Below are 72,089 nucleotides of genomic sequence, written 5' to 3' on the forward strand. Positions count from 1 at the left end.
CAAAATACAAAAGTTACTTTATTTTATTTTTTTTGATACAAGGTCTTGCACTGTCACCCATGCTGGAGTGCAGTGGTGCAATCATGGCTCACTGCAGCCTTAACTTCCTGGGCTCAAATGATTCTCCCATCTCAACCTCTGGAGGAGCTGGCAATAGCCCACACAGGATACACCTGTGTGTATCACCATACCCAGCTAAATTTTGTATTTCTTGTTGAGATGGGGTTTCACCATGTTGCTCAGGCTGGTCTTGAACTCCTGGGCTCAAGTGATCTGCCTGCCTTGGCCTCCCAAAGTGTTGAGATTACAGGCATGAGCTACCATGCTCAGCCCCAAAGTTATCTTCTAAAGGGTACCAGAGAGTTCCCTAAGCAAGGAGTATGAGGGGAGTTGAGATTCCATACAGAAGAGAATTGCAGTCAGCAGTTTTTCCCTGGAGGCACCTGCCCATTTTGAGTGTGGGATAGAGGCTGTGCATCTAAGATTTATCTGGGTAGAGAGTCAATGCAGGGGATAGAGAAACCGTGAAGGCTCCCAAAGGGTTTATGGAGGTGGGGTGATAAAACTGGATAGTTGATTGACCTCTAACCTCTGCTCAATTCTGAAGCTACACAAAGTGGGAGAATAAATAGCTAAGTCACAGACCTCTGAGAAGCAGAGTCGAATTTTCTTAATCTTGTAGTATGGAGAAGACAAAGATTAGAGTTCAGAATCTGTCAGGGATAAAGACCTCAATAAACACCCCAAGGCCTTATTTGAAAAACCTGGTGGGCTATTGCCTAGGAATTGGGGTGGACAAGAGACTGAGGCATCACTACCAAACCATCACTATCATCATGCCTGATGAGACTAAGGTGATTAGCTCTCTAACCCCACCTGCTGAGCAGGAGAAAATGTTATTTCTCTTTGGAAAACGGTAGAATTATTTGTAATCTCTGTAGATTTTTTACACCCAATGTCTACAATTCCATATTCTCAGATAATCACTGATCATCTTCATCTGATTACATCTTTACAACAAGCCCACAGAAAGGATTCTTTCCCCATTTACCAAGGCTCAGAGAGATTGGGCTGCTGCCTCAAGGTCACAAAGTCAACAAATGGTAGGGCTGGGATTTGAACCTGCATTCTCTCTGATTTCAAAACCCAAGTTCTACATTACTGCCCTGCTGGAAAATCTCTTCGCTACTTTAATAAGGTAACAAATGGGGATTTTGTGTATTGATATATTGGAATTTTAAAAAAAGACTTAGAGAAATATGACCCTCAATTAACAATTTGAAGCTGTTAACTTGATGAATGATGTATAATGATAGAACATGAATTGTACAGCACCTGTTAATAATTTCCTGAATAATTGGACAGCTCATTTATTATCTGAGTCCTTTCAGCACCCTTTGGGTATTCCAAAGGCACACTGCTTTTGGGACCAGCCATGTTCAGCTGAACAGAATCCTAAATCACCTAACATGGCTTCGGAGTAGGATGATTGTGTTTCACTTTAAAATGACTAGAAATTTTGTACCTTAAGCTAAATGAATATACTAAATTTTAGTCCATATTGTCTAGTTCTAATGAAACAGTCACTCCTTCCACCAATCTAAGGGCATTAATTGGTCTAAGTCCTGGGGTTAGTCAGTGTTATTAGTTTATTAGTTTCCTGTTGCTGCTGTAACTAATCACCACAAACTTAGTTGCTTAAAGTAATACAAAAATTTATTATCTTACAGCTCTGAAACCAACATGGGTTGAAACCAAATTGTTGACAAGACTGGGCTCTCTCGGGAGCTCTAGGGGAAAACATATTTATTTGCCTTTCTCAGTTCCTAGAGCTACATTCTTCAGTTCATGCCCCTTTCTCCATTTTCAGTTAGCAGTGGAGCACCTTCAAGTCTCTCTTTGCTTCCAATATTCTGTAGCCTTCAGTCACCCTAATCTCCAGCCTCCCCATTATAAGGACCCCTGTGATTGTGTCAGGCCCACCCAGAAAACCCAGAATAACTTTCCTATCTGAAAGTCCTTAACTTAATTACATCTGCATTGTCTATTTTGCCAGAAAAAGTAACGTTCATAGGTTCCGGGGTTAGGACATAGACATCTTAGTGTGGGAGAAGAAGAGATTATTTACATACCAAGTCAGACAACATTTTTCTATTTTATGTTTTAAGATAGTGGAAAAGAGGTTTTAGGTCATGTCTTTGTTTTGTGTTGTTGTAACAAACAACCATAAACTGGATAATTTATAAAGGACAGAAGTTTACTTTCTAACAGTCCAAAATCTGGGAAATCTAAGATCAAGTTACCAGCATCTGGTGAGGGCCTTCTTGCTGCCTCATCCCATAGTGGAAGTGGAAGAGCAACAGTGAATGACAGAGAGCAAGATGGGAGCTGGACTTGACCTGAAAAGAACCCAGTCCTACAATAATGAATTGATTCCCACAATGACAGCGTTAATCCATTCATGAGAGCAGTGTCCTTATGACCCAAACAGCTCCCAATTAGGCCCCACTTCCCACTTCCTAGGCTCAAGTGATCCTCCAACCACAGCCTCCTGAATAGCTGGAACTACAGGTATGTGCTACCACATCCACCATGCCCAGCTAATTTTAATTTTTTTGGTAGAGATGAGGGTCTTACTATGTTGCCCAGGCTAGTCTTGAACTCCTAGGATCTAGTGATCCTCCTGCCTTGGCCTTCCAAAGTTCTGGGATTACAGGCATGAGCCACTGCACCTGGCTTCATTTCCATCACATGAAGTTTGGGAGACACATTCAAACCACATCAGGGTGTATGATCAATATTGAACTATTGGTAAGCATTTTAGGAGTGGTTTATTTTTCAACTAAGCTAATTGTAAATAGTCATTATTATAGAATAAGTACTTTTTTTTGGAAAAACTAACCATAAACTAAAGCAACACGGATGAATTAGAAACCACTTCTTGAAATACACATGGTAATTGCTCTTCAAAGATACAGTGCTCTTCACCTCATTGGTGAAGTAAATAGGAATCTTGCCTCAAATAGTAAAGAATAATAAAAATAAAAATAAAAACACTTAATGTTAGCCACTTGTGATTCAGAGGGTTTTTACAGTGTTAAAAGCTTTTCATAAAACCAGGAAGTTGCAATAATATTTAAATCAATGTCACTCAGATGTCTTTGCAAGGCAAACAAAGCTCTATCAATTGAACAACCAAACCACTGTCCAAATTAATCAGTAGGAACTTGATAAATTCCACTGATGTAGAAAATTAGCACTTTGCATGTTTCCCAGATTTTGATTTCATTTGGGCGTCTGGTCATGAATTATAACCACTCTTCTTGGACTCGAGCTATTTCACTTGAAATCCATTATTTCTAGCAGAATTAAGAGTCTTGTTAAGGAAATGCCAGCTATTTCCATTTTGAGCCTCTGCACTGCAGTTCTATTATTAACATGGAGTTCATCTTAAAAAGAGGGAAGAATTAGATTTGTGTCTTTGGGGCATTGCGGGAGGGGGCAGGTGGTGGTGATTGGAGCTTCAGTGAAACAAACAAGCTCACAAGGTGGCTTCCAATTGACACAGCTGTCATGTAAATATCTGTCCCTGCTGTATAGCTAAGGGATCCTGGGCTTAAAGACCTTATAGCCATATGTAAACAATGCAGTGCTGATGACAGGTCTATAGCACTGGAGAAAACATGTGCAGCTGTTTCATCCTCCTTCCTATGGAGAGATACAAATGCTCAGGAGGCAGATCACAGATGCTTAAAACTCAGTTTTAGAAGCTTACAGGGCTAGTCCTGCTTTTGTGATGCACTTCACATCACTGCCTTCCGGGTCATGCCGTAATAGCCCATGGTGTGAATGCTTCTGTGCGGGCTCCCTACTGGGTCTCTCACTACCTCTCTCTTCTGTTCCTCCAGCTTCAGCCCAATTGTTTCCCCTGAGTGGCAGTTAGGCAAAGCGTCTCTTTCACCACTGGATGCAGAGGGAACCCCTGACCTATGCCTCTGCATGTTGCATTGATCAGAGGGTTCCCCAGATCAAAGAATCGAAGATGCTACTGCTCAGACAGGTCATTTACTCTGTTCTCTGCTTACTGCTCTCTTCTCTTCACAGCATTTTTTCCAGTATTTAGCCCTGGCTTATTACAAAATAATCAAACAGGAAACAAAGTATTGTTTCAGCCAAGGTTCACTCAGTAAAAGCGAAAGCACAGTTGATGTGACATATAAAAGTATTATGCACATGTCAATTTGAAGGCAATAAATTTTTGCTTCCTCTTTCAGTTCTTCAAATTAGAACTGAGGTGACTATGTACAATTTTTCAGGTAAGTAAACTTGTGTTGAGCTTTGGAGACTTACCTGGATTCTTTGGGTTAGCATAGTATTTCATGACCTGAATTATTCAGAGCCCCAAATTATTTCAGTATATTTTTCTGGTCACATTATGTGTTTAACAGACACAAGTCCAATAGCAAGGCTGATTTTTAAACAGGCATTTTCTTTCTTTTTTTCTTATTTGAGCCACTTCCTTAAGCAGCAGTTAGATGTTTGAGCTCTACTAGCAGACTAAGTCAATTTAAATCCAGACATAGCCACTTATTACATCTGAGATTTTGGGCAAGTTATTGAAACTATCCAAGCTTAAAATTCCTTATTGTAAAATGGGGATAATAACAGTACTTATCTCTTAGGGTTGTTTTGAGGATTAACTGGATAATCCATACCAAGTCTTTAGTTTAATTTCATGCACATAAAACCACCCACTAAATATGAGCCATGATTATGATTCTCATATTTGGAAGAATACCAGCATAAGTTAGAAACGCTTAGCTAAAGAAAAAAAAACACTTAATAGTAATCCATACATAAATGCCTTCTCCAACTTCCAAACCTGTAACCTCCAAAGATTTACACCTAGCTGTAGTCTCCCCTGAAAACTACCACCTTTTGTGCATCCAAGTACAGTATATTATCCAGGAAACCCCCCTTCCCCTTCCATAAATCTAGAATTCTTACCCTATTTTTTTTTAATTCAAAAAATGCTGGGGCAGAGATCCAAATAAATGCAACTCAGAACTCATACAGTTCTACTTTTATGAGAATGGGTAGAAAGCTCTAACTGGTGTACTTAACATATTGGGTTTTTTAAAAATATTGAGTCGAGATGCTCAGTTATAGACTGAGCTGAAAAGGCTTTTGTAGATGAGAACAGGAATTTAAACACTCTGAGAATGTTGTCTTAAGAGAAAAAGTTCAGCCGAACTAAATGTGAAGGAGTTTAATTGAGCAATGAACAATTCGCGAATCGCGAAGCCCCCAGAATCACAGCAGATTCAGACAGACTCCAGCACAGCCACGTGGTGAAAGATTTATAGACAAAAAAAGGGAAGTGACCTACAGAAATCAGAAGTGAAGTACAGCTCAGCATTTGCCTTAGTTGAACACAGTTTGAACACTCGACAGTGTATGAATGGTTGAAGTCTGGCTGCTGGGATTGGCCAAGACTCAGCCACTGTTACAGGTGCACACTCCCAAGATAGGTTCTCAATTTTGTCTACCTATTATATTAACTTAGGTTGCAGTTCCTCCACAGACTCAAATATAGAAGTATGGAGTCCTTCTCAGGCCATATGTAGTTCGATTTAACAGCTGTCTCTTTGGAAAAGTTTGTTCTGAGTTCCAACAATTGACATACAAGTTGACCTGGGAACACAACCCCTCCATGAATTGATCAATTACTGAAACTCCACAAAATAAGATGAATCCGTTTACATTTTAAAACAAATAGAGGAAGGTAATGGGGATGCATCTTTTTCCTGTATCTTTTTTTTTTTAAGCAGACTTTATTTTCTTAGAGCAGTTTTAACTTCACAGCTAAATTGAGCAGAAAGTACAGTGTTCCCATACACTGGCTGTCCCTACACTTGCACAGCCTCCTCTGTAATCAACATCTGACACTAGAGTGATGTATTAGTTACAATCAATGAATCTGTATTGATGCATCATTATTACTCAAAAGTCCATAGTTTATAGCAGGGTTTACTATTGGTGTGGTATATTCTATGGATTCTTAAAGGAAAATTCTATGGATAAATAGAAGTGGTACATTGTTATAAGTTTTGACAAATGTGTGACATGATCACCATTATAGTATCATACAGGATAACCTCATTGCCTTAAAAATCCTCTATACTCCATGTATTTACCCTCCTTTCCTCCTAATACCTGGCAATCACTGATTTTTTTTACTGTCTCCATAGCTTTGCATTTCCTAGAATGTCATGTAGTTGGAATAATACTGCATGTAGCCTCTTTAGATTGGCGTCTTTCACCAATCTGAATGCTTCTAAAGTTCCTCCATGTCTTTTCATGACTTGATAGCTAATTTCTTCTGAGTGTTGAATAATATTCCATCGTTAAATTGGATTATCAGTTTATCTCTCCATTCACCTAATGAAGGACATCAGGGTTGCTTTCAGTTTATAAAAATTAAACTGAAATTTACAGAAATTTATATTTAAAGAAATTTAGAGTTTATGGAAATTAAAGCTACTGTAAACATCCATGTATTGGTTTTTGTGTGGGCATAAGTTTACAGTTTATTTGGATAAATACCAAGGAGCAGAATTGCTAAATTGCATGGTAAGAAAGTGCCAAACTGTTTTCCAAACTGGCTGTGCCATGTTGCATTCCAATCAGCAATGAATGGGAGTTCCTGTTGCTCCACATCCTTGTCAGCATTTGCTGTTGTCAGTGTTTTGTATTTTGGCCATTCTAATAGGTGAGTAGTGGTATGTCATTGTTGTTTTAATATGCAATTTTCTAATGACATGTGATGTTGAGTACTTTTTCATATGTATACTTCTCTTCTGTATCTTTTTTATGAGGTGTCTGTTCAGGCCTTTTGCCCATTTTCAACTGAGTGGTTCATTTTCTTATTGTTGAATTTTAAGATTCTTTTGTCTATTTTGGATAATAGTCCTTTGTTAGTTGTGACTTTTGCAAATGCTTTCTTCTTGTCTGTGGCTTGTCTTCTAATTCTTTTAATAGCACATTTTGCAGAGCAGAAGTTTTCAGTTTTAATGAAGTTCAGCTTACCAATTATTTCTTTCATGGATCATGCCTCTGGCATTATGTATAAAAAGTCATTACCAAGTCAAAGGTCATTTAAATGTTCTCCTATGTTATCTTTTTGTAGTTTTGTAGTTTTTGCATTTTACATTTACATCTATGATTAATTTCAAAATATTTTTTGTGGAGCATGTAAAGTCTGTGCCTAGATTCCTTTTTAAAATTTTTTTTGCATGTAGATGTCATCTTTCTCCAGCACTATTTGTTGAAAGACTATCTTTTCTCCATTGTATTGCCTTTGTTTCCTTGTCAAAGATCAATTGACATTTGTGTGAGCTTATTTCTTGTCTCTAACTGGTCTCTATATTATGTTCCATTAAACTATTTGTCTTTTTAAATTTTTATTATTTAGAGACAGAGTATCACTCTGTTATCCAGCTTTGAGTGCAGTGATGAGATTGCATGACCATAGCTCATTGCAGCCTCAAACTACTGGGCTCTTCTCCTACCTCAGCCTCCTGAGTTGCTGGGCCTATAGTTGCAAGCCACCATACATGGCTAATTTTTAATTTTTGTGTAGAGACACAGTCTCACTATGTTGTCCAGGCTGGCCTCAAAGTCCTGGCCTCAAACAATCCTCCTGCCTCTGCCTCCCAAAATGTTGTGATTATAGGCATGAACCACTGCACCAGGCTATTATTTTTTCTTTTTGCAATAGCATACTGTCTTGATTACTGTAACTTTATACTAAGTCTTGAAGTCAAGTAGTCCCAATTTTGTTCTCCTTCAATATTGTTTTGGCTATTCTGGGTCTTTTGCTTCTTCATATAAAATTTATAATTAGTTTTTTGATAACCACAAAATAACTTGCTGAGATTTTGATTGGGATTATGTTAAATCTATAGACCAAGTTGGGAAAAATCATATTGTGTCTTTCTAGTAATAAACATGGAATATCCCTCCACTTAGTTCTTTAATTTCTTTCATCAGAGTTTTGTCATTTTCTTCATATAGCTCTTGAACATATTTTGTTAGATTTATACTTAAGTGTTTCATGGTATTGGTTGTTAATGTAGATGATATATTTTAATTTGAAATTCCACTTGTTCCTTGCTCATATATAGGAAAGTGATTGATGTTTGTATATTTACCTGTATTCTACAACCTTGCTACAATTCCTTAACAGTTTCAAGAAGTCTTTATGTTGTTCCAAGACATTTTTTTGTTGTTGAATCTGTGGGAGTTTCTTTCTTTCTTTTTTGTTTTTTGACTCCTGATTTTATTATTCAGTTTCTTTTTTTCATTTAAAGTAGTCTTCCATGGTTGGAAAGGCTCACCTCCCAAGACCAGAGTCAGCTGGAGCTGGTTGTTGCTGGAAGGGGGTAGGATGGGGAACTGGGATGGGGGCAAGGAGACCCCTGCTCTGCTGGTGGTCCCAGGCGTAGAAGAAGAACTGCACTTCACAGAGCCTGGGATACAGTGGGAAGGGGATGAGGCAGGAGTAGCAATCTGGGGAGAAGGCCCCACCCCAGTCCCCAGCTTCCTTTTCTTCTAATGTTTCCCCACTGGTGGTGTTCTCTGAGAGGCCTTCTTTTTTTTTCTTTTTCTGGGTTTTTCAACTTGAAGAACTCTGTAGGAGGGTCTTTAGCTCTGGATCCTGGACCTCTATCTCAGACTTGTAGAGGTCAGGCTCAAAGGGACCACTGGTTATCAGCATGGAGCCATTGGGCATGAGCAGAACTGTAAATTTAAACTGGTCAACAGATTCACCCTTTTTTTCATACAGAACATTAAATAGTTGCAGCAGTCCATGTTTGGTGCACTCCACCACACCCATCCAAGCCTACTTCTCATCTTCAAATGCTCTTAAACAACAAAGCATTAAAACACCTTTCCACCTCGCTGAAGAAGGCACCTGAAGTTTGCATTTGTAGTCCATATTATTTAGAGGGGTCTCCTTTGTAAATAGTAGTTCTGCATCCTTGGCCTTGCCCTCTCCTATGCTGATGAAAACATCAAATTCAGCTTTTTCATGGTCCTTCTTCTGCTGGTCCGCGGGGTTCTGGGTAACAGTTTTCTCACCATCAATGACATGTTGCTTCAATTGGTGTGACGGCATATCTTCTACTGGCATGCAGTTAAATGAATGAGCAACTTTGTTCCAGGCTTCTGTCACTTGTGTGTTATGGTTTCCAGGTTTGACCAGGCATAGGGCAGCTTCAACACAAAGGTGAGCTGCCTTAATAACATCTGCTTTCTGCCTTGTTATTTGGATCCCCTGAGCTACATCCACCACAAAAGTATGAGCTACATTAGCGACGAAGCCATCCACATGGACACCAAGGTCAATTTTTACCAGGTTACCTTCCTTGAGAATACAGTCTTTGTCACTCTTCAAAGGAGAGATGTGACACACACAGTTATTTACCGAAATGCTGGTGGGAAAAGCAATACTTTTCTTCATTTCCTTTTCTTTCTTGAAGATTTTCCCTGTTTCTGCCATAATCATGGCATCACCTTCCTCACACAGCCTCAGTACTCACACACCTGAGCTGGATGCTTCCACCAAGGACCAAAGTACCCAGTTGGCGATGTCACCCACCCATCTGATACTTGGTCATGACCAGGTCCTCAGCGATAGTTTGCTCTTGCTGCTCATCCCTGCCCAACATCTTCCTACCACCAGCACTGCAGCCTCATTTTCCCTGAGCCACCTCCTCTGTCTCCCATCCCAGCTGCAGGCTGTGGTCAGAGCACACCTTGGATCCTCAAGAAGGGGGCAAGTGAAAGCGCAAGTAAGCAAGAGAGCAGGCAGGCAGGCGAGAGCGAGATTTTGGGGATTCCTATATATGGGTTTACATTTTAATGTCAATGTTTATTTTTTAGAGTCTGTTAGGAAATTTTTGTATTTGTTAAACCTAGTGTTCTCCCTATTATGTATAATGTATAATTGAATAAGCATTAGTAACTTGATAAATTTTTTTGTTGTTTTCAGGTACTTAGGGTTAAGGAGAAAGCAACAATTTGTTGAAAATATATCTTTAACACCTTTCTAATGATTGCTAGTACCCATTCTTAAAAACATGAAAGCCATTATTGACCACTGATCAGGAAACTGCATCTAAGTATGACTTAACAGTATTATTTGGTTTTCATTGTATTTATTTTTACGTATTTACCAAACATTCATGGCAAACGGTATTAATTTCTTACTTACGGTACTGATCTAAATTTTATATTTTACATAATTGTGTTGCAGGACTTTTCCTTACTTCAGCTAAAGACGGGGTTCTTGTCTGGCCCACGACCATGAAAATTTAGGTTCACAGATGGTTTAAAGGGTGAGTAAAGCAGGGTTTTATTGGGTGAAAAAGGGAAAAAAAAAACAAGGGAGAAACCCTCCGCTACAGCACTTCCTGCCAGAGGGTTGGAATCCTAGGTTCCGCACAGGAAGAGGAGGGGCCAAGCTTCACCCCACTGCAAAGGGCATGAACTTCCCAAGGCTCCGCCTCAGTGGGGAGGCTGGTTGGAGTTTCTCCAGGGACCACCTCCCACCTGGCTGTCTCAATTGTTTTTAGGTACAAATAGCAAGTTGATGCAAAGAAAAATATATAAAGTAAATCATGGAGATTATATGTGATTTGTCAAAGGTCATGAAGGATACCATCGCTGAAACTAAACTTTGGAATAAATTAGTCTTATCAAATTACAAAGGTAAGATAATTTTTTCTTTTTTTTTTGAGACAAGAGTCTCGCTCTGTCGCCCAAGCTGGAGTGCAGTGGCGCTATCTTGGCTCACTGCAAGCTCTGCCTCCTGGGTTCACGCCATTCTCCTGCCTCAGCCTCCCGAGTAGCTGGGACTACAGGCGCCCACCACCACGCCCGGCTAATTTTTTGTATTTTTTTTTTTTTAGTGGAGACAGGGTTTTACTCTGTTGGCCAAGATGGTCTCGATCTCCTGACCTCGTTATCCGCCCTCCTCAGCCTCCCAAAGTGCTGGGATTACAGGCATGAGCCACCACGCCCGGCCTGGTAAGATAATTTTTAAAGGTGCTTAACAGTTTAATCATGATCTAGGCCAAATTTTTTAAGTGGAAATTGCTGGTCAGTAAGCTCTAATCACTTTAAGACTGAGGACTATATTATAATTGCATGTGCAAACTTGTGGCTAGCATAATGCCAGAATTCAGTAACTATTTGTGGAATAAATGAGCAGATGAACAGATTCTGCATTCCCATCTTCTTTCTGGCATCAGGTCTCAATTTCAAAAATTTCTTCTTTGCCTACTAAGTACCCGGATACTTGACTCTACCCCTTGGCTGTCACAATGCCTCTAAAAATCTCATCTGTACTCTGTAGTTCAAAATTGTGTTTCCTCCTCTCATGGCCAAAGCTTCCTATTGTTTTGAGATTGATATTAAAATTATGAGATTGTAAAGTCATTCACACTAAGCTGCAGAACTGACATGTCTAATTGCCACAAAAATGGATGTCATTTTAATTGATGCCTTTCTGAATCCAAAGTAATGCCTAATTGACAAAATGCATTAATAACACTCATCTTAAGACTAGGGACTTTCTAGATGTAACATTTATATACTGCACAAAAAAGCGGAACCCTATCATCCACTCATTCACTGGTTTTTCAAGTTCTTGTTAGTGTAAAAGAATTAGGAGAATTGCTAGCAGTCCTTGTAACACTGGCTGGCTAGGTTTTAGTAATAAAAGCACCTAAGGAGCCTTCTTAAACTGCAAATTCCTAGGCCTTATCTTCCGGATATTTGCTTTTAGTTTTTCAAGTGAAGATATCACGACCCAGTAAGTTTCAATGACCTACCCAAGGTCACACAGACAACTTGCTGTCAGCTGGAACTAACTTTCCTAGCTCTCACTATAGGGTTCTTTCTATTATAGAGACTATGATGATTGAAAACAGCTCTAAAACTTTTGTTAAATCCCTGAATTCTTAGTTTTTAAGAAAAGGAGACATGTTACTAACAAGAGATATTTTTGAAAAGGGCTTGACATTTTATGTTTATGTGTTTTGCTGGCATGGTTGATAGGAAAGCATCTTACCCAGCACACACTTAGGTTTGTATAGTTGGTTATCCATGGAATATGTTTCATAGGCGTGAATACTTATGTGTCTTACTTATCATTTTTACATAGCATCTACCTGTCCGTAATGGATTCTAACAATTGTTTGAATAATTAAATTAATACAAATAATAATAACTAATATTTACTGAGCTTTGATTACATGCTGGTACTATTCTAAACCCATATACATGTTTTATGTGATTAAAAACCTCAGAGGTGGCCAGGCGCGGTGGCTCATGCCTGTAATCCCAGCACTTTGGGAGGCCGAGGTGGGCTGATCACGAGGTCAGAAGCTCAAGACCAGCCTGACCAATATGGTGAAACCCTGTCTCTACTAAAAATACAAAAATTAGCCGGGCGTGGTGGCACTCGCCTGTAGTCCCAGCTACTCAGGAGGCTAAGGCAGGAGAATCACTTGAACCTGGGAGGCGGAGGTTGCAGTAAGCCAAGATCACGCCACTGCACTCCACCTGGGTGACAGAGTGAAACTCTATCTCAAAATAAATAAATAAAAAATAAAACATAAAAAATAAAAACCTCAAGAGGTAGTGAATGTTATTATAAATGAATTAGTGACTAAAGAATAAATGAAAGAATGATAAAGAGATAAATATAAGCAATTCGGCCACTATTTTGGATTTAATAACTATGGTTTACTGGAAACATCAAACATTTTAAATGCACAAGAGAATTTTTGTGAAATACATTGCTAGCAAGAGCATTCACAAATATATATTTGTTCAATTGTGATGAAAATACAAACCAATACAGCAGCTAAGAAAATGAAATGTAGTCCACAAAATAACTAAAGTTGTTCAGAAAAGAAGACCTAATTAATAACTCAGGTTATGTGATTATGAACTTTCAAAGGCATCTGGATTTGACAATTTTGTGTGTCTCTAAGAGAACTAATGAAATTTAAAAATCATATCTTTCATCTCAAAAAGCAGTATTTGCTTCAGCAGAATAAATTCATTAATAATGTCAAAATCAATTCGTACTATTAGATATATCCTCCATCAAGAGCTGGAGTTTTCAAATATTTCTAATTATAATGTGGTTCTAGTGAACACATTATAAGCAACGTGCCTACCTGAAGGGAAATTCTCAAGACATATTAAACTTCATAGTGTATGCAGTTCTTACAGTTTCACATTTGATAGACTCATAGCCTCACATTTCTTGTAAAAAGAGTGGTTATTTACTGTTTTAGCTTGTGAGTTTAATTTGAAGGTTTTTATATCCTTGTTGATACTGGTAATTTTCAGTATGTGCTAGAAATAATGACTATGTTTATGACACACGGAATATTTTTATTCTGTGCTCTCTGTCTAATGGGGTCACAAAGTATTTAAACACAAGAAATTTGTAGTCACTCTGCCATCTACGAGTGAAACAGAATGCACAGAATTTTAGTGTGAGATCCTAATAAGTAAGAATTTCTTGTTCCTAATGCCAGATACAGGTAGTGAAGATAATTTGATGGAATAAATTGAGTCCTCCTTAATAGTAAGACTTCTCCTGGAACAAGGTTTAACGTATTATGGATATATAAAATCAAGAAGGAAATGTTTCAAATTGCTAATCTATTATGCATGCATTATCTTGTATTCTATAACTCAATGGCAGCAGACCAGAGCCCTGCCAACCTCTGCAGAATGCGGTCATACTGCTCCCCCATGGAATGAAGTATAGAACAAATCTACCAATCCTGGTATGTCTGTGCTAATGAGATCTACTTGGTGAAATGCTTGTTCATTAAAAACCTAAGAACAGAAATAATGGGATACATGGGAACTGAAGTTCCAAAATGTCTCAACACTAATAAATAATAGTCAAATCATATTTAGTAAGTAGCCACATGTATTCAGATCATTTAGCCATCATGTAGCCAGGGGTCCTGCAGTAAATAAATTCTGTCCACCTCACTTCTAGGACATAAAATCTGGGCAATGCCTTAATTAGATAGTGATTGGGGAACAGGAGGTGACAGTAACGGATTCACAGCAAAGGCAAGCATTTTGCTATATTTCCAATACAGTTGCTCTACACAAATTAATGCCAAACTCAAATCAGATAAATATTCATTTTATTTATTTCTTTTTTTTTTTTTTTTTACTTATGCAAACATTATTTTCAAGGAGCAAGGAGGTTTTTATCAAGACCACACAGAAATCACCAAAAAGAAAAAATCACTTATTTTTCCAGGGAAATTTTAAAGCCCCCAGCCCCATTCTATAAATGTATTGCATTAGTAATGACACCTTACTAGACTCCTCAGGGGAATAATAGATTATGCCAAAAAATAAAATGGTGTTTATTTTATCATTCAGTAACTACCCGGAAAAAGGAAAGAGTAAAAAGGAGGGAAGCAAAAAATAAGTTTATTGACTGTCTTGTAGGCATCAGATATTTTCACGTTTAATATTTTATCAACTAGTTATGCCAGGTATTATGATGATGATCACCACCACTTAAAATAAAAGGTGAAAAGAGGGTCAAAGAAGATAACGAATTTGCTTATAGTCATGGGCAATAGTTCATTTATTTAAATAAATATTTAATGAGTAGTTACTATGTACCAGCCGTTATTCTTAGTGTTAAACACACAACAGTGATTCACAAAGTTCTGTCTATGTTAAAATAAAAATCTAATAAAAGTAAAGATAAGTACAGATTGTAGTAAATGCAGTGTAACAAGTAAAGATGGTGTTGTTCATAACAGAGGGTGGGGAGTGGAGAAGTCTCTTAAGTTGGGTGGGCAGGCTAGGATGTTTTGAGGAGGAACTATTTGAGCAAAGATAAGGTTGTGTAGGAATAAATCATTTGAAAAGCTCTGGTAGTAGTGTTCCAAGATGAACAAAAACGCAAAGTCTGAGAGACAGGAGGTTCTTTGGTGTGTATGAGGAACAGAAAGGCTGATCTTATAGGAGTCAGTAAGTTCAGGGGACATTAGTTAAGGTAAGTTTGAATAAACAAGCTGTGTCCAGCTTTTGTGGGACCTTGTAGAAATACTAATAATTAGGTAGTTGGATTTTATTTTAAATGTATCATGAAGCCACTAATTTTTTTTGTTAGTTTATTTTTAGGTTAAAAATATTGCTTATGTTGAGTTTGGAAGGCAGAATGCAGAGTTTCTGTTTTGAGGAATGGCTGACAATGTGTTGTAGAATAACCCCCCTGCTGAGCACACAAGAAAAGAAGGACAACTAGCTATTCTTCCTGATCCTCTCCCTCTTCACTGAACTTAAAATAAAAGTTGGAAATTAAAAAATAATAATAAAATCATAAGAAAAAAGGATGGACAAGATATAAAAATCATCTGCTTGAATACATAACAGAGCTAGCAAAGCATGAGAAATTACAGGTCTTAAACCCTTTGGAGGAAGAAACCCCAGGTAAATAAGCCAGACATCTGGGGATAGCTTTTCTGCAAGAAGCATCTGCTAAACCAGAAGAAGCTTTTGGGAGAGTGAGACGTTGAGTAGACGTTTTAAAGTCTTCTGAGCTGAGAGAAGAAAGATTGCTCTTCAATGTCTGCCAAAGATGAGGAACTCTAAGAAAATGTACAACTTTAGACGGAGATTCTGATAGACTCAATATCTTATTTGTAAGTGTGAACCAGAAAGAAATCAGCTGTGAAACCTACTAAAGCCCAGCTTCAAAAAGTCTCAGTCCCTAAAATTTGATCAAAATGATCTGTGACTGCTAGTGCCTCAGACTGTCTACCAAAAGCAAAGGCAAACCTTCTCTAGATTAACATGACATTAACCTAGGCTTCAATTTTTTTGTAACAACTTTACATATACAGTCCCATACCAGAAAAAAAGGAGACAAGACAATGCGGTAAAAATATGAGAAATAATAGATAGTGGAAGATAATAGAATTAAAAATACAGAGGATCCAAAATACGGAGTTATCAAACACATACTTTATTATTTATTTATTTATTTATTTTTTGAGACAGAGCCTTGCTCTGACACCCAGGCTGAGTGCGGTGGCGTGATCTCGGCTCACTGTGACCTCTGCCTCCTGGGTTCAAGCAATTCTCCTCCCTCAGCCTCCCAAAGTTGGGATTACAGGCATCCGCCACCATGCCCGGCTAAGTTCCATATTTCTAGTAGAGACGGGGTTTCACCACGTTGGCCAGGCTGGTCTCGAACTCCTGACCTAAGATGATCCACCTGCCTTGGCCTCCCAAAGTGCTAGCATTACAGGCTTGAGCCACTGCGTCCAGCCAAACACATACTTTAAAAGACACAGACTATTTGAGAACTTGGCAAAGAACTGAAAATCATAAAGAAACTAATGAAAATTCTAGAACTAAAAGGTACAATAACTTAGCTCTCAATAGGTTAAGGAGATGGCAGGCTTAACAACAGTTTACACACAGATAAACAGAATAAGTAAAGAGAAAGTTGGTTAAAATATCTAGAATGGGGGAGAAACAAAAGAATGGAAAATATACAAAACAAAGTAAGGAGTATAGGGGGTATATTAATAGGGTATAAAATATAAGAATTTGAATTCCAGAAGAAAAAGTAATAGAGGAGACATAAGGAATATGTGAACAAATAATTTTCTAAAACTGATGACATCAAGTTAAAGATTCACAAAACCCTGTAAACTCCAAGCAGCATCAAAACAAAGAAAATCACACTTATGAGAACACTCAAAAACATAAACACAAAACAAAATTACCTGAAGGAAACTAGAGAGAATGACAAATGATCTTCAAAGTTGTAAGATTAGATTATATTTATTCTCAGTCTTTCTCCCTGTGGGATGCCTTCAAGCTAGCTGTGTCCTTTCACAGGGAAAGCTGTGTTCTTCTCAAGGTAGCTATCTGGACAGAACTCAATCCTCTAAGGTTCCTGTGACCACTTCCTTTCTAGGGTAGTAACAACTCTGCAGTTACCAGCCCTGGTGGTACTGCAACTATATCCCTCATGGTGTCCTTACACCCTAGCAATATATTTTCATTTTATTAAACTCTCTCAATTTATTCTAATTTGAGCATATTATGAGGGACATTCTCCTTCCTTCCACAGCTTTTAGTTCTTTGTATCTTTTACAAATATTGCTGTTGCTTTTACATTTAAAAATATGGCTACTAAATCATGTAATTTTTTTGAATTGTAAACTCATGGAGATAAATCATAAATGAGAAAGGCAGAAAATAATAATGAAATTTGGATGTTCATCGTTAAGGCCAAATGTCGCATTAACTTGCAAGAAAAAAGTAAAATTAGACTGACAGCTGGTATCCCAAAAAAAAAAATGTGAAATCCAGAAGACAATGAAGATACTGTCAAAATGTTGAAAACAATAATGCTAACAATGCTTTGCTATCTAGTTTTAAAATATCCTACAAAAAACAATGAAATAAAAACATTTAAGACAAAGAAAAAACAGAATATTTGTCATCAGAAGACTTGCACTAAAGTAAATATAAAAGAGTGTTTAGAGAAATAAACTGATACTTGATAGAAGCTGGGAGAAAAACGGTATGTCTAAGTGAATATTGGCAGTATTAAAATATAATAACAATGACACTGTGTTTCAATATACAGTGAGAGATCCATTTCCAGAATAGTGGCATGAGAAACTCCATAGACTTGCTTTCCAGGGAAACAACCGTAATTCGTGAAAATTATATTTTAAAAGCTCCATTCATAAAAGCCTCTGAAATTTATTCCAAAAACATACAGCAATTTTCTACTAAATCTTGGTAAGAACAGTAGGAGTCTACGGCTCTTGAGCCACAGCCTACACCTCTCTCTATCCTCTGACATCTCAGTGTGACAGAACGTCCACTCTGGATGGATGTGACCAAGAAAACAGAGTTCCCATGTCCCTCAGTCCCAAGCTATGGTATCTTTTGGGCAGAGGCAGTCTGCAAGCATTTCTCATCTGCCTTAGTTCTATGTTGCAGATTTGCTTTCTCTATCCAGTTCCAACTCATAGAGTGGTGGCTCTACCCCAAGAACCTCACTCAGGCCAAGAATGTTGTGACCCCAGTTACCCTGTCCTCATCCATGCTTCCTCCCCACCTTGCTCATAGGTCAGAGGTCCACATCTGGAGAGTTAAGATAAGACACCAGAGGCTACCTCCCCCACAAAGTCTCCTGATTATAAAGCAGAAGTGTCACTGCAAGAGAAGTGGGCCATTGCCCCTGCCTCCAGCTCCAGAGCAGGACTCAGACATTTTACCCAGGTGAAGCAACAGCATAAGAACAGAGAGCTCCTAAGCCCTCACCAAAGTAATGGTCTTTTTTAAAAAATAGAATGTCAAGATAGTCAAAACAGAGGGAGCTCTTAATTACAATAGAATTTGGGTGATAAGCCACTAAACCTCAATAAATGTAAAATGACTGAAATCAAACAAAGATTGCCCTCAGTGGAATAAAATTATAAATGAATAACAGAAATTTTGGAAATTCAAATATATGAAGAAATTAAACAGTGCACTTCTAAATAACCAGTAAGTGAAAGAAGAAATGAAAAGGAAAGTAGAAAATACTTGAGAAGTGAAAACGGAGACACACTGTACCAATAATTATGGGGTGCAGCTAAAGTAATGCTTAGAGGAAAATGTGTCTGTGAATGTCAATATTCAAGAAGAAACATGTTACATCAATAATCTGGTTTTCTACCTTAAAACACTGGAATAAAGGCAAGCAGAAGGAAAGAAATAATAAAGATTAGAGTACAAGTTGATAAAAATATAAAATTGAAAAACAATAGAGAAAAATCAATGAAATTAAAAGTTGATTCTTTGAGAAGTCAACAGAATTGTCACACTATTAGGTGGTTATGAGCAAGAAAAAAAGAAAGAATACTCTAATAAAATCAAAAGTGAAAAATGGGACATTACAACCAAATTAACACAAATAAATAGATTATAAGGAATAAAATTAAAATCTGTATGCCAATGAATTAGATAACTTAGATAAAATAGATTAATTCCTGGGAAGATGCAAGGTACAAAACTGACAATAAAAGAAGCAAAAAATCTGAATGGACCTATAGCAAGTATAGAAATTGAATTAGGAATTTAAAAACTACAAAGACCAGAATGAGATGGTTACACTGGTGAATCTGAATTCTACCAAATTAACAAAACAAAATGAAACTCTTCCAAAAAACTCTTCCAAAAAAATAGAAAAGGAAGAACACTTTAAAACTTATACTGTGAGGCCAGTATTATCCTGATACCAAAACCAGATAACGATATCACAAACAAAAAATAAAACTATAGACCAATATCACATAGATGCAAAATCCTCAACAAATTACTAGCAAACATATAATAACAATAGTCAAAGTGATCTTTGTTTTCTAAGACCAGAAACAAGGTAAGGATATCTCCTCTCAACGCTTCTGTTCTATAGTGCACTACAGGCTCTAGCCAGGGCAACAGTCAAAAAAAGAAACAAAAAGGAACCCAAATTGGAAAGAAAGAAGTAAAACTATATTTACAGATGACATGAACTTGTATATAGAAAATTCCAAGGAATTCACTAAAAAAGCTTATCACTAATAAGTAAGTCCATCAGAGTTGCAGGACACAAGATGATATACAAATATCAAATGAAGTTTTATACATAATCAATGAAAAATCTGAAAATGACATTAAGAACAAAATTCTACTTTTAATGCCATCCCAAAGAATAAAATACCTAGAAATAAAATTATTTAAGGCAATGCAAAAGTTAGACTCTAAAAAAGTACAAAGCATCGCTGAGATAAAGTAGATCTAAATAAATAAAAGATTTCTCTTGTTAATGGATGAGAAGACTTAATATTGTTCTGATATTGTTATAATACTGTTTTAAAATGGCAATACTCTTCAAAGTGATCTGCAGATTCAATGCAATCATTATCAAAATCAGAGCTGGCTTCTTTGCAGAAATTAGCAAGCTAATTCTGAAATTCATATGGAAATTTCAAAGACCGAGAATAGTTAAAACAATCTTGAAAAAAGATGAACAAAGTTGGAGGACTCACACTTCCCATTTACAAAACTTATAGCAAAGTTACAGTAATCAAGACTACATGGTACTAGTATAAGTACAGACATATAGATCATTGACATAGAATCAAGAGTTTAGGAATAATCTCTCACATTTACATTAAATTGATTTTTAACAAGCCTGCCAAAAATTTCAATGGGAAAAGAATGGTCTTTGCAACAAGTGGTGCTGGGACAAGTGATTATGCAGAACAACAACAAAATGAAGTCAAAACCCCTCTTTACATCATGTATAAAAATCAACTCAAAATTGATCATAGACCTAAATGTAACAGCTGAAACTATTAAACTCTTAGAAGGCAATGTAGACATAAATCTTCCTGACCTTTTGCAGAACAAAGCCTTCTTAGCTATAACAGCAAAATCATAAGTGACAAAAGAAAATGTAAGTAAATTGGGTTTAATAAAAATTAAAACCTTCAAAGGATATCATCAAGAATGAAAAAAGAACACCCACAGAATGGTGAAAATATTTGCAAATTATATATCTGAAAATAATCTAGTATCCAAAATATATAAGAATTCTTATAACTCAACAACAAAAAGATAAATAGCCCAACTGAAAAATGGCAAAAGAACCTATATAGATATTTCCCCAATGAATATATATAAATGGCTAAAAAGCACATGAAAAAATATTCAACATAATTAGTCATTGAAGAAATGCAAATCAAAACCACAAAAAAAGATCACTTCATATCCACTAAGGTGGCTAGAATTAAAAAAACAAACAAACAACAACAACAAAAAACAGAATACAGGGGTTGACAAAAACATTCAGAAACTGGAACCCTTGTATATTCCTTGTGGGAATGTAAAACGACTTGACTTCTATGGAAAATAGTTGAGTAGGTCTTAAAGTTAAACATAGAATTACCACATATCCCAGCAATTCCACTCCTAGGCACGTACTCGAGAGAATTACATATATATGTCCACGCAAAAACTTATACACAAATGCTCACTGCAGCATATTCATAATAGCTGAAAGCATGGAAACAAACTGCGGGTCATTCACGACCCATCAATGAATGATCAGATAAACAAAATGTAATAAGTACATACTATGGTATTATTCAGTCAGAAAAAATGAATTAAGTCCTAATGCATGATATAGATTGAAAGAACCTTGAAAACTACGCTAAGTGAAAGAAACCTGTCACAAAAGACCACATATTGTCAACTCCTTTATGAGTAGTATCCAGAATAGGTAAAGCTACATAAGCTCAAAGTAGATTGATGGTTTTCTAGGGAGAAAGGTTTGGGGAAAAATGAGGAGTGACTGATAATGGCTACAGGGTTTCCTTTTTGGAGTGATAAATGTTCTAAAATTGATTACAGTGTTGGTTGCATAACTGTTAATATACTAAAAACTATTGAATTATATACCTTAAATGGGTGATTTTCGTGGTATGTGAATTTTATCTCAGTATAGCTATTATATAAATATATACACATATAAATATAATATATACATATAATACATATATAGAAAGAAGGAAAAAGAGAGGGAGTGAGATAGAATATTAAATTACATTTTAAAATATACTAAATCAGGAAGTATATAAAGTTAGATGAAATGATCAAATGAAGATACAAACACCAATTAAATTATATTTTGATAATTCAAGGATGCATGTTTGAATCTTGAATGTAACCATTGAAAGGAAAATAGTATACAATTTCTAGGATAATGTACAGGGAAAATGAAATAATTAAAATAATCAAGTAACAATAAGACAGAAATCTTTTTAAAAAACATAAGACTGATGGAAAGCAAAGGATAAAGTGCATATATATAAGCAAATAAATCTGCAATTACATTAATGTAAGCGAACTAAATTCTCTAATTATAAGACAGATTATCAGACTGAAAAGTCCCACTACATGATGCTTAAAAATGACAAAACTAAAATATGAAAATACTGGGAGGTGGAAAGTAAAACGATGGAAAAATTACCGTGCAATTATTTGTCACAAGAAATCTGATGTATCTGTATTAATATGGGACAGAGCACAGAACAAAACTACAATACAAAATATCCTTTACAGTGACTAGTTTAATTCATCTATCACATACAGAAATTCTAAATTTGAATTTGTCTAATAATATGACCTCAAAATGTATGAAACAAATATGACAATACTACAAGGAGAAATAGACAAATATTCACTCCTGATAGAGTTTTATATACCACTCTCAGTAAGTGATAAAAAGAAGCAGACAAAAACTAAAATTTCAAAAAAAAATTGAAGCACATAATTAATAATCTTGATTTACCTGACATATGTAGATCACTCAACCAAATACTAGAGCATATATTTTATTCAAGTACTCATGAAACATAAAAATTGAACATCTGCTGAGATATAGTGTCTCAATTTCAAAATATTTAAATCATACATAGTATGTTTCAATCATATTGAAATTTAGCTCGAAATCAATATCAAAAAGGTAAGTTAAAAAACCTATGAGCTTAGAAACCATATTTAGAAATTTCTAAATAACCCATGGAGCAGAGAAGAAATCACAGTAGAAGTTAGAAACTATTTTAATTTAATTATAACTGACATAGACTATAGCAACATTTGTTGGATAAACCTAAAACTTTGCTGAGAGAAAAACATATAGACCTAAATACATAGATTAGACAAAATAAGTAGATAAACAGCTCAGTAGTCAATAGTAAGCATGCATTTCAAGAATTTAGAAGAATAAGTTAATTAAAACCAGAGAAATTAGAAGAAAGAATGTAATAACTTTAAGAATAGAATTAGTGGAAAAAATATGATGGGCTCCACAAAGCCATCAATGGATCCTTTCAAAAATAAAGTTGTTAAACTTATTGTGATGAAATTCTAGAAAATAAAAGAAAGGTCACACACTCACCTCCTGCCCCCTCTCCCCCCCACATACAAACAACATCAGGAAGTTATGAGAGAATTCTAGATATTTTTCAGAAAATAAAAAGATAATATTATGAACAATTTTATATTAATAATTTGAGAATTTAGGTAAAGGGGAAAAATCTTGGGAAAAAAAGGAACATAAGAAGACAGAAAAATATGAGTAATCTTAAGTGTGGTAGACACAGAGATGTGCTGTTCAGATTTTGTTTCAAGGAAGGGCTTGTCTCGTCTGCTGAGTGTGCAATGAATGAGCACCCATCAGCTCTTAGTCACTTCAGATATTGCTTCAGTTGCAGAAAGCCACCTTACAACTCTGGAGAGCCATTTTCAGTGACATATTAAGTAGAGATTTTTTTTTCTCCATTTTATTTCATTAAAAAATATTGAGGCAAAATTCACAAAACAGATTTAGCAAATTTTTTTTTTTTTGAGACATGTTCTTGCTCTGCCACCCAGGCTAGAGTGCAGCGGCATGATTGTAGCTTACTGTAACCTATAACTCCTGGGCTCACATGATCCTCCTGCTTCAGCCTCCTGAGTAGCAAGGTGTACAGGTGCACCAATTTTTTTATAATGTTGATTTTTGTAGAAAAAAAGGTTTTGCTATGTTGCCCAGGCTGGCCTAGAACTCCTGGTCTCAAGCCATCCTCCAACTTTGACCTCCCAAAGTGACAAGGCTCATCCACATTGTAGCATGGATCATTATTTCATTACTTCTGAAGAATATTTCACTGTGTATATACTACAATTTGTTTATCATTTAATCTATTGATAGACATTTGGGCTGTTTTACCTTTTGGCTATTGTAAACAGTGCTGCTACAAACGTGTGTGTATTTAAGCAGGTATTTGTTTAAATGCTTGTTTTGAATTATTGTGTATATGCCTATGGGTGGAATTACTGGGTCATGTGGTATTTCTTTGTTTAACCTTTTTGTGAATTGCCAAACTGTGTTCCACAGAAGCTGGGCCATTTTACATTCCTACCAAAAATATACAATGGTTCCAATCCTGCACATCATTGCCAACACTTATTTTCCAATTTTTTGATTCTAGCCGTTCTAGTGGGCACGAAGTACTATTTCATTGTGGTTTCGATTCACATTTTCCTAATGACTGATGATGCTGAGTATCTTTTCCTGTGCTTCTTGGCTATTTGTATGTCTTTACTGGAGAAATGCCTATTCAAGCCCTTGCCCATTTTTTAAATTGGACTGTTTGTGATTTTTGTTGTTGAGTTGTAAGAGTCCTTTATATCTTCTGGATAGTAGACCCTTATCAGATACATAATTTGCAAATATTTTTCTCCATTTCTATAGCTTAACTTTCCCCTTTCTTTATGATGTCCTTTGAAGAATAAAACTTTTTAATTTTGATGAAGTCCAAATTACCTACTTTTGTTGTTGTATGTGTTTGGGATTTTTGCATAATACCTAAGAATCCATTGCCAAATTCAAGGTCATGAAGATTTATACCTGCCATGAATTAACCAGTCCTTGTTAAGTCCTACTCTTAACAGGAGAGACATGATGATGCTTCAGGTCTCTGGATATTAATATCGGCTGAGACCTTGTGTCCATTAATCTTTGAAATGCTTGGATAATCCCCTTTTCTCAGAGTACAGACACCTGAGAAAGTCAACATAGATCTGAGTATTGGGGTCCCTGAAGATTTTATTTTCAGAAAGTGAAAGAACTGACAAGCATCTAAAACCTGACAATAACAACGTATTCTCGAGGATGTGGGGAAATAGAATTTCATACCTTCTGGCGAGAGTGTAAATTAGTAAAATTACATTGTTCAGCAGTTTGGCAATGTTTAGTAAAACTATATTTCTTTTAAGAACTTTGTGATTCAACCAAGAATTATTTGTATGTATGGGAATGAGATTGGGACACTGTTTATTTTTTCCATATGCGGTTGTGGCAATAGGATATGTTTGAATACCTTACTCTCCCTATTGAATTTTTATCTCCATTTTCAAAATTAATTGTGCATAGCTGGATTTATTTCTGGACTCCCTATTCACTTCCACTGATCTATTAGCCTACATTTACGGCAATACCACACCATAGCATTATAGTACATCTTGAAATCAGGTAATATGAACCCTCCAACTTTGTTCTTATCATACAGGTTGTTTTATTCTTCTTGATCCTTTCATTTTCATGTACATTTTTAAATAAGCTTGTCTTTTTTTTTTAAGAGAGATTGCTGTGACTTTGAATTCTGTGGAATCTACACATCAATTTGAGGAGAGCAGACAGCTTAACAATGTTGTGTCTTCCAAAGAACATAGTATCTATCTTCATTTATTCTGATCCTCTTTAATTGCTTTCAGCAGCATTTGTCATGGGTGAGGGTGAGATGCTATTCTGTGCTATGTAGAATGTTTAGCAGCATATTTGACCACTAGATGCCTGTAGCACCTCCCCACCAAGTTGCCACAATCAAAGTGACTCCAGGCATTACAAAATGTCTTCTGTGGGGCAAAATTACCCTTGATTAAGAACCCCTGAACTACAGAAATAGAGAAAGTGTGGTATTAACAAAACGATAGCCGTATTAATCAGTGGCAATGAAAATTATCAACTCTGGATGCAATAGCAAACAAAACAAGAACAATAACTAAAACAACCTTTTAAAGGCTGTGGAAAGTTTTAAAAAAAAGAAAAAGGTCATAAAGATTTTAGAGAGAATAAACATTTGTTGCAGTGTCATTTCCCTGCTTTTGCTGTTTTTGCTGAAGTGCAGACTGCAGTTGAAGCACGACTCGAGGGAGTTGAAACCCCTGTGCAAAACTCAGCATTTTACTGTCTAGGTTACCAGAGGATGGACTAAGGTCACTCAAGGCCATTGCAAAAGTAAAGGGGAGTCTCAGGAAGGAGAGAAACTGAGGATGGCAACCCCAACTCCTATGGACTGAACTGTGTCTTCCCCAATCCCCAGTTGGTATGTTGAAGCCCTAACCCTCAAAGTTCAATAAATCACACGTGTATGTATGGTTCAAAGCAGTGTTTAGATAAAGGTGGAAAAATCAGAACTGGGATGAAGTTGCCACCCATCAAAGAAAAGCTTTCCGACTTTGAAAAGTTCCTCACTCCTGTGGCCCTGCCCATCCTTCAGCAGGCTTCTGCAATGTAATTGGCAAAGATGGCAGAGAGGTGGAAATTGGCTGTCCCATCACAGCCTTCAGCCCTGCAGAGATGCAGAGCTCCTAAGCCTCCTCAAGGTAGGAAGCTCTCTCTGCTCTCCTGCTCTGCCCTTTGTCTTAGGTGGGCTGTTGCCTTGCACTTAGTGGGCGGTTTCACTTACCTCAGAGGGCTCAGTGCAGTTCCATGAGAAATAGTGGCTCATTGGGTGCTGACAATCTCTGTGGCTGGATCTCTTCAATATTCTCTCTCATGCCAAGCCCATACACTGTTAGTAAAACTTTGTAAATTTGGGATGATTTCTCCTTTTCCTTATTACCATTACCCCCAGGGAATAAAAGCAGCCATGGGATTGTCTTCTTGAAATTATTCATCCCACCATTTAGCTTTCTTATTGTTTAGCTTTCTAATGGGTTAAAAAAAAGTTACAAAAGCTATTCTGCATTGCTCTCAATCTTAGTTTGAGTGTGATCAGTTTAATAATTTTATATTTTCTAAAATAATAATAATTTTAAAGTTTATATTTTTCCTTAAAAAGGAATATTTCATGCTTCTTTCCTCTATAGGTACTAAAATTAAAGAGTATAAACATTTTATCTAGAAAACTTAGATGATTTTCATATGCATTATAAATAATTTTTAAGATAAGCATTTTTTGCAGGAAAGATAAATGAAAACTGAATATACAGAACTACTTTTCTTCAACATGCTTAAATATATTTGGTAGAAATGAACTCATCATATATCATATTTTCGAGACTTTAGTAGTTTTTAATCATTTGAATAGAGAATACATCATTACAAAGCTGCCCAAGGAATTATCATTAAATGAAGATGGTAAGGCAGGAAGGAGGAAAATTATTCTTCCTCATTAAATGGGAAAGAATTTGGTCAGTGTAACTTTCAAGAGGGCATGACCCAGACAAGATTCTAGTACCACAGACTTAGTTTTGCTTGCTTATTTTGAAGATATGTTCAGAAACCGAATGCTGAAATGTAAGGAAACTCCTAAACACATAATCTAGGAAGGTGGTTGCAGTTAATGGTTAGCCTATTACTAGACCAACAAGTACAGGGTCCCAGCCCAGGATTTGACTTTTTAACACAGAGAAGGCAAGTGTGTGCATATATATATATATATGCACACACCCACACACACACGTCTTCATATATAAAATATATGTATTCCATACATATGATCTTGATATATATATTATATATATATGTTTAAGTTCATACCTACTTTTGCTCACCATTGTATATCCAAGGCTTATCACATTGTATGTACAAGGTATAGAATCAGCTTTTCTTTGTAAAGAAATCTTTGTGATATCTTTGAAATCACCCATGAATTGACAATGGCCTGAAGTTCTAATCTATTTCTACAGATCTGAAGAATAAAAACTGAGACAAATAAGAAGTTGAAAATACTTAGAACAATAAAGGGGCCTTAGTTCAGTCTATGTGTGTGTACACATTAAGGCCTATTGAGTTTATGTAATTTGCTCAGAGTAACACAGTAAATAATGGCAGAGCTGAAATGAGAGCCTTCTTAGACACATAATTCTATGTTCTTTATCCCATAACTAGATAAGAACATCAGTTTTTGAGATTAGTCAGATCTGAATTCAAATTCTGCCTTTGCCACTTACTAACTGGATAACTTTTAGCAAGTTACTGGTGATCCTCTAATCTCAGTTTTCTTATTTAGGAATTAGGGATAATAATAGAGTCTACTTCTTTGGATTAGTGTGAGAATTAAATAAGAAAATATTTAAAGATCCCAGTATAGTGCCATCATCTAGCACCTAAAAATCATCATAGTAGTAGTCATTGATGTTACTATTGTTAGGCACTCTCTTCACCCAGACATGAGCAATAAGCTTGCTTCTCTGTATGAAAGATAAAATAAGCTGATTAATTTCCCACAAATCAGTTAATCAGCAATCTCAAAACAAGATTATCACAGTGAAATTTGCTCCCTGTTTAGAGATTAAGGAAAGTCTTTTGATTGTTATCAAAATAATGGTTTCTTTCTTTAAGATATCAGAAGTTCTATTCTCTTCAGTTCTAATTCATGTGGATCATGGTGCAAGATAAACAACATTTACCATGTTCTGGATTAAATAGGACATCAGTTGGATACATAGCCCACACACTTTAAGTGTATTTCTTTATTTTGTGTTAGGGATTCCTGAAGGAAAAAAATCCAGATCTTTGCAGAAGATTTTGAGAATATTTGGATACAAACTCAATGGCTCTTGAATAAAAATGAGAACCAGATTAAATTCATGAAGAGCACTGCTACATAAAATGTATTTTATTTTCTTTTATAGATACTCACATAAGTCATGTATGTTTTTAAAGAACACCTATAGTTACATAATCTCCTATGTGAAATTAGGGGTTAATTTAAAAGAAAGTGAGTTTAAATTTCGAGCTGACAATGTAGGAGGGATTAGGAGAAAAGTGATCATTGGAGCCAAAGGAATGAATGAAATTACCCCAGGAGAGCAAAGAGCCCCGGCTAGATCCTAAGAGAAAGCCTAAATATGGGGACCAACAGAGACACAAAAGCCATATAAGGAGAGCGCACAGGAAGACAAATAGAAGAGAGCTTCATCTTGGGGGCAAGAAAGATTTTCCAGAAGTAGATATCCTTCAATATCAAATACTGCAGTTCTAATGCCTACAGAATTTCATGTACCAGGTGCTTAGCAATAAGAAGGGAAGCTAGTTGACAGATTAGCCTTTTCACTGTATTTTTAGAAGAATATCATTTTTATCTAGATTGCATTGTGTTGAGTATAACTTGAGCCAGGTGGGGAGTGGTAGCAGAAATCATGGTGATAAAGACTAAAAGCCTCCAAGCCATATTTGATGCCAAAGCTATTCAGTGGCAAGCTGGGTTGTATGAAAATAAGGACGGACCACAGTTGATTTTAACAAAATGGCTGTAAGTGACCTTTCCAATGAGAGGTGAGTTTGGGAATTATATATGGTGTTAAAATACAATGTTTTCTAGAAAGTTGTCAGGAAAGAAGAAGATGGAATGGTAGCATGGTGGGGGAAGAAAGAGAAGAAGAGAGAAGAGAGGGTGAGCAAAAATAATATGTGAAGTCAGAGAGGTTTACAAAGGGCAGAAATCCACATTAGCTGCCGTTGATTGTATCATTGAAGTAGGAGGCAAAGTCAGCTAAGCATGCAAGCACCGAACTGCAGTTATGAATTTGCAATGAGTGTAAAATGTTCAGATTATCTGTTGTAAAGAATAAGCTAGGGAGTTAAGCAGGAGTGAATGAGAGGAATGATGAACTCATGGAAGGCCTGGCTGAGGTTGAGTAATAACTACGCATGGCATTGCACCAAATTAAGTGGTATAATTTTAACAAATGACCCAATAAGGTAGACTCTATTTTTATGTGGAGCAATAAGACCTCACAATGGATCATTGAGTTGGAAGTTAATCTTTGAAAGCATATCTGAAGTTCCTTTCATAACGTTAAGTGCTGCCTCCAGACAGCATTTAAACAGGGATCGTTTACAGACCGATGAACAGAATTTTAGCATTCAATCTAAAAGCTATACTTTGTTTTCACAGAAAAAATAATATGGTTTTTTTATTTCAATGAACTTCTAATGTACATAGAGATGTCCACATATAATATATATAAAGATATTATAGTATCTTTATCAATTAACTATTGCTGGATTCATATAAACAAGAATGTGGTTTAACTTCCCTAAACTGGAGAACTGGTAATGATTATTACCAAAATAAGGCCTTAAAAGGGCTAGTCTTTAAGGAATAAGCTTTCAAAATAATTTATTCATTCCAATTTGCATTTTCTTTCTTTTCTTTTCTTTCTTTTCTTTCTTTCCTCTTTTTTTTTTTTTTTTTTCAGGGTCTCTTCCTGTCACCCAGTATGGAGTGCAGTGGCACGATCTCAGGTCATTGCAATCTCTGCCTACCGGGTTCAAGCAATCCTCTCACCTCAGACTCCCAAATAGCTGGGACTACAGGCATGCTCCACCATGCCTAGCTAATTTTTGTATTTTTTGTAGAGACAGGGCTTTGCCATGTTGCCCAGCCTGGTCTCGAACTGCCCAGGCTCAAGCTATCCGCCTGCCTCGGCCTCTCAAAGCACTAGGATTACAAGTGTGAGCCATTGTGCCTGGCTCAATTTGCATTTTCTAATTGCCAGGTCTTATATAAGACCACTCTATGCCAGGTCTTATATAAGGCTCTGAAGATAGCAGGATGAGCGAGTTGGAATTGTTCAATTAGAATTGGAATTATTAGAATTTCAAAGATCTCACAATGTAGATGAGGAGACAAGTTGAAAAGACATAAAATGTGTGGGCACTATGATTAATGTGCCCTAGAAACCATGGAACACAACATGGTTGCATGGATCTAGAGAGACTAGGGAGCACTGGCAGGGAGATGATGGTTTCTAACAAGCATCAGCCCAGGAACAGGCACTGGGCTAAACCAAGAGGAGAACGTGATGAATAAGGCACAGGTGGTCTCAGGCTGTTGAGCAGTACAGACACATAAACACATTTTCAGTACACTCTGTTAGGTCCAATAATGGCAATGGTGCTGGAGGTGTGGGAAGACAACAAAGGCACTTGCAACATGGGGGCCTAAGCAGAAGAGGAAGAGGGTCACCAGCACACAGTAAAGCTTTCTTGCAGAAAGAAAGAGCGAGCTCTAAAATATTTAGGACTGAGCCAGGCATGGAATTGGTGGAAGAGTGGAGGAGAGCCTTTCAGGCAGAACACAGCTTAAAGGAAGAGAAGTGAAAAAGAACATGATATAAATTATTCCATTACAAAGATACATGCACACATATGTTCACTGCAGCACTATTCACAATAGCAAAGACATGGAATCAACCCAAATGCCCACCAACGATAGACAGGATAAAAAAAAATGTGGTACATATACATCATGGAATACTATTCATCCATAAAAAGGAATGAGATCATGTCCTTTTCAGGGACATGGATGAAGTTGGAGGCCATTATCCTCAGCAAACTAACACAGGAATAGAAAACCAAACACTGTGTATTCTCACTTATAAGTGGGAGCTGAACAATGAGAACGTATGGACACATGGGGTGGGGACAACACACACTGGGGCCTGTCGGGGTGAGGAGAGGGGAAGAAGAGCATTAGGAAAAATAGCCAATGCATGCTGGGCTTAGTACATAGATGGGTTGATAGGTGCAGCAAACCACCAAGGCACACGTTTACCTGTGTAACAAACCTGCACATCCTACACATGTACCCCAGAACTAAAAATTAAAATTAAAAAAAAAGAACATGAAGCAACTAAATGTTTCTGGCACATAGATTTTCAAGTAGAGAGGAAAGTTGTGTCAGACAGGGCTTATGTCCACTTCATAGATAAGAAAGGTGAGGCTCACAGAAGTAAGGAAGAGTACACATTGCCACACAGATCAAAGCAACAGGAACAAAATTCCAACCACATCTGTCAGAGTCACAGCCTCCGCTTTTTACATTTTTCAGACATAGTTTTTGCACATACGTATCTATAATGGTTACATTATAACATAGGAAGAATATAGGCTAATTTTGATTTTATCTATTTTTGTTTAGAAGAAAAAAATTCCTCATAATCAAGATAATATAATGAAATAAAAACCAAATGACAAAATACAAGGGAATCACAATAAACAAAATATTTATGTGTGTATGAGAGAAATGATGCAAGTTTTATTAAAATAGCTCAACTTAGTTATCTTTTTGTCCGTTTGTCAAAAATAACTATATCAAAATTACTACTATTAGGTAAGAGATAGTATAGTGATACGGTTTTCTGACAATATCAATTTGAAAAATAAAATAAGCCATTTGAAGTCATTCTGGTTGTCACATCTCTGCTTATATTGAAAACTGCCTCAATTTATGATTTGACTGTTCGATCTCTTTAAAATGTTGAAGCTATGGATTTTTTTTCTGCCCTCTTTTGGCAGGCTCACAAATTCACAATCAACAACTTGCCATCAGCTGGTCTTCATTAGCAACTTTACCATGACCCATCCAATTCTGATGCTTAGAAAGACCAGGGAATGCTTTTTTCCCCCACATTAAAGTAGCTAACAAATTAAGCATGAAGAGAAATTATGGCAATGTGATAAAAATGGGAATTAGATAATTAAAATAAAATCATTTAATAGTGTATAACTTAGGTGAGAGGAGAATGAACTTCTAAAACATAACCCATTAAGCCACAGTAGAAGTGAAGAAAGCAACCAAATTCTGCAAATGCTATATAACCCTGGAACTCTCCTAGTGTGGCCAAGCAACAGACCCCTTGATTAAAAGTGATTTTTATAAACCTCAGGAACTGGACACATAAGCAGAAAAGAAATTATATACTGATCCATCATACTAGATGAAAATATTCATAATCAAAAATGGATGATACAAATACAAGAACATGTGAAGATGACTACTTGGGTATTTTCCATCAAGCAAAAGAAATTGTAAGTTAAGACTCTAGATTGCCTATGAGCAAAAGCATGAAGGTGGGTAGGCTAATTACTGACCAGAGTCTACTTAAAAGGCCTAGTCTTGGTTTCGTGGTTAGCACAGACACTAAAACTCTAGATAATACAGTTTATTTAGTTTCTCGTTTTCCTATTGTTTGTTTTCTATGGAACATTTCAGCTGAATAAAAAGAAAAAGTCAAGAAACCTTAGGCACAAGACATAAGACCCTTAACTCCAGCCTCATAGCATTTAACGCATCAAAAGGCCTATACCCTTATTGTGTGTGGGTTTCGGTGGTCAACATACCACACATTTTTAAGAATGTTTAGGGGATTTCTTTCCAAACCATTTTGCATGGAACAACAAATTTCAGAAAAGATAAAACTTTTCTAATAACACAATTGGAAAGGAAACCAGACTAAATTAATAGATATCACTTTTCTAGAAGGTCTTAAATTAAATTTCATTTCCTGACCCAGAATTATATATGCATACAATTAATGGCTAATGAATGCTGAAAAATAGAGGTCCTTCCACACTGGCCTTAATAAAAGGAAGATGATTATTTATGAACAGTATTTTATATAAAATTTGGTGTGATCAAGATGCTGAAATAGATTTAAAATGTGTGATTAAACCTGCAGATTAAATTTGTGTGCGTTCAATAAGAATGCATGGTGCCACAAGAATAAATGATAGTTCTAACTAAGTTTGAATTCATACACATTCTAAATTTGCGTGGTTGGGAGCCATGCGGCTTTATTATACTGAACATGGGTATTTGTGCCTTCTAATTGCTGCAAGGAAGTATCTAGCTACGACATGAAATTATGTACCCTAAAAATTCTCAAGGGTGGAAGGCAGGGGAAACTTAACAGAATAAGATCTTTAAATGATACCTAAATTCAAAGGTTTGGAAAATAAATTTCTTGAAATGGTGAAAACTAACCGATTTACTCTTTATGTAGTATCCATCCAGTCATATGTAAAAAAAAAAAAAAAAAAAAAAAAGGAATGAGGCTGGGTGTGGTGGCTCATGCCTGTAATACCAGCACTTTGGGAGGCCAAGGTGGGCAGATCACCTGAGGTCAGGAGTTCGAGACCAGCCTGGCCAACATGGTGAAACCCCATCTCTACTAAAAAAAATTTAAAAATTAGCTGGGCATGGTGGCGCATGCCTGTAATTCCAGCTACTCGGGAGGCTGTGGCAGGAGAATTGCTTGAACCCTGAAGGCAGAGGTTGTGGTGAGCCGAGATCACGCCACTGCCCTCCAGCCTGAGAGACCGAGCAAGACTCTGTCTCAAAATAAATAAATAAATAAATACATAAATAAATAAAAATAATTTTAAAAAGGAATGAATGAATCAATGAATAAGTGGAAAACAGAAATGTAATTTAGTATTGGTATATGTTCTACCCCCAAAGACTAACTAAACTATTGGTTACAATAAATGAAATCTAATTAAGAATACATTAAAATATATGGCTTTTGACTCTAGAGATACATCATGTAACAATTACAAAGAGTGAGTCATTACTGCATTCTGTAATCTGGTTGGGTTGGGAGAAGGGAGTCATTAGAATCTCTGTAGGCTTGCATGTCATTTGAAAAAGTCCTTCCTGATGATTCTTAGACACTAGTCACTCTGGATTTACATGCACTACTTTAAATGTAAACGATGATATGCTACAGCATATTGTTTCTTTGATTTCAAAATTAAGGCACATGGCACCTTAATTTAATTCTAAGTATTCCATATAGCTCACTACTCCTATTTGCCTTTCACCACTCTGGAAAACATCCTCAGCCTTTTCCGGTTTAGTACATTGTCCAAAGAGCCCTACTGTGGAATCTCATGTCATTTTACTTTTTTCAGTTGGCCTATTTTTCATACCATTTCTCATTTCCTCCATATTTCTATTATTCCCTATGAAAACATACCTAGTCTTGCCCTTCTCTTTGCTATTCAAGATTTAGCAATCTGAAAAAAGTTAATTACCCCAATTATAGGGTGTCATAGAGTACTAATGACTCAATAAACTCACCTCGCACACCCACTAAATAACTTCTCATGGTGAAATTTGAGTATTCAGCTTCACATAAAAGTCAATGAGCCAAATGCATGCTGTAATAGTTTATGGAACTCACTGGGATAGGGAGCTACTGACCAATGATTTATAGGTTCATGCATGTTCCTGGAGTTCAAAGTAAGAATTATCCTCTAAACTCGTACCACCAACATGGAAGCCACACCAGACACAGGAAGCTACTGAGCACTTGAAATGTGGGTCATCCAAATTGAGATGAGCTGCAAGTATAACCTACACAACAGATATTGAAGGTGTAGTATTTTAAAAAGAGCAAAATATCTAATTAATATATTATATGTTGTTTACATATAAAATAATATTTTAGATACATGATGTTACATAAAATATATATCTATATATATATATATATATATTTTTTTTTTTTTTTTGAGACAGAGTCTTGCACTGTTGCCCAGGCTGGCACGATCTCAGCTCACTGCAACCTCTGCCTCCCAGGTTCAAGCGATTCAGCCTCCCGAGTAGCTGGGATTACAGGCGGCTGCCACCACACCCAGCTAATTTTTTGTATTTTTAGTAGAGACAGTCTTTCACTACGTTGGCCAGGCTGGTCTCGAATGCCTGACCTCACGATCCACCCGCCTCGGCCTCCCAAAGTGCTGGGATTACAGGCATGAGCTCCCGTGCCCAGCCGAAATATATTATTAAAACTAACTTCATTTAGTTTTTTTTTTACTTTTCAAATGTGTCAGCTAGAAAATTTAAAATGGCACATGTGACTCACATTATATTTCCATTGGAGAGCACATTCCTAGACCCTTGCAATTCAGGGCATGTTCCTCTGATGAGCAGCATTGCATCAGTAGGGGTTTTTGAGAAACGCAGAATCTTGGGCCTCACTCAAGAACTACTGAATCAGATAATAAGATGCCCAAGCTATTTGTATTCATATGACAGCTGAAGAAGATCTTTGTTGACTTTAGGAGTGTTTCAATGCAGACACTGCTCTCTTTTCTCTCCATATCTTTGCAATCATCATTCCTTAGCACCTACAATATGCCTTCATTTGAGGGCTTATTCAATATTTAATCTTTATTTCACTAAATAAACAGATATTCCTTTTCTTATTACTGTGACTGCTTTTTCCATATTGAAATGGCAATGGCTGCAAATACTCTCTGTGTGAAAGTTGGTTCCATTAAGAGCTAATTAATTTATATGATTCATACACTAAAAACAACAGGAGACTATGGTCAGGTGAAAGATATGTGGATTTCATGTTATTATATTTCCCTTCTTGAAATAGAAAGGAAAATTTGGGATTAAAATAATTTTAGGAGCAAGTCTAACAGTGCTGTGAGGATCTAATTGTCAGCCAGCTCTCTTTGGGAGCAGAGTATATGAAGGTTATTGTTAAACAGTGCCAGCAGACAGGTTGCTGTTTTTGTCTCCTTTGCAATTTGCAATTTGGGAATGGAGGGAAACTGGGCAATATCCCTTTCTGTTTTTGGTTGTTCTTATTGTTATCAGTAGTTCTCATTTTGGTCCACAACTCTGCCACTACTTACAGAGGAATTTAGATTGAGTTTGTTCTGAAAGCAAAGTATCATACTAATGAATCACTAAAAAGAAAGCTGGTCTAATTATAGCCAAATGGTGCAAAATAACCTTACTTATGATTGCCCCTGATTAGGTGTAGGCTGCTGGGCTCGCTGCAGGGGGCTGTAGATTATCACTGAAATGCAAGGTGCCCACTGACTGCCAAGAGGGGAAGAACTTGCAGCAAAAAAAATATTGCAGCTGTACTCTATTATTTTGTTGTAAAGTCATGTCCCAGTTTCCTATACCCAATAGCTTGAACTTGGCATTGTTTCAATTCCTGCTTATTGGTGAACTGATTTCATGTTCGATAAATAAATATTAATCAACTGATAATTAAGTATTCACCCTTAGGCCACTGTAATATTATAGTTGGTACTACCAACAAAGGACGATTTGTTTTAAATCCAAGCAAAATCCCGTGGAACTCTCATGGCAAAGCCACAGTAGTGTGGGTCTCAGGGATCTGGGGATTTGTTCTGGATCCAAAATGACTCTAGAGAACTAGGCTGTGAGAGATCTTCATTCTGGTGACCTGTGGTTGCTTCCCAGCTACTCCAAGTGGGAATGCTTCTTTCTCTTTCACTCACAGTTGCCTTCCTCTACTGACTTCTAGTTTCTTCCCTCCCTACTCCTTTCACAGTATCCCCCAGTCACAGTCCTGCTTCATGATCTTTCAGAGGCAGACTTCACTGCTTTTTGGTAATTCTTTCTTTGTTTCCTGGCTCAGATTCCTAGAGGAAACCTGATTAGTCAAAGTCATCTTTTCAAGTCAGTCAACCTTGGTAACAAGTCACATCTCAGACCCAGTGACCATGCATTGGGACCATTGGTAGAGATGTTTTTCTAATAAATGGTGGAGTAGGGCTCAAACTCATAACTGACATATCTCATATGCATACTCATTTATTGACAGCATCCTCTGTGTAGGCACTATTCTAGTAAATAAGATAAATATGACTCCTAAACTTTTCAGTAATAATGAGTGGCAGGCAGAGAATTACAGTAGATGGATAGGAAGGAGAGTGACTTGCAGGTTGGCTAGATGGGGTGAGCAGAGTAAGGATTCCCAGAGCAACTGACATTTAAACAGGCACCTGAATGAAAAGAAGGTGCTAATCATAGGAAGATCAAGGTAAGATTATTCCAGGCAGAGAACACAGCTAGTGCACAGGCCCTGAAACAAGAAGGAACCTGACATGTTTAAGAATTTTTTAAAGGTCATAATAGCTGAAGATTGTGATCCAGAAGGAGACTGACATGAAATTAGGTCAGTGAGGTCAGCAGGGACTGGGACCAGATCCTATCAAGGTTTGCAATCCAAAATAAGGTGCTTGGATTTTATTCTAAGTGAAATGGAAGCCACTGGAATGACATTAAATAATCTTACCCCCAAAAAAATTAAAAATTGTGTTTCATAATTTTCATACTTTTTATTTACTTTAATTTGATTTTTACGTATGAAAATGGCCAAGAAAACAGTATGAGAGGGTGCTTAACTTCATTCGTTACTAAGAAGATGCACAATGAGATCCCACTGTATACTTAGCAATTCTATTTCTAGGTGTATATTTATTAAGATTGTGTATATATTTGCACCAAAAGACATATACTATAATGTTCCCAAGCCCCAAACTGGAAGCTTTCCCAATGCCCTTCAACAATTGAAGGGATAAGTACATGGCAGTGTAGCCACATCACACTGCTGTGGAGCAGGGTTGACAAACTATGGCCTCCTGGTCAAATACAGCTCACGGCCTGTTTTATTACTGGCATTTGAGATAAGAATGAATTTTACATTTTTAAAGGGTTTTAAAAACAACAACAAAAATCAACCAACAAACAAGAATAATAACAACTGGGGACTATATGCAGCCTGCAAACTCTAAAATATTTACTGTTTGGATTTTGATAGAAGAAGTTTGCTCTCCCCAAGTACAGCAAAGAGAATGAATAAACAATAACTACAAGCAACAATATGGATAGATTCCCAAACAACATGTTGGGTGAAAGAAGTTATACCCCAAAGCATACCTGCTATATAAAAACAGGCAAAATTCAACTATGGTCTTAGAAGTCAATCTGGCGGTTACACTCGACCAGGGTGGTAAGTGGAAGAGAGGATGAAGCAATGCTTTCAAAGAGCTGTTTATGTTTCACAGGTGTGCTCCGTTTGTGAATGTTTGTGAATGTTTTCACAAACTGTGCCTTTATGACACATGTAAGCATGTATTACTTGGACTACATACATTTGACATTTTACAGGGAAAGGCAATTTAAATTATTAAAGTTTCCCCCTCCCCCATATTTGGGTCATGTAAAAATTTGAGGGTTTCTGTGGTACCCCCAAAATTCAAAAAGACTTTTCATCTTTGGGTCGTTACCAGTGACATCCTCATTTTCCAAATTAGTGTATTCCTTTCAGGCACTGCTACTTGCTCGTGAAACGGATATGATTTTTCTACAACACTAAGAGCCCTATAGCCGAGGTATTTGATTCTTCATTATCAACTGTGGGCTTTCTCTCCCATCTCATATCCAAGGCAATCCTTCAATAGTTCTACCTTCATCTAGATCCACAATTTAACCATTTTTCTCTACCTTCACTGCTACGGACATTGTTAAAGCTGCAATGATACGTTTCCTGGTTTAGTCTCTTAACTAGTCCCCTGGGGCTTTTACCCTTGTCTCCCTGTGCTCCCAATGTCTATTCTCAGAACAGCAACCACCACGATCCTTTGAAAACAAAGATTATGTCACCACTCCTCAGGTCAAAACCCTCTTAAACTCTTTCATTCAATAAAAACCAAGTTTTACAATGGCAGCAAGACCAGCATTATCTCAGCATTCTCTCCCACAAACACACACTCCCCTTCGCTACTCAGGCCTCCTTTTCATCCTCAAAAACTTCAAAAACATTCTTTTCTTTGGGCTTTTTGCTAGCTGTTTCCTCTACCTAAATCACTCTTTCTCCAGATGATCTCCATAGCTAAGCAACTTGCCTCCTAAACGTCTCTACTAAAGTTCCACCTTTTCAAAGAGATGAAGGCTCAGTGAGGCCTATTGTGATGGTTCTATTTGAAAATTGTCAGCTGTCCCTGTCAGTCCCTATCACCTTGCTTTTGTTATTGCAATTATGGCATTTGAACATGCTCTAATTGTATTTATGACTATCATTGTTTATTAACTGTCTTTTCTAACTAGCATATACATTCTTGACAGGCAGTGATATTTAATTTGTATAGTGATGTATTCCAAGTGTCTATATCAGTGCTTGGCACATAGAAAGTTTCAGTGAATGTTGGATGAATGAATGCATGTGGTCCTGCCTCACAGAGACACCATTCTTCTGGCATCTCTGAATGTTGCCACATTCCTGTGCATGTGTGTAGAAATGGATCAACACGATTCAAGGGCTTCATGATCTCTTGAGTTCCTTATCAGACCTTTTTAGTGTAAAATGCTAGTTAATAACCTACACATGAATAACTTTATGCGGTTGTCTTTTTAAATTAAAAAAGTTATAAATACTTTACAAAGAAATTATTTAATATGTTTCATGAGTTATGTTTTTCTAGATGTGTTTGATAGACAGAAAATTTTATGATCAAATTTTAAAAACGTTCCATCCAAGATAGAGTTTAATATTTTCTTTCTCTCAGGACTGTGCTGCTTTTAGAGAAGCAAATCTGGGAAGGAAATTCTTTTTAAACAGCTTAAGCATTCAGCCTTGGCCCAAATCTACGCTTGGAATGAGGAGCGAAAAAGGAAGGACAAATGGTGATTTAGACTATCACCCATAAACATCTCTTTCTTTCCTAAGAGAGTGGGTTGTGGAGAGCTCCAGGACTATCATTACTGAGAGCAAAGTTCTTTGCTTTAGGCCTATTGATACTAACTTAGTTTTCTGTGGCTTGATAACTGGGACATTTAGTGCCACTTTTATTTACAAGAGCTAGTCTTTATTTCAATTGGGCATTGAAAGTGGATTGTGTTTGACTATACTAAAGATTTTCTTTAAATCTATGTTATGCTGTCACATAAAATGTACCAATTTTCCTGAACTTGTTTTCCAAGGTCATGTTTAAACAAGTATTTGTTTATACAAATGAAGTATAAATGTTTTCATTAGTAGAAAGGCAGTGTAAGATTTACTATGGAGAGACAGATAACCACAGGAAAGTTATTAATAGATTGCAATATATTAAATGCTTGGTCCTTAGAAAGATATTTTAAATACTATTATTTTTTCACACAGGAAGATGATTTTAAATCCTACTTTAAAATATATTTGACTCTATGATCACAGTGCCAGGCAGAGATCCTATTCATTAGTGAGATTTATAAAAACATATTTGATGTTATGCAACCTAAGTAAGGTTCATTCTCCCATGGATAGAAGAACAAATGGATGAGAAGGTAAAAGCCCTAGAAAGGTAATGCAAGCTAATGAAGATGTTAGGGTCATTTAGCAGAAATAATAATAGTGGTTACTTAAAAATCATAACACATTCTGTCAAGGATTATTTTCATTAAAAATGTTAATGACATAAAATTTTCTGTCCATCAAACACATCTAGAAAAACATAACCCCTTAAACATATTAAATAAATGATTGTAAAGTATTTATAACTTTCTTAATTTTAAAAAAACCACATAAAGTTAATGTATAGGTTATTAACTAGCATTTTACACTATAAAGATTGGATAAGGAGCTCAGAATTGACTTATTATTATTATTATTTTGTAATTGAGTGCCCAGAGAATACTTCTACTTATCATAACTGAGAAATTAAGGAAAGTCCTTACTCTGCTATAAATCAGACCATGCTTCAAATACAGACACAGTGACTAAGTTGACCAAGGGCCAATTATTTAATTTATCCAAAGCTTAGTATCTTGATCTATAAAACAAGGATAATAACAGTGCCCACTGCATAGGATTATTGTGAAGATTAAGTGAGATGATATATAAAGCATATAGTAGAGTGTCTGGCACATATTTTAAGTTCAATAAATGCAAGTTATTATATTATTACTGCAGTTTTCTTTACCAAATGAAGCTATAGCATTGCAAACTCATAGTGTTGATTTTTTTGCGTTCAAATACAGAACTTTAGATTTATTTTCATTACATATCTTATGTTAAACGTAGCTAATCTTTTCACATTATTAATATCACTTTAGATCCCAAATGTATCATCCGACTTCTCTTCTATCCCTCCAAGCCTCGTACTATTCACAATTCTGATTGTCATGTAATCTAAATCTTCATCAAACTCATTTGTAAAAACAGGAAAATAAAAAGAGGATAATATTAATATTCCTAAGCTTCAACCTTATGAATCTAATTGATATCAGGCCAAAAATGAGTGCTCTTTGGGAAAGTTGTTCCACCTATTGTAGCGCTTTTAACTGTTCTTTCATAGAGTCAGTATAACACTTCTCATGTTGTACTTTGAATAACAGTGATTATTATACATTTTCTTATTCCCCTATTAGACTGTAGGTTCCTTGTTATCAGCAACTATGACATTCATTTTTATTTGACTCACTTAATCCACAATATGTAGCAGAGTGCTTTATATATATGCACTTAGTAGATGTTTTCTGAATTAACAGAATGAAATAATTATTTAAAGACAAGACATATCTTTGACTTAAAATATTATGGCATTATTGAGAAAAATGTCATTTTTTTGTGTGCAATGTACCACTTCTAGAAGGGCACCAGCCCATGTTTGAGATCGCTAAATGACAATGAAATCCAGGAGATCCTCACAACTATTTCATTTTCCAAACTCCATATGCTTCTTTCCTACAATCCTTCTTGCCTTCCTCTACCTTAGATTGCCTTGCATTGAAGCTTAGTTAAACCATATTTGCAAAGCGTATTGAATTCTTCAAAATAAAGATGCTATGGAATTGTGTTATGTGGACAGTAATGTGACATCTCTGCTCTCTCCTCGGTCATGACTATAAATCCCATGCTACTGTGAACTGGAAGCAACAAAGCAATCTATAATCTGAAGTGATATAAAAATATAACACATTTCAGCTGAGTGTTCCTAGAAGACTTTAGGAATGTGTTTTCTTTTAAAGCATAGATCTCTTACGGTTTTTCTTGCTAAAGGGCAATGAGCAGAAGTTGAAAACCAATTCCAGTGCTGACAATAACTAACATTGTTTCACTGAACTGTGATAGGCAAATTGAATGACCTTGGACAGTCCTCTTACCTTTTAAACTTGAGTTTCTTCATCTATGAAAAATGGAGTCAGAACAGGTAATCTCTCACCCACCTTCAAGATCCACCAAAATGTCAAGCAAATAGAGCTGGGTAATTTCTTATGGACAGATTTATATACACCATTGTATATGACATTACAATTCTAACTGGAGACCTCTTAAAGATTAGGATGACAAATGGGTTCATGATTTAAATATAAGTGACTTAGAGCAGGATTGCAAAATTTAACTGTCTCAAATATTAACTGTCTGGAATGTCCTCCTTCTTACTCTTCACGTAGATGTCTCCTGGCCACCTTCTCAAGTCCAGCATTATGAAGGGTCCCTCCTCCGAGCTATCCTACATTGTTGTTTTACATTTATGCCCCCACATGTTTTCATTCTCCCTCTAAATTGTAAGCTCATTGAAGAAAGGCATTATGTTTTATACTTCTATTTATCTTCAAAGGGCCAACATATCTAGGCATTAGAGACCTTGAGCACTAGTTAAGTAGCTTTTATAAATATGTGATCACTGCAAGAGCTGCATTACCATTAAAATTAAACATGAGCCACTTTAAATGACCATCAATATATTATGAGAATCAACATGAGTAGAAAGCCTGACTCTGCCATTTACCTAGGGTCTCTACCTCTCAGTTTCCAAATTTGTAAAATAACGAATTGCCACCTGCTTTTTAGAGCTATTACAAGTATTAAATAAAATAATGTGGGCAAAGCTGGTACATAAAAGATATTTTATAAATGGTAACTATCAATGGTAACTTATTCTGATTCTTATTAGAGCTGGTATGATACTATTCACTTGCTTTTGTATGTTTACAAAACTAATCAGTAGACTTTGACTTCTGTGTGCAGCAGGATCTCCTTAAATATTTACCTTCTTAGGACCCAGCCCTAAAGAGTCTGACTTTAGTGATTCTTGAAATTTGCTTTGAGAAATGCTGTAGCAGAGTCAAATTGTTCATAACTCAACCTTATTCTTAAAATATTTCCAGTCGATATTCCTGAGAGTTCCAGAGTTTCAAGCATTTCACTCTCTACTAAGTATTACAATATTGTGGTATTTTAAGGCCTGCTGTCTTGAAAGTTAGGTGCCTTGGTGAAACAACCTGGAAGCTATTAGCTTGAAAAACAGGAGTGAAAAACTATCGAGTGTAATCTTTCTGACCAAAGAAAATAATTGCTTTCTCACAGCCTGAAAAATTACACAAACGTGTTTTCCCCCCATAGTACAACCGCCATTTTCAATTTCCAAGTATGGCTAAGGCCTTAGGTTATCCACAGTCTTTTTGAACTTCAACATCTTAGACAATTATTTTTAAGAAAAGGTTTACCTTGGATTTCATTTCGTTGCTCTGCCAACTGGCAATATCACTATTACAATTGCTATTAAAACTGGTGTCAGTAAATTGCTTCAGCCAACACTTTTTTTATATATTGGTCCTTAGCTCAATTTTCACACACTTTAGAATTCAGAGAGAAGGCCCTAGAAGATTAAGGGCACCAGGACAAAAACCTTCAGGATTATAGATATAAGCAGTCTCTATTAGCATAGATTTTTAAACTACAAAATTATTTTACATTTTAGTCTTTAAACTTGTATTAGTCTGTTCTCACACTGCTATAAATAACTACCCAAGACTGGGTAATTTATAAAGAAATGAGGTTTAATTGATTCACAGTTCCACAGGGTGTACAGGAAGCATGGCTGGGAGGCCTCAGGAAACTTACAATCATGACAGAAAGCAAAGGGGAAGCAAGTCTGTCTTACCACAGCGGAGCAGGAGAGAAAGAAAGCGAAGGGAGGAGTCCCACACACTTTTAAACCATCAGATTTCATGAGAACTCACTCACTATCATGAGAACAGCAAGAGAGAAATTCACTGCCATGAGCCAGTCACCTCTCAACCAGGCCCTTCCTCTAATTTGACATGAGATTGGGGCAGGGACACAAATCCAAACCATATCATAACTTTTAAAAATATTTAAACTTTTAGTCTTTGAAAAATCTAAGCTATTGTGGAATTCTAATTAGGACAAAGAAACTGACTTCATTCTTCTCAGAATCTAAGTCATTTCCTGATGAATTAATTAGGGTATATGTTTGAATGCCATAAAAGAGAATTCAAAATAACGGTGGTTTAAAAAAGATGAACTTCCTTCTCTTCTTGTAAAAGTCTGGGTTGGTTGACCAGGGCTAGAAGGAGGTACCACACTCAACAGAAGCCTACACTCCTTCCATCTTGTTACTGTGTCGAGGATCCTCAACACAGAGCTTGCTTTTCACTATTCAGGAGGGAAGCACACAGCAAACATGCCCACATTCTGCCCCATGGGAAAGGGTCTTTGTAGGGATTATTCAGGGTTCTTTCTTTGAAGTTCATGACCCAGAAATAACACCTAACCAATTAATTCACATTCCAATTGGCAAAACTTAGTCACATGACCATATGAAACTTCAAATGAGGATAAAAAAATATAATCTTTCGCTAGGCTATCATATCCTAGATATAACTTCTATTACTATGTAAGAAGTGAAGAATGGATATTGAAAGGCATCTAGCTACCTCTTCTACACCTGATACTAGTAAGTTCAAGTAGACAGATGCAATGCATGATCAGAGTGCTGATTAGCCAGTATGCTAACTGGGGGCCTTAGGGTGCTGACTCTGACTAAATTGTATGGCAGGTAGAAACAGTACTAAGAAAGAGGAAGCTAGAATACCAGAGACAAAATATACTTACTTTATAGCAATCCTTTTCCCAAAAACCAACCTGATGACTTAATGGTCTAGAAATGTTCAGATATTTTTCTAGACATCTAACTTGCTAACCAGTAGGCTCAGTTACTGGAATCAAGTATTAATATTACCTACCATAATACATTAGTTAGAAAAAATGGGTCTTGTCTAAGAAAACCAGCACAAGCCTGATATCAAGGATTTAATTTTGTGACCAAACAAGTACAAACAGCTGGAAATGTTAAAATTTGAATATATAAACTCACTCTAGAATGTGTCCTGTGATTATTCCATAGAAGTATAAAAACTAATGTATATTCCCTTTTAGAGCTGCTTAGTATTTGATTGTGTAAATGTACCACTGTTATTCAACTAGTTCCCTATTGATGATCATTTAGGTTTTGCCATCACAAATCTTGCTATGGTAAATGGCCTTAAGCGGATTTTTATTTGTTTACAATACTAGCAGCATATCTTTGGGACGGAGTCTTAAAACTGGCATTGTATACCTTAAAGTATTTAAAGAGTACTGTGTGATTGTTCTGAAGATTTACATTATACTGTGAAATATCCTTAGTTCCATCTTTTTGGGTGAACCCAAGGGTTCTCTTTGTTGGTTCCCTATTATGAATAATAGTGAAATGATCCAGTAACTCCCTTCTCCCCTCCCCACTGGGAAAAGATGTTATTCTTTTTCCAGCATCTTTTATTCTTTTATTCCCTATTAATACCTGTAAGACTATTATTGAGCCTACTCTATTTTTTCATATAATCTCTCCAAACTTGTTCCATATTTTATTGATTGTCAGAGAATACAATCCCTGCATGCTACATGGTTTTCTTTATAAGCATTATTTAGTCCTAGTTCTGCAACAAAACATAGTTTTAACGCTCATCACCACTCCTTATGCAGGTGTCACTCCAACAATTTTGGTTGTTTGGAGTTTCTTTTCCAATATACTTTTTGGAGAGTGCTCATAGGAACAATATTTCTCGAATTTTCAGAAGCTCAGAAGCATTTGATTTTAGCTTTTATAACATAAAGATCATTTTGGGTCACGTCTTTTTTTTTCCTGGGTATCTTAAATATATTACTCAATTTGCTTTCTGGCATAATGGCCAAAAACTCTGATATTCCTTCCCTTGCAAGTTACTTGGTCCTTTTGACTGCATGCTCAAAGGAGACTCTATATTCTTTTTCTTTAAAGTCTAATAGTTTTACTAGAATATGAATCAATGTTGACCATTCTGGGTCAATTTTCCTGGATATTCACTAACCCCTTTCAGTTTCTGGCTTCTGGTCTTTTTATCTCAGGGAATATTTATTGATTTCTAGCATTTGTTCTATTCTTTTGCTTTAATTATTCTTGGGCAATTTCTATTTTATGCATAGGAGTTCTTTGCGTTTTATGTTTTTCACTTTCTCTTGCATTCTTTGTATTTCTCTTTATTTTTTGTGTTTTAATTTTTTTCTGTCAATCATTGGTTTTTCTTAAGGCATTATCTGTGGAGTTTGTTCACTTCTGAGTTTCTTTATAGTTTGTTGTTCATTTTTGATGTGACTTTTTCTTTTATTTCTAAATCCTTCTTGAGCTTTGACAGATCTCTATTTAAATTTTTCTTTCCCAAATTATTTTATTTCTGAGTTTTTCTAATTGTCATTTATTGTGTTTATCCAAAGCTTTCATATCTATCATTTTCTTAAGTTTTATAGGATATTCAAATATTAGGCTCAGAAATTCAACTGCTCTGCAGCTGTATCTTTCTGTTCTATCGTTTATATTAACATTGTATAACTGTTCTATGGTCCTTTTCTGTTCTTATGTTAAGATAGACAAATTTTCTTTTTCTCTTAGGAGATGAGGCTGGGCCAGAATGGGTTTACTAGTTCAATGACTCTGGACTCCCTCTTCTACTCTGTCTATGAAGTATTCAAATGTATACTCTGGTACATGCTAGATCTTCTAGCTTTATTCTCCTTTACCATTTCTCTCCAAATCATCCCTTCTCTTTGCCTCATGGTCCCAGTCCTGATCAGATTTTACTCTACTCTCAGAGGTTTCTCCTCAGTAGGAGACTTTGTCCTTCATTTACTTTCAGAAGTGCTTGGGGCTTAAGCCACTCTAACTCTGATCAACATACCATGGTTCCCCCTTCACTCACCCCTGAAGTGGGGACTGCCACGACCCCCTCCCTGACTCAGCTCCTGACCTCAGATTTGCATCTGAGCTTTGTTGAGATGAGGCATTCCTCCTGCATGCCTGATGCCATATGGATCTTGCTGCTGTTTTTAACTATTTTCTACTTGCTTGTCTTTTGCAGTTCATGGGAATTCGCTGTCACCCAGTTTTGTTATATATATTTGCTATGGGACTTTTGTTTACCTATCCTACTTTTCTGTCTGTTTTTGTGCAGGATTCAGAGCAGTTATGTGCCGTAACTGCCACCTCTTTTGATTCCTCATCTTTGAACATATGTTGTTTCAGAAAATACGTTTTAAAACCCAGATTTTGGGTTGCATTCATTTTGCCATGAGATTACCCAGTGATTTGGAATTGTAGAAGTACAGAGAATTAGATTCCATGCTGCCTCATTTCGTTCTATTTTTTTTCTGCACTGTCATCACGTGATGATGGACATTATAATATTGTGTGTAACGGCAAAGGCTGTAGCAGTCAAGTGGGAAAGTCATGACTATTTCATGTCTTTTATATTGAGTGGGATTTCAATAAGTGTCCATAAGGAAAGTGAGTATGGATTTCAAACAATGAGAACATCAACTGAAGAAAAGAGGTATTAGAGAATATAGATTGAGTTGCATTGGAAGGAAATGTAAAATGAAGCCAGACCCTTAAGAGTTTGAGTATTATTCCAGTCTTAACTTGCCACAAGAACATTTTCCAGAAGGGAATGAGGCTACTTTTGAACTTATATTTTAACGGAATGATTTTGGTAGCAGTGTGAAGGTTAAAGAGACAGTGTGGGAGCTAAGGTCACTGACATGATAAAATTCACTATATTTTGTGTTCCTGAAGTCAAGAGAGAGAAAGAATAATTTGATACAAGTGAAACAGTTGTGAACATATCTAAACATAATTTTCACATTAGGAAAAGTGGCACAAACCATAAAAGAACTTTAGATTAGGGGGAAGTTCTATCATAGTCAATGGTTATAGAAAATCACCCTACATACTATCTACTCCTGAGCAGAAAAACCCACCAGTTCCTGCCTGTTGGAGCAGAGGATCCAATGGGAAGCTGCTTTCCAGGCCAGCACGTAAATCTCAACTCTGCTGGGGAAATCACTCAGACCTACCACTAAGATAAATTATAGGTAAGAAACCTAAGATAAAATAAATTTGAAAATGTTTGCTTGTTTAGGATGAATTAGCTGCTTCTGTAGGCACGGCAATTCAAGTAATGATAAAGCAGCGATTAGATGAGCAAGAATATAAACTAGGAATATCAGGAAAGTTACTAAGAAGTATGCAGGAGACCCTAGTTGCCTTGTCCCATGTCCCCTGAGCTCATTTCTAGACATACTTTCAGACCTTGAGGGAGAGTTTGCAGGCACTCTGACAGCGTCCCCCACAGGTGCTTCTCTGGCTGAAAGCTTTCTTTGGCCCCAGGGGAGTTTTCTAAGCTCAAGTCCAGGGCAACCTGGAACTGCCAGGATTCAACGCCCTGAGGACATTCTTTAAGCAAAGAAGGACAGCAATCAGGGGATAAATACCCGAGCTTTTCCATAGCTTAGTGGGGAAATTCAGAGCTGCTTTCTGCAAGGTTCCTTGGAGTATCCCCAGAAGAATTGAGCCCTAGTCACCCGCAGTCCACCCATCTACACACTCATGATTGGCTTTCCGCCTTCCAAGCCACACTTGCCTCACTTCTCACATGTCCTTCCTGGAATGACCCTTAAACATATTTCCTGTAACAAAGTCCTTGTCTCTGTCTGCTTTGTGAGGAATCCAAATTATAACTAGCAAAAACTTTCTTATAATAAATTATTCCCAAATTATTTTACCTTCTGTTTCAAGGCTCTACTGGAAACTTCCCAATATCTGGTACTGACTTGTAGTGATTAATAGAATTCCTTTTTCAATGCAGGAGTTGCATTTTTCATCTTAATATCCATAGTGCCTGACCGGTTCCCCAGCATAGAACATCTGGACATTAAATAATTGTAGAATGAATGAATGAAGTTCCAATAGGCAAGCAGACTATCTAGAATCTAGCAATAAGCAACCAGAGGGTGTTTATGTAGGAATAGAGTATCAGGAAGCAATAAATAGACACAAATCTCAGGAAGCAGGTAACTGCATCAATCCAAAAATAAACAACAAAAAGAGGCAGACATAAGATATCAGGAACAAGGTCCTGTCTCCAAAGAAGATTGTAGTTCATAAGAAAATACATAACTTCAGAGGGAGAAGGAGAGGATGAAGCCTGTCAGTATGCATTTAATCCTTATAATGGTCCTAAAATACAGATGTTATGTGCTTTGTTTAATGAATAGAAAAAATAAATCCTAGAAAGGTAAAGGAAAATGACCCAGTTTATGTTGTAAGTAGTGATTGAAGAACCAAGACACAAGTTCCCTGGTGTTTTAGCTGTAATTACTAGAAGTGAAAACTCCTAGAAGGACTCAAAAGGATTCCTATTTCTGAGGAATCAATCTCCAGGGTACCTCCCTGTATCTCAAGATATGCCTAGAGCACAGGAATAAGAATTTGGGAGCCACCGTAACTGTTTTAGAATGTAACATCTTATAGTTTCTTTGAAAACAATGGAAGAAATGTCCCAACAGAGTCACAGGATGGCCAAATTCTGACCAATGGTGTGCAAAAGAAAAATAATAAAGCAATATATGCATTATTCTTTCATTTCTTCTTCTTTTTTGTTCTGTATTACTGAACATAATTTCCTCAAGCATAACACAAATGAACTCTCTCTCTTTTTCAGTCAATGTGCTCCCCTCCTACGATTCAAAATTACAGTGCTGTTTTGGAGGCATCATTTTGCTTCCATGCTAGCAATTTGTCTAAATCTTTGCCTTGTGGCCTCAATGAATGCATTTGGCAGGAGCAGGATGATAGGAAAAGGGGGAGCTTCTGTGAACACAAGTACCTTGGGAAATCAGCAATGATGTGAAAAGAAATACATAAAAGCTACCCAGCACAGGCTATATGTTTTTAATGGGACTTCATTATATGTATAGACTTCTTAAAGTTTGTCTCAGCATGTGGCAGTGGGTTTCTATGGAGGAAGTTTGAGAGCACTTAGAAGTTTTCTTTTACTTCTCTTCTTTTTAACTCACTCCCTACAATCACTGATAAAGAAAAGGAGAATAACTGTGGGTTCATAGTAACTTTGTAGCAGGATTTATACCATCAGCCATTGATTTTCTGAAAACTATAGAATCAAGGCCAAGGGGGAACCTTAATTTATGAAATGAGAAGTGGAGACATCGGAATAGTGGGCTTATCAGGGATTGCATTCAGAAGCATTGCACCCAAAGAGATGTGCATTCAGAGATGTTCCAGAAGACAGCCTTTACTAATGCTGTGCTCAGGGGTAGGGCCCTGAATCCTAGCAATGTCCGGCACAGAGTTGCCCTCAAAGAATATCTGCTTCATGAATGAGTGTCCCACTGGTGGAAGCCAAAACCCAGAATTCAGGAAACAGAACCAGAGTTTCAAAGATGGGAGTTAAAAGCAAGAAATCACAGGGTTAACCACAGCAAGCAGGAGACTGTGGACACCATGAGACTTGGATTTTTACAGTAGCAGAAAAAATAATTCTTAGGTGGGCTGAAGATGGTGTGAGGTGATCCTTAAATGCTAGAAAGATTAGCTGTCACTTCAATCTGTAGGCAAGAGAGAGCTAGGAAAGGTTTCAAAGTAGAGGTATCACAGCAGAATGGTTTTGAAGGGAAGAAAACATAGGCATAGGAATAAGTCAGGAATCTAGTCTCAGCAGGAGGATGTAGTGGTTAGGAACAGATGTCTTCAAGCCAGACAGACCTGGAATTGTAATCCAGATGTGCAATTCACTAGTGAAATTCTGAGTAACTTATTCTTCAAGCATCAATGTTCTCATCTGCATAGGCATAATTTATTTATTCATTCAATATTTTTGAGCATCTGTTCTAGAAGCCGAATGAACATGTATACAATAGAAAGCCTTCCTTGAAACACTTTGAAGAGGTGACATTTATATCAAGAACCAAAAATAAAGGGGGGAGGTGAAGGGGTGCACATAGCAAGAGATAAACATGTCATGAAGAGGAAATCATTGGCTTAAATGCTTTGAGGCAAGAATGAGAGGCACACTGAGGGAACTGAGAGGTCAATATGGACTTGTGGGTAAAAGGAAGAGTGATTGAGCTGAGGACAGAGAGCTGGGCAAGGGCCAAGTCATGGAGAGCTTCATAAGTCAGGCTAAGAAGACCAGATGTATTTTAAATGCAATAGGAAATGTATAGAGTGTATTTCTGTAGATCACTATTGCTGAATAGAAAATGGATTGCTGTGGGATGTAGATTGGAGTTGGGAGACTAGTTAAAAAGCTGTTGCAGAAGTCTGGGAAAGAGATAATGGTGGCTTGAAATAGGGTTGATGATGAAGAAGAGAGGGAAAAGCACAGATTTGGGACATGCTTAAAAGGTAGAATCAGCACGACTTGCTGATAAACTGAATTCGGGGAGTAATAGAAGGCAAGGAATTAAAGATAATCCCTATATTTCTGGTTGGAACAATTGGCTATAAGGTTATGCTTTTTGTAAGGAACGTTTTATGGGGAGAAGCAGATTGGCAAATCTAGAGTGTGTTTGTGATTTTAGTTGAAAATGTATGCTAGGCATCCAAGTGGAGATGCTAAGTGATATGTGCCTGAAGCTCACTCCGGGGATAGGTTAGGGCTGGAAGTTAATGTTTAGCAGCCATCAGAACACAGATGATTTTAAATCCATGGGATTGGCTGAAGCCTCTAGTCATGCACAGAGAAGTAAATGGGGTTGCAGAAAATACAGTGGATTGATCCACAATATCCATTCCAACCTCTTAGTGTGTCTTCCTGGATTGCAGAATCTTAAAAACTAGTAACTATGTTTCCCAGGATCCCTTCATTTGGGTTATAGCTAGGATTTAGGTTCCATCTATCAGCTGCACTTGTGCAAGTGTGGAGGTCAGAACTGAGACCTGGGGAGTAAGGTAGGGCATAGGCATCATTTTGAGAACTGATCTTGCTGTGGTTCTAGATTCAGCCACTATAAATGCTGGCTTCTCAACTCTGAAGGTAGCTCCAAATTCTACAGCTTCCTAATTTTGGCAGGCATAGCAGCATTCTTAGAAGATCCCTTCTTCAGTGAGACTCATTTGTGGAAGCTCAGACAAAAGTTTCTTTTTTAGTTTATTATTTTAAATGTTTAAAATATTTAATTCTCTGCCTAAAAGAAGGCATCCCTTCCTGCTTCAACTGGCAAGAGTGCATTATGTTCTGAGCAACACAGTGCCTTGGTTCAGTGTCGTATCATTATAGCATCAAAAGCCTCTTCAAAGGGGAGAAACTAGCAAAGCAGAAGACTAGAGAGACTGAGAAGGAACAGCCAATGAGGTGAAAGGAAACCAAGAGTCTGATGCCATGGAAACCAGGGAAGAATATGTTTCTTCCAGAATATCATTTGGTGCTGAGTGGTCAGTTGAGAATTGCATGGTCAAATAAGAAAGATGCCAAGAAGATCCTTTGTGAGCTTGCAAAGAACAGTCTCTATAAAGTAGTAAAAGCAAACACCACTGGGAGTGGTATGAAAGGGAACATGAGAGCTAAGGAAATGAATTCAGCAACCACAGGCAACTTTTCAAGATATTTTAAAGAATGTTAAAATGGGAAGGTAATGAGCAGAACAGGGGTTGCGTGATATTTGTTTGTGTGTATGTTCATTGTAAAGATAGGAACTACTATTGCACACTGATAGGCGAATTGTAAGCTACTCTCCAGAAAAGAGGAGAAGATGGATGATGTGAAACAGAGGAGACAGTTGAAGTCACAAGGTATTTAAGAATATAAATACTTTGGTTACTCTGGAAATTTCTTTTCTCTCAAGGAACTGCGAGGTAAAGCCATCAGCTGAAAATGAGTTGGGGTTGTGAGGTGTAAACATTTTGAGAGAGAAAAAGGAATGCAATGGTGGTTTTGCTAAGCAGCGATAACAACAAGCAAAAGAAGAACTATACATAATGCATCTAAATAAATATTAGGTCATAAATTTACATTGATGTTGGTCTGTATGGTTTTGTGACTTTTTCCCCAGCAATGTGTATTTTGAGTACAGGCACAGAGTGAGCTTGAGAGTTGCATTTAACTAACATTCAAGCCTGATAAGTTAATACAGTACATAGAGAAGGGTTACAAGGAACTAATTATAATTATGGAACATCAAATCTAAGTTTGGTAAAAAGTGACAAGAGGAAATGAGAGGAGTCACTGAAGGTGAGAGAGTTGTAGGTTCACTTAATGATGTATTGATAAAGTTGAAGAGTGATTGGATATAATTAAGTAGGAGAATGGTTAGAGGAAGTGGTAGTTGAAGTTGAGGCTTAAGAATTAGAGAAGCTATCTGTGATGACATGGTCAAGGGTTTGACCGTGGAAGCAGGTAACTGAAATAGGGCAGAGAACACATTTACCAAAGTGAGGAAGTTCAGGAACTGAGAGGTAACAATGTTGGTTAGATTATTCATTTGGATGTTGAAATTGCCAGGAATGGTGACAGGAGTAGCAGTAGAAGGAATACAGTGATCTAGGTGTGAAAATCATCAGTGAATGGGGCAGGATTAATTAGGGTCAGTTGATGATAGCCAGGCAGGGTATTAAGTGGGTTTCCTCCACCTTCTTGCCAAACCGCTATGCAATCTCAGAAAGAACACTATTTAGCAGCTACCTGGTAGAACAGCTATTAGAATTACATGAGATCATGTGCAATTTAAAATGCCTAAAAAAAGGTCTGGCACATTTAATGATGATGCTGTTGTTATAGTCATATTAATGAATCAACTTGCACTAACAAAATGTCTAATATATGCCAATCATGGGAATAGATGCTATTCATTTTAATATATCCTTTATTTCTTTGACCTAGAGTCATAGATTATTAAATCTAGACAGGATGTCAAAAGTCATCTCATCCAAAGGTCCCCTAACAAGAGTCAAAGGTTAGTTAAATGCATAAAATTACCTGTGAAGCCCATTAAATATATAAATTCCAGGCCTCCACACATGATAATTCCAATCTTTATGCCTGCAGTGGGACTTGGAAACTTATATTTTTAATAAGCTCCCTAACAGATTTTGATTCACAGCCAAGTTTGGGAACCACTGCTCAGCATCTTTATTTTACAGATGAGAAAATTGAAGACCAAGGTCGCACAGCTGGTAAGTAACAGAACCAGGACTTTTACCCACATTTTCTGCTTTTAAGCCCAGAAACTAGATCCTTACTGATAGTGGCATATTGATACCCTGGGATGGGAAGCAGAATGAATGTTTACACCCTTCATTTGTTCTTCCTAGGTGGATACACTGACTATGGCAGCAATATAAACAGTGTAATTTTATGCCATCAATCAAATGAGCTTTATGATAAATGTGTAAGAAAGATGATATGCAATGTAAAAGGTGAAAATTACCATGAGATAAGCAGGTAGCTGATACAATAATCCAGACCCATAACTATGATGATAAAAGTAACATAAAGGGGTAGACATAGTTTTTTAAAATGCTTTTTGAAGGAAAAAATGTCAAGACATTTTTCATGGTAATAATGTGAGTAACCGATTGACAAGGTCAATATGTGAAAATGCAGTACAAGTAATAGGCAAGCACACTAACCTGTCCTACCTTGGTGAGGTGACTCCAAAACCGGTCTACACACTGGAATCATGCTCTGGAGATCCTTAATGAGTAGGATCTATGCATTTGATATATAGAGATGTATAAATAGGAATCTCGGGAAATTCCTATCTTGTACAAGCTCTTGAAACAACCAAGTGTGAGCACAGTAGTTTATGCTCAAGATTCTGCAACCGTACCATCTGTGGACCACCCCTAGCCATGTAACAGGATTAGGAAGATAAAAATGAATTCCAATGGGTTGCCATTAGCAGTAATGCTAATGCTTTACCAACTCTAGCCAGCTTGGCAAGTGGCTTCAAATAAAATAGTGTGAGAGCAGTCACCATGTCACTGGACTTTGAAGTCAGGACTGGATACAACCTAGAATATGTCACCCAGCCCACATAGGAGGGTGCACTTCTCCGTGAAGCATTTATAACAGGGAAGACAGTGGTATTACACATAAAGACGTTCTCTCTTCCATTCTTACTGAATATGCAACAGCAGCAAGGTACCATTGTCTAGCAAACACTCCTAATGCTGACAGCTCAGTATGTTACCAAAGCTCACTGTAAATATTATTTTCCTGCTCTACTAGACAACGAAAATTATTGTAACTGGGAGAAACAGGTACAGAGAAGAATAATGACCCTCTGCACACTCTTATTTTTTAATTTACAAGTACAGAAACTTTAGGCAGAGATGCTGCTGTCTAGGGTACCTCTAGGACATTATACAATTGAGATGGAACACTTTGGCCTTCTCTGGAGACAAATGATGGACTCCTCCAAACGTTGTTCACAACCCCAGAGGCTTTATTTCAGTATAAGTGAGGAATATGCCTCTAGAAACAATGTGTGAAGTAAATCTTTAAGAATAAAAGATGCTAAGACTGGGAAATGGGAAGGCTTAAATAGCTGCAACATTTACATGTGCCCAATTATCTCTAATAATTACAACATCTAAAGCCTGAGAAACTGACATGCCATTGTTCTAATCATTGCCCAGCCCTCCGCCACACAGAGGCTTTCATTCAACGTTTCAGCTCTGAAGTCTCTCGATGGAGCTGCTGTTGTCTGAACCCTCACAGACCATGGAAGACAGGCCGTTTTGGAGAAGCTGAGTTAGGGGCTACCCAGTATTCAGTTTCACACTTGTTTGGCCTGGTTCTTGGGGTTTTTGCTTTGCTAAGATCAAAATTTTCAAGGTAATGAGGAACTCACGAGCTGCTATGGGATCAGAATAGAAATGTTTCCGACATTTCTAATAGGTTGACTAGATATTTAAAATTCTATCAAATAACAGAATGAGGAAGCTTTTTATTGCACTAATTAATATGAAGATAGATTAAAAAGGATATATTTTAAAAAGGAATAATATTCTCTATTTCAGTTGGATTTTTACATATATTACTACCTGCATGAAATTTTGAAATACAGAATTCTAGGAAGTAAATTTGGAGAGTCATTCATGAACTAATTTCCCACCTAATTCCTACTTATAACCTAACATCTTAATAAAATTATGTTCAAAATTAAGGCCATTGGTCATGTTATTAAAAATGTTTACTGTTACTGGTTTTCACATCTTGATAAATAATTCTTGAGCTATGTTTTCAGCTTAGTCATGTTGCTACTAAAAGATATACTTAAACTAAAATGAGAAAAGGAATAAAATAAATAATTAGCACTTGCAAAATATAAGATTTGAAAAATAGGCCATATTAAAATTTTTTCAACTCCCTTCATCTTTTTATCTTCTTTAAACAACTTTAATGCAATTACTTTACCTTTCAAAAGGCAAAATGGAAAAACAAGATGGTTGAATAAAAGTTTCCCCTAATTTTCTCCCCCCCCACAAGAATATCAATTTAACAACTATCTACAAAAAGAAAAAACGACAACAACATACAACAACATAAACAAAAAAAACCCCCACCTTTACAAGAAGAAAAATCAGGTGAGCACTCACAGTACCTGGTTTTAACTTCATACAGTTGAAAGAGGCACTGAAGAGGTAGGAAAAACAGTCTTGAATGACCAACATCACCCCTTCTTCCATCCTCTGGCAGCGGCCAGCGGCCATGTGGTGCAGAGAGCATTTTTTTTTCCACTGGGGAGAAGAAGAGCGCAGCAATTGTGAAGCATTGAACTCAGTTTTGTCCTGTAATAGCAGAAAGGAAAACTGGGCCAAACTCAGCTGATTCCCATTCACAGAGGGCGCATTTAAACCAGCCCTAGCTAGAGGGGAATCATTGACTCCAGCTGTGGGAACTTGAGTTCCTGCAAACCTCGCCAGTGCAGGCTAAAGTGCTCTGGGGCTCCAAATATACTTGAAAGGCAGTCTAGGCCATAAGGACTACAACTTTTAGGCGAGTCTTAGTGCTGAACTGGGCCCAGAGCCAGTAGACTAAAAGGGCATGTGACCTTTTGAGACACCAACTGGGGCAGCTAAAGGGATGCTGGCATCACCTCTCCCCAACACCAGGCTGAACAGCTCATAGCTTCAAAACAGGCCACTTCCCTCTGCTTGAAGAAAGGAGAGAAGAGGAAAGAGTGGGGAGGACTTTGTCTTGCATCTTGGATACCAGCTCAGCCACAGCAGGACAGGACACCGATCAGAGTCATGAGGCCCCCCTTTCTAGGCCCTAGCTCCCAGGTGACATTTTTAGATACACACTGGGCCAGAAGGGAACCTGCCGCCTTAAGAAAAGAACCCAGTCCTGGCAAGATTCATCATCTGCTGACTGAAGAGCCTTTGGATCCTGAATAATCAGCAGTGATACTCAGTTACCATGTCATGGGCCTTGGGCGAGACTCTGAGACTTGTTAGCTTCAGGTGAGATGCAGCACATTCCCAGTTGTGGTGACTAAGGGGCAAGACTCCTTCCACTTAAGAAAAGTAGAAGGAAAAGCAAAGGGGAATTTGTCTTGCACCTTAGTTACCAGCTTGGCCACAGGGGGTAATGCACCAAGTGAGCTCTTGGGGTCTCCAATGCCACAAGTTGGCACTTGGACAGCATTTCTGGACCTGCCCTGGGCCAGGGAGGAGCCCACTGTCCTGAAGGGTGAGTCCCAGGCCAGGCAGCATTCATCACAAGCTGACTGAAGAGACCTTGAGCCTTATGAAAACATTGGGGATAGTCTGGCACTCCTCCCCTTGGGCCTATGGTGGTGGTGGCCATGGGATGAGGCTCCTCTGCCTTTGGAAAGGAGAGGGAAGAGTGGGAAGAGCTGCATCTTGTGGTTTGGGAGCCAGCTCAGCCACAGTATAATGGAGCACCAAGTAGACTTCTAAGGTTTTTGACCCTAGTCCCTGGCTCCCAGATGGCCCATCTGGACACACCTGAAGCCTGGAGGAACTTGCCACCCTGAAGGGAAGAACACAAGTGAAGAACACAAACCTGGCTGGCCTTGCCACCTGCTGACTATAGATCCTCAGGGCCTTGAACAAACATAGGCCATAGCCAGGGAGTGTATACAGCAGGCCTTGGCAAAGACCCAGTGCTGTTCTGGCTTTAGGTCTGACCCATCACAATCCTAGTGGTGGTAGCCACAGGGGTGCTTGTGTCACACCACCGCCAGCTCCAGGTGGCTCAGAAGAGACATAGAGACTTCATTCGAGAAAAATATGTGAAGAGAACAAGTCTCTGACTGATAATCCAGAGATTCTTCTGGATCTTGTCCAAGACCATCAAGGCAGTACATTTATGAGTCTGCAGGAACCACAGAGTTACTGGGCTTAGGCTAGGGGGCACAATACTCAAGTCTTTTTGAATATCTGGAAAGCCTTCCCAAGAAGGATGGGCACAGATAAGCCAAGGCTGAGAAGACTACAATAAATACCCAACTCTTCAATGCCCAGACACTGAAGAATATCTACAAGCATTAACAACATCCAGGAAACATGACCTAACCAAATGAACGAGATAAGCCACCAGGGACCAATGCTGGAGAAACAGAGATATGTGACCTTTCAGATAGAGAATTCAAAATAGCTGAGTTGAGGAAACTCAAAGAAATTTAAGAGAACACAGAGAAGGAATTGTGGTGGCTTACACCTGTAATCCCAGAACTTTGGAAGGCTGAGGTGGGTGGATCACTTGAAGTCAGGTGTTCAAGACCAGCCTGACTGACATGGCTCTGCTCTGCACCTCTGCTAAAAACGCACAAAAAAAATAGCCAGGCATGGTGGTCAGTGCCTGTAATCACAGCTACTTGGGAGGCTGAGGCAGGAGAATCACTTGAACCCGGGAGGCAGAGGTTGCAGTGAGCCGAGATTACGCCACTGCACTCCAGCCTGGGTGACAGAGTGATACCCCATCTCAAAAAAAAAAAAAAAAAAAAAGGAATTCATAAAGTTAACAAAGAGATTGAAATAATTACAAAGAATAAAGCAGAAATTCTGGAGTTGAAAAATGCAGTTGGCATACTGAAGAATGCATCAGAGTATTTTAATAGCAGAATTGATCAAGAAGAAAGAATCAGTGAGCTAGAAGACAGGTTAATTGAAAATACATGGTAAGAGGAGAAAAAAGAATACAAAAAACAATAAAGCATGCCTATAGGATCTAGAAAATAGCCTCAAAAGGGCAAATCTAGGTTATTGGCCTTAAAGAAGAAGTAGAGAAAAGATAGGAGTAAGAAGTTTACTCAAAGGGTTTATAACAGAGAACTTCCCAAATCATAGAGAAAGATATCAATATCCAAGTACAGGAAGGTTGCAGAACACCACACAGATTCAACCCAAAAAAGACTACCTCAGGGAATTTAAAAATCAAACTCAAAACATCAGAGATAAAGAAATAATCCTAAAAGCAGCAAGAGAAAATAAACAAGTAACATACAATGGAGCGCCAACCTGTCTGGCACAGACTTCTCAGTGGAAACTTTACAAGCCAAGAGAGACCAGCATGACACATTTAAGGTACTGAAGGAAGAATAATTTACCCTGGAATAGTATATCTGGTGAAAAAAACCCTTCAAACATGAAGGAGAAATACTTTCCCAGACAAACAAAAGCTGAGGAATTTCATAAACACCAGACCTGTCCTACAAGAAAGGCTAAAGAGAATACCTTCAATTAGAAAAAAAAAAGAAATCTTCTGAACGTACAAAACTCACTGGTAACAGTAAGTACACAGAAAAGCAGAATATTATAACACTGTAACTGTGGTGTGTAAACTACTGTTAAGTAGAAAGACTAAATGATGAACCAATCAGAAACAACAACTACAATGACTTTTCAAGACATAGTACAATAAGATATAAATAGAAACAACAAAAAGTTAAAAAGTGGGGGAATGAAGTTAAGGCATAGATTAGTGTATTCGTTTTCTTTTTGCTTGTTTGTTTATGCAAACAGTGCTAAGTTGTTATCAGCTTAAAATAATGGGTTATAAGATAGTTTTAGCAAGCCTCATGGTAACTTTAAACCAAAAAACATAACAATGGATACACACAAACACAAAAAGGAAGAAACTAAGTCATATCACCGAAGAAAATCATCTTCACTAAGAGGACGACAGGAAGAAAAGAAAGAAGGAAGAAAGACAACAAAACAACCAGAAAACAAATAACAAAATGGCAGGATTAAGTCCTTACTTACCAATAATAACATTGAATGTAAATGAACTAAACTCTTTAATCAAAAGGCATAGAGTGGCTTCATTGATTTAAAAAAAAATGATCTATTGCCTATAAAAAAGAAACACACTTCACCTATAAAGAAACACATAGACTGAATATAAACGAGTGGAAAAATATATTGCATACCAATGGAAACCACAAAAGAGCAAGAATAGCTATACTTATACTAGAAGAAAACAGATTTCAAGACAAAAACTATAAGAAGAGACAAAGAAGGTCATTATATAATGATAAAGGGGCTAATTCAGCAAGAGGATATAACAATTTTAAATATATATGCACCCAACACTGGAGCATCCAGATATATAAAGCAAATATTTTTATAGCTAAGGAAAGACATAGGCCTCAATACGATAATAGCTGGAGAGACTTCAACACCCTTACTTTCAGCATTGGACAGATCTTCCAGACAGAAAATCAACAAAGAAACATCAGACTACACTTAATCTGTAGTATAGCCCAATGAACCTAATAGATATTTACAGAATATTTTATTCAACAGCTGCAGAATTCACATTCTTTTCTTCAGTACATGAATTATTCTCAAAGATAGACCATATGTTAGATCACAAAACAAATCTTAAACATTCAAAAAAGTTGAAATAATATTAAGCATCTTCTCTGCCCACAATGAAGTAAAACTAGAAATCAATAACAAGAGATATTTGAAACTATATAAATACATGGAAATTAACAATATACTTCTGAATGACCAGTGGACCAATGAAGGAATTAAGAAGGAAATTGAAAATGTTTTTTGAAACCAATGATAATGGAAGCACCACATACCAATTCCTATGGGACACAGCAAAAGCAGTAATAAAAGGGAATTTTATAGCTATATGTGTGTACGTCAAAAAAGAAGAAATGCTTCAAATAAAAAAACCTAATGATTCATCATAAAGAATTTGAAAAGCAAGAGCAGACTCAAATCAAAATTAATAGAAGAAAAGAAATAATAAAGATCAGAGCAGAAATAAATGAAATTGAAATGAAGAAAACAATACAAAAGATCAAGAAAACAAAAGCTTGTTTCTTGAAAAGTTAAACAAAATTGACAAATCTTTAGCCAGATTAAGAAAAAAAAGAAGATACAAATAAAATCAGAGATGAAAAAAGAGACATTATAACTGATACGGCAAAATTCAAAGGATTATTAGTTGCTAGTATGAGCAACTACACGACAATAAATTGGAAAATATAGAAAAAGCAGACAAATTCCTAGACACATACAACCTAGCAAGACTGAACCAGGAAGAAGTCCCAAACATGAACAGACCAATAACAAGGAACAAGATCGAGCCATAATAAAAAGTCTCTCAGTAAGGAAAAGCCCAGAATCCAATGGCTTCTCTCCTGAATTCTACCAAACATTTAAAGAACTAATACCAATCCTACTCAAACATTTCCAAAAAATAGAAGAGAAGAGAATACTTCCAAACTCGCTCTATGAGGCTAGTATTACCCTGATACCAAAACCAAAGACACATTAAAAACAAAAAAAAGAAAACTACAGGCCAATATCTCTGATAAAAATAAAAATAAAAAATATCTGAGGCAAAAATCCTCAACAGAATAACAGCAAAGATAATTCAACTCTACATTAAAAAGATTATTTATTATAACCAAGTGGGATTTATTCCTGGTTAGCAAGGATGGTTCAACATATGGAAATCAATCAATGTGATACATCATATCAACAGAATGAAGGAAAAAAACCATATGATCATTTCAATTGATTCTGCAAAAGTATTTGATAAAATTCAACATCCCTTCATGATAAAAACCCTCAAAAACTGAGTATACAAGGAACATACCTCAACATAATAAGCCCCAGATATGACAGACCCAAGCTAGTATCATACTGAATGAGGAAAAACTGAAAGCCTTTCCTCTAAGATCTGGAACACAATAAGGATGCCCAGTTTTTTTCCATTGTTATTCAACATATTGGAAGTCCAAGCTAGAGCAATCAGATGAGAAAGAAATAAAGGGCATCCAAATTGAAAAAGAAGTCCAATTATCCATGTCTACAGATGATACAATTTATATTTGAAAAAAAAACCTGAAGGCTCCACCACAAAACTATTAGAGCTGATAAACAAATTCAGTAAATTTGCAAAACACAAGATCAAAACACAAAAATCAGTAGCATTTCTATATGCCAACAGTGAGCAATCTGAAAAAGAAATCAAAATGTAACCCATTTACAAGAGCCACAAATAAAATTAAATGCCTAGGAATTAAGCAAAGAAGTAAAGGATCTCTATAATGAAAACTATGAAACATTGATGAAAGATATTGAAGAGGACACCAAAAAATGGAAAGATATTTTATGTTCATGGATTGAAAGAATCATATTGTTAAAATGTCCATACTACCCAAAGCAATCTATAGATTAATTGCAATCCCTACCAGAATACCAATAATATTCTTCACAGAAATAGAAAAGACAATCCTACAATTTACATGGAACAATGAAAGACCCAGAATAGCCAAAGCTATGCTAAGCAAAAGAATGAAACTGAAGAAATAACATTACCTGGCTTCAAATTATATTGCAGAGCTATAGTAACCAAAATAGCAGGGTATTGGCATAAAAACAGACACATAGACCAAAGGAACAGAGTAGAAAACCCAGAAACAAATCTACACACGTACAGCAAATTCATTTTTGACAAAGGTACCAAGAACATACAGTGGGGAAAAGACAGTATCTTCAAGAAATGGTCCTGGGAAAACTGGATATCCATATGCAAATGAATGAAACTAGACTCTGATCTCTTGCCATATATAAAAATCAAATCAAAATGGATTAAAGGCTTAAACTAAGACCTCAAACTGTGAGACTACTATAAGAAAACATTTAGGAAACTCTCTAGGACATTGGTCTGGCAAAAATATTTTAAGTAATATCCCACAAGCACAGTCAACCAAAGCAAACATGGACAAATGGAATCACATCAAGTTAAAAATCTCCTTTACAGCAAATGAAACAATCAACAATTTGAAAAGACAGCCCACAGAATGGGAGAAAATATTTGCAAAGTACTCATGTGACAAGGGATTAATAACCAGAATATATAAGGAGCTCAAACAACTCTACAGGAAAAAGTCTAATAGTCTGATTTTAAAATGGGCAAAAGATTTGAATAGACATTTCTCAAAAGAAGACATACAAATGGCCAACAGGCATATGAAAAGTTGCTCGACATCACTGATCATCAGAGAAATCCAAATCAAAATTAAAATGAGATATTATCTCACCCCGGCCAAAATGCCTTGTATTAAAAAGACAGGCAATAACGAATGCTGGCAAGGATATGGAGGAAAGGGAACCCTCATATACTGTTGGTGGGAATGTAAATTAGTACAACCACTAAGGAGAACAGAAAGGGAAGGAAAGAAAAGAAAGGAAATCAGTATATCAAACAGATAATTGCATATCCATGTTTGTTGCAGCACTGTTCACAATAGCCAAAATTTGGAAGCAAACTAATTGTTGACCAACAGATGACTGGATAAACAAAATGTGGTACATAGATACAATGGAGTACTATTTGGCTATAAAAAGGAATGAGTTCCAGACATTTGCAACAACATGGGTGGAACTGGAGGTCATTATATTAAGTAAAATAAGCCAGGCACAGAAACACTAATATCACATGTTCTCATTTATTTGTGGTATCTAAAAATTCAAACAACTGAACTCGTGGACATAGAGAGTACAAGGATGGTTACCCAGAGGCTGAGAATGGTAGTGGGAGGGTGGAGGGGAGGTGTGGATGGTTAATAGGTACCAAAAAAAAAAAAAAAAAAATAGAATGAATAAGACTTAGTATTTCATAGCACAACAGGGTGACTATAGTCAATAAAAATTTAAATGTGCATTTTAAAATAACCAAAACAGTATATTTGGATTATTTGTAACACAAAGGATAAATGCTTGAGGGAATAGATACCCCATTTTACATGACGTGATTGTTATGCATGCATTGCATGCCTGTATCAAAACATCTCATGTCTCCAATTTATATATGCACCTACCATGTACCCACAAAAATTAAAATAAATTTTTTTTTCAAAACCAGATATATATCTTAAAAAAGGTAAACTGGCTTATTTTCCCTGCCTTTCATAAATTTTACTGATAGCTTCAGGCTGTATTCCCTCAAAGTGTGACCTAGGAAATCCTGCATGAGATTTACCTGGGAAACTGGTGAAAACTGTAAATTTCCAGGCCAATTTTAGGTACTGGAACCCAGGCATCAGCATATTAGAAGTTACCTCAGATGATTAATGGTGATACTGAAGGTTGAGAATGTCTAGGCTTTATTTTTTAAAATAGATTCTATTGTATATATTTAAGGTATACAACATGATGTTTTGGTATACTGATCGATAGTAAAATTGGCTTTTTGAAAATAAACCACATCTCATTTGAGTTGCAGAGTTCCAAAGAAGACTCAGATCCAGAATTGTTTAGTAAACAAAGATAAAGAACTGTGCAAAACTTACCAGTCTACAGGATTTTTCTCAATTTTATTCAACGTAAGCAACATTTTCTTAGCATTTTGTGAGTCACTAAATAAAAATAAACCAGACTCAATGTCCTTGACCTCATAGTGAAGGAGATTGAAAGCTCTATTTTAGAAGGAGGAGCCAAGATGGCCGAATAGGAACAGCTCAGGTCTACAGCTCCCAGCGTGAGCCACGCAGAAGACAGGTGATTTCTGCATTTCCATCTGAGGTACCGGGTTCATCTCACTAGGGAGTGCCAGACATTGGGCGCGGGTCAGTGGGTGCGCGCACCGTGCGCGAGCCGAAGCAGGGCGAGGCATTGCCTCACTCTGGAAGCGCAAGGGGTCAGGGAGTTCCCTTTCCTAGTTAAAGAAAGGGGTGACTGACGGCACCTGGAAAATCGGGTCACTCCCACCCGAATACTGCGCTTTTCCGACGGGCTTAAAAAACGGCCCACCACAAGACTATATACCGCACCTGGCTCGGAGGGTCCTACGCCCACGGAGTCTCCCTGATTGCTAGCACAGCAGTCTGAGATCAAACAGCAAGGCGGCAGCAAGGCTGGGGGAGGGGCGCCAACCATTGTCCAGGCTTGTTTAGGTAAACAAAGCAGCCGGGAAGCTCCAACTGGGTGGAGCCCACCACAGCTCAAGGATGCCTGCCTGCCTCTGTAGGCTCCACCTCTGGGGGCAGGGCACAGACAAACAAAAAGACAGCAGTAACCTCTGCAGACTTAAATATCCCTGTCTGACAGCTTTGAAGAGAGCAGTGGTTCTCCCAGCACGCAGCTGGAGATCTGAGAACGGGCAGACTGCCTCCTCAAGTAGGTCCCTGACCCCTGACCCCTGAGCAGCCCAACTAGGAGGCACCCCCCAGCAGGGGCACACTGACACCTCACACGGCAGGGTACTCCAACAGACCTGCAGCTGAGGGTCCTGTCTGTTAGAAGGAAAACTAACAAACAGAAAGGACATCCACACCAAAAACCCATCTGTACATCACCATCATCAAAGACCAAAAGTAGATAAAACCACAAAGATGGGGAAAAAACAGAGCAGAAAAACTGGAAACTCTAAAAAGCAGAGCGCCTCTCCTTCTCCAAAGGAACGCAGTTCCTCACCAGCAACGGAACAAAGCTGGACGGAGAATGACTTTGACGAGCTGAGAGAAGAAGGCTTCAGACGATCAAATTACTCTGAGCTACGGGAGGACATCCAAACCAAAGGCAAAGAAGTTGAAAACTTTGAAAAAAATTTAGAAGAATGTATAACTAGAATAACCAATACAGAGAAGTGCTTAAAGGAGCTGATGGAGCTGAAAACCAAGGCTCGAGAACTACGTGAAGAATGCAGAAGCCTCAGGAGCTGATGCGTTCAACTGGAAGAAAGGGTATCAGCAATGGAAGATGAAATGAATGAAATGAAGTGAGAAGGGAAGTTTAGAGAAAAAAGAATAAAAAGAAATGAGCAAAGCCTCCAAGAAACATGGGACTATGTGAAAAGACCAAATCTACGTCTGATTGGTGTACCTGAAAGTGATGGGGAGAATAGAACCAAGCTGGAAAACAGTCTGCAGGATATTATCCCAGAGAACTTTCCCAATCTAGCAAGGCAGGCCAACATTCAGATTCAGGAAATACAGAGAATGCCACAAAGATACTCCTCGAGAAGAGCAACCCCAAGACACATAATTGTCAGAGTCACCAAAGTTGAGATGAAGGAAAAAATGTTAAGGGCAGCCAGAGAGAAAGGTCGGGTTACCCTCAAAGGGAAGCCCATCAGACTAACAGCAGATCTTTCAGCAGAAACCCTACAAGCCAGAAGAGAGTGGGGGCCAATATTCAACATTCTTAAAGAAAAGAATTTTCAACGCAGAATTTCATATCCAGCCAAACTAAGCTTCATAAGTGAAGGAGAAATAAAATACTTTACAGACAAGCAAATGCTGAGAGATTTTGTCACCACCAGGCCGGCCCTAAAAGAGCTCCTGAAGGAAGCACTAAACATGGAAAGGAACAACCGGTACCAGCCGCTGCAAAATCATGCCAAAATGTAAAGACCATCGAGACTAGGAAGAAACTGCATCAACTAACGAGCAAAATCACCAGCTAACATCATCATGACAGGATCAAATTCACACATAACAATATTAACTTTAAATGTAAATGGACTAAATGCCCCAATTAAAAGACACAGACTGGCAAATTGGATAAAGAGTCAAGACCCATCAGTGTGCTGTATTCAGGAAACCCATCTCATGTGCAGAGACACACATAGGCTCAAAATAAAAGGATGGAGGAAGATCTACCAAGCCAATGGAAAACAAAAAAAGGCAGGGGTTGCAATCCTAGTCTCTGATAAAACAGACTTTAAACCAACAAAGATCAAAAGAGACAAAGAAGGCCATTACATAATGGTAAAGGGATCAATTCAACAAGAAGAGCTAACTATCCTAAATATATATGCACCCAATACAGGAGCACCCAGATTCATAAAGCAAGACCTGAGTGACCTACAAAGAGACTTAGACTCCCACACATTAATAATGGGAGACTTTAACACCCCACTGTCAACATTAGACAGATCAACGAGACAGAAAGTCAACAAGGATACCCAGGAATTGAACTCAGCTCTGCACCAAGCAGACCTAATAGACATCTACAGAACTCTCCAGCCCAAATCAACAGAATATACATTTTTTTCAGCACCACACCACACCTATTCCAAAATTGACCACATACTTGGAAGTAAAGCTCTCCTCAGCAAATGTAAAAGAACAGAAATTATAACAAACTTACCTCTCAGACCACAGTGCAATCAAACTAGAACTCAGGATTAAGAATCTCACTCAAAACCGCTCAACTACATGGAAACTGAACAACCTGCTCCTGAATGACTACTGGGTACATAACGAAATGAAGGCAGAAATAAAGATGTTCTTTGAAACCAACGAGAACAAAGACACAACATACCAGAATCTCTGGGACGCATTCAAAGCAGTGTGTAGAGGGAAATTTATAGCACTAAATGCCCACAAGAGAAAGCAGGAAAGATCCAAAATTGACACCCTAACATCACAATTAAAAGAACTAGAAAAGCAAGAGCAAACACATTCAAAAGCTAGCAGAAGGCAAGAAATAACTAAAATCAGAGCAGAACTGAAGGAAAAACACAAAAAACACAAAAAACTCTTCAAAAAATTAATGAATCCAGGAGCTGGTTTTTTTTGAAAGGATCAACAAAATTGATAGACAGCTAGCAAGACTAATAAAGAAAAAAAGAGAGAAGAATCAAATAGACACAATAAAAAATGATAAAGGGGATATCACCACCGATCCCACAGAAATACAAACTACCATCAGAGAATACTACAAACACCTCTATGCAAATAAACTAGAAAATCTAGAAGAAATGGATAAATTCCTCGACACATACACTCTCCCAAGACTAAACCAGGAAGAAGTTGAATCTGTGAATAGACCAATAACAGGATCTGAAATTGTGGCAATAATCAATAGCTTACCAACCAAAAAGAGTCCAGGACCAGATGGATTCACAGCCGAATTCTACCAGAGGTACAAGGAGGAACTGGTACCATTCCTTCTGAAACTATTCCAATCAATAGAAAACGAGGGAATCCTCCCTAACTCATTTTATGAGGCCAGCATCATTCTGATACCAAAGCCGGGCAGAGACACAACCAAAAAAGAGAATTTTAGACCAATATCCTTGATGAACATTGATGCAAAAATCCTCAATAAAATACTGGCAAACCAAATCCAGCAGCACATCAAAAAGCTTATCCACCATGATCAAGTGGGCTTCATCCCTGGGATGCAAGGCTGGTTCAATATACGCAAATCAATAAATGTAATCCAGCATATAAACAGAGCCAAAGACAAAAACCACATGATTATCTCAATAGATGCAGAAAAGGCCTTTGACAAAATTCAACAACTCTTCATGCTAAAAACTCTCAATAAATTAGGTATTGATGGGACATATTTCAAAATAGTAAGAGCTATCTATGACAAACCCACAGCCAGTATCATACTGAATAGGCAAAAACTGGAAGCATTCCCTTTGAAAACTGGCACAAGACACGGATGCCCTCTCTCACCACTCCTATTCAACATAGTGTTGGAAGTTCTGGCCAGGGCAATTAGGCAGGAGAAGGAAATAAAGGGTATTCGAATAGGAAAAGAGGAAGTCAAATTGTCCCTGTTTGCAGATGACATGATTGTATATCTAGAAAACCCCATTGTCTCAGCCCAAAATCTCCTTAAGCTGATAAGCAACTTCAGCAAAGTCTCAGGATACAAAATCAATGTACAAAAATCACAAGCATTCTTATACACCAACAACAGACAAACAGAGAGCCAAATCATGAGTGAACTCCCATTCACAATTGCTTCAAAGAGAATAAAATACCTAGGAATCCAACTTACAAGAGATGTGAAGGACCTCTTCAAGAACTACAAACCACTGCTCAATGAAATAAAAGAGGATACAAACAAATGGAAGAACATTCCATGCTCATGGGTAGGAAGAATCAATATCGTGAAAATGGCCATACTGCCCAAGGTAATTTACAGATTCAATGCCATCCCCATAAAGCTACCAATGCCTTTCTTCACAGAATTGGAAAAAACTACTTTAAAGTTCATATGGAAGCAAAAAAGAGCCCGCATCACCAAGTCAATCCTAAGCCAAAAGAACAAAGCTGGAGGCATCACACTACCTGACTTCAAACTATACTACAAGGCTACAGTAACCAAAACAGCATGGTACTGGTACCAAAACAGAGATATAGATCAACAGAACAGAACAGAGCCCTCAGAAATAACGCCGCTATCTACAACTATCTGATCTTTGACAAACCTGAGAAAAACAAGCAATGGGGAAAGGATTCCCTATTTAATAAATGGTGCTGGGAAAACTGGCTAGCCATATGTAGAAAGCTGAAACTGGATCCCTTCCTTACACCTTATACAAAAATCAATTCAAGATGGATTAAAGACTTAAACGTTAGACCTAAAACCATAAAAACCCTAGAAGAAAACCTAGGCATTACCATTCAGGACATAGGCATGGGCAAGGACTTCATGTCTAAAACACCAAAAGCAATGGCAACAAAAGACAAAATTGACAAATGGGATCTAATTAAACTAAAGAGCTTCTGCACAGCAAAAGAAACTACCATCAGAGTGAACAGGCAACCTACAAAATGGGAGAAAATTTTCACAACCTACTCATCTGACAAAGGGCTAATATCCAGAATCTACAATGAACTCAAACAAATTTACAAGAAAAAAACAAACAACCCCATCAAAAAGTGGGCGAAGGACATGAACAGACACTTCTCAAAAGAAGACATTTATGCATCCAAAAAACACATGAAAAAGTGCTCATCATCACTGGCCATCAGAGAAATGCAAATCAAAACCACAATGAGATACCATCTCACACCAGTTAGAATGGCAATCATTGAAAAGTCAGGAAACAACAGGTGCTGGAGAGGATGTGGAGAAATAGGAACACTTTTACACTGTTGGTGGGACTGTAAACTAGTTCAACCATTGTGGAAGTCAGTGTGGTGATTCCTCAGGGATCTAGAACTAGAAATACCATTTGACCCAGCCATCCCATTACTGGGTATATACCCAAAGGACTATAAATCATGCTGCTATAAAGACACATGCACACGTATGTTTATTGCAGCATTATTCACAATAGCAAAGACTTGGAACCAACCCGAATGTCCAACAATGATAGACTGGATTAAGAAAATGTGGCACATATACACCATGGAATACTATGCAGCCATAAAAAATGATGAGTTCATGTCCTTTGTAGGGACATGGATGAAACTGGAAATCATCATTCTCAGTAAACTATCGCAAGAACAAAAAACGAAACACCGCATATTCTCACTCATAGGTGGGAATTGAACAATGAGATCACATGGACACAGGAAGGGGAACGTCACACTCTGGGGACTATTGTGGGGTGGGGGGAGGGGGGAGGGATAGCATTGGGAGATATACCTAATGCTAGATGACGAGTTAGTGGGTGCAGCGCACCAGCATGGCACATGTATACATATGTAACTAACCTGCACAATGTGCACATGTACCCTAAAACTTAAAGTATAATAAAAAAAAATAAATAAATAAATAATAAAAACTAGAAAAAAAAAAAAGAAAGGTCTATTTTAGATGCTAGTCATTTAAAGCTGAATAAACTTCTTTCTATGTAATAGTTCACTATCCCAAATACTTCTATCAGTGGGAGGTAAGAGGTGTTGAAAAAGCATGAAGCAATTACCACAAGGAATTCAAGTGCTACTGAGGGTCTATGAGACTGTGCCAATCTGAATTCTTCTAAAGTCATCGATTCTGTTTGTTGTTGTTTTTAAGTCAGTTTTATTGAGATATAATTAGTGAGTAGTAAAATTATTAATAACTCCTGGATGTACAGTTCTTGAGATCTGACAGTGTATGGAGTCATGTAACCACCACCACCATCAATGCATAAAATATTTTCATCTAAAAGAATTTGCTCATGAACCTTTGTAGCTCATCATCTCTCTCCACTTCCAGCATC

General features: G+C 37.2%; 1 pseudogene; it reads right to left on the reverse strand.

Moving 5' to 3' along the window:
• Window positions 1–8,395: 8,395 nt before the first annotated feature.
• On the reverse strand, window positions 8,396–9,749 carry LOC109023954 (proliferation-associated protein 2G4-like; annotated as a pseudogene).
• Between the last annotated feature and the right edge of the window lie 62,340 nt (window positions 9,750–72,089).

Source organism: Gorilla gorilla, chromosome 17, assembly GCF_029281585.2.
Source record: "Gorilla gorilla gorilla isolate KB3781 chromosome 17, NHGRI_mGorGor1-v2.1_pri, whole genome shotgun sequence".
Taxonomy (NCBI): domain Eukaryota; kingdom Metazoa; phylum Chordata; class Mammalia; order Primates; family Hominidae; genus Gorilla; species Gorilla gorilla.